We start from the raw sequence: 72,089 nt of genomic DNA, 5'->3' as shown, positions 1-72,089 counted from the left end.
TCTAATACTCTAGATTCTCTATAATTGATTAGATTTTACTTTTTGTATGGAAAATATTAATTTTTGGTAAAATAAATAATTTTTATTTTAAAGTTTTACATGAAAATGTTTAAGATCTTTTGATAATTTTTATATATTTTGATAATTATTTTCTTAGTTGCTAGTTTCTACAAAATTTAGCAGATCTCTTAGATAATATATTCATTTGTAATCTTGAGATTTTATTTCCTAAATGTTAGAAGTTTTTTAATATTTTATTTTTATGTTTTTTCTACTAATTTTATTTTTATGTTTTTTTCAATTAATTTGTTTGGTGTGCTTCGTTAACCTCTTTATTTTTCCATCTATTTTATAAATATTTCTTTCTAAATATATTTTCGATAGAAATAATCATATATCTTATTTTGTCTTATCTCTTATATGAAATAAATAATTTTATAGGTGAATGGGATTAGAGATTTATGAAAATTAATTGTGTAATTTGATCTAATGACCATTGATTTAAACAATTTGTAGACTATCCACTTGTCAGATTTGGTTCACTATAGTCTAATTATTTAGTTTCTATAAAGCTTTTGACTGAAATTAACTAAAATAATTTGTGTCAAAGACATTAAATAATAACTAAAAGTTTAAGTTTTTTAATTAAATAAATTGCTTAAAAATATAGACAGCTCATATATATATATATATACTGTTTTTAACAATTCATGTTTACACAAGTAACTTGTTTTCAACATTTTAAATATTTTTTTGTAAACTTTTTGAAAGCCAAAGAATGAAGTGACACTATAGAAAGAAACAAACTGAAGTAACCAATACTTTAGATCTTTTTTTTTTAACTTCGGTAACCTATTATAGTTTTAGATGATTGTTATAGTCTATACCATTACTTTTGGATAAAAAATCTAGACTAAATTTTATGTTAATTTTCTTTTAACCTTAGCAACATTAATTTTATATTTTATTTGGATATATATGATTTTATATTTTTTGAGATATTTTAGGACATAATTTGTTTTAGGAATTTTTTTGACGTTAATATCTCAAAGAGTTATCGTATGCATCAATTTAATACATTTTTAATGAGCTACGTGATACTAACATTTTATTTTGTAAACCTTATATTTTGATAATATTAAATTATATAAATAATATTATATTAAAATACTATTAAATTATATAAATACTATTAGATCTTATATTTTGGAAACGTTATTTAAAATATAATGTTAAAATATTTGTAAACCTTATCTAAAAAAATACTTTAAATATTAAATATTTAATATATTTAAATATTTGGAAACCTTATTTCATTTTTAATTTAAATATTAAATATTAATATTTACTTTTTATTTTTTAATATTTAAAAATTTAATTTAATATTTAATTTAACTACTATTAGATATTAAATATTAGTATATTTTAATATTATAATAAATTTAATAGTTCAATATTAATACTAATATAGTATAATATTTTATATTTTAGTAATATATATACTAATGTAATATTTTATATTATATATATACTAATATATTTTATGATATTTTAATATATTTTATATATTTTAGTGTAATATATTTTATGATATTTTATTACATAGACTATTATCATAATATATTTTAATATTATCATAATCATATATATAATATTATTAGATATATAGTATTGATGATATTATCATTATATTGTAATATAATGATGTAAAATATTTTTTTTTTCAGTTATTTTTTGTTACTAACTTGTTAGATCCTTTAGTTTGCGATCTTTTTGATTAGGATTTGAATAAAGAAAATTTTACATTAACCACTATTTTACAATTTTTTGGTTTAAGATTTTTTAAAAGGATAATTACTATCAATTTTTTTTTTACAATTATCTTTTCTTTGTGATTTTTGGAAAGAACAATTAGGACTACATAAAGTATTGTACATATGCTTTAGAAAAGAAAATAAATAATTTTACAAATCTCTTTTGGTATAGGATTTTTTAAAACGAAGAATTCTTTAAAATAAAATAAAATTACTCTTACTTTTTTAAAATAGTTTTTATAAACTTATCTTTGTTTTTATTAACTTATATCTTATATATTTGATTATTATGAGATATTTTAACACATGTCACAATTTTAAATATGGTTGATTGTGCTTCAGTGTGTTTGATTTAAAATTTCAACTTTAATCCTATAAAGTTGATCTAGGAATATAATATTTATTGACAAAAAGAAGGAATATCATAATTATCATTGCTTGAATTTTTAACTGACGTTTGTAGACTTTGAGTTTTGACCATACCCTTAGAGAAGCTCCAATGCAAGTTTTATAGACAATATCTAAAACTTGAAAATGATAAAAATAAATGAAAAATAAATTTTTTACATGAAATAGATTAAATCGATCCTCTGCACAACCGCTGCTAGAACCGTATGAGAACGGAGAATCTTTGGAAAATGATACTTGTCTTATTTTAGTTGGCTAAATAAAATAATTCATTAAAAACAATTAAACCCAAGTTTAAAAGTTGAAATAATCATTTATATGTTATTAGTATTACTTTTACTTTTTCTTGTAAATCATAAAATAAAATTACCTATCCAACAAGATCCATTATGTATAGATTAAAATCAATATTAAGATTGCAAATTAATACAATTGAATTAAATTAAGTAACACTAAAAATGAAATACAAGAGATGAGATTGTTAAGGAGTATATCACCATTAGAGTTAGAAAAATCAGATTAGTTTCTTAATGTATTTTCTACTTGAGTCAACACTATTATATTAGTAAGATACTTGGTGAAAATCTCACCATTGAGGCTGCTCTTACCAAAACGGCTAAATGCTCATAAATCGATATATATATAACAACATTTAAACTATAGAATATTATAAGAAATCTAACAAAGAGAAACAAAAGCAAAAATGGATTCTCTAACACAACTCATAGTTATCTTCATGATGACTATGTTCATAAGTGCAACTATATCTCAAGCGACGACCGTGGTGATACATAATAATCTTGAAGGTGGTTTATCGCTAGGATACCATTGTAAATCAGGGGATGATGATCTTGGATACAAGAGTTTGGCACCAGGTGGATCAGGATCCTTTGACTTTAACCCTGATATATTTGGTCGTACGTTATTTTTTTGTAGCTTTAGTTGGAATAATGAGTCGCATTCTTTTGATATCTATAGCCAAAAGAGAGACAGAGAATTTGAAAAGTTTGGATGCACACAATGCGAATGGAGGATAAGCAAAAAGGGACCATGCAAACTTAACAAATACAATAAAATGTTTGATGTTTGTTATCCCTGGGATGCTTAACAAACCCATATAATATCAATATGTATAACTCTTACTATTGAAAACAGAATAATAATAATAATAATAAAATATATCTTTCAACTAATTTAATAAATATTATTTAAGCTAAATAACTGAAAAAAAAAATTGATCTTTGCTGGACATTGTTTGCCGAACTTCATTGTCTTGCATTTTACTTTTTTTTTTATAATCTGGATATCCGGCGAGTCTTCCCAACCGACTAATTTCCTAGGACCTGTCTACTGACACCAAACAGACCCGATCTTGCATTTTTAGTTTGGAGAAAGAGTCACATTATTTTGATAACTACAGAGTTTGGATGCACAAAATGAGAGTGGAGAAATACAGAAAATTGATCTTGCAAGATTTAGCATTTTTATCTTTGCTCTTCATGGAGTTATTGATGTTAGAAACATTTAACTCTATCTCTATCTCTACCTCTATCTCTATCTCTATCTCTATCTCTATCTCTCACTTTTCTTTTCTTTTTCCCTCTAAGATAATAAAATGACTAAACTAAAGTTGAATACATATATACGAAATACAGATGATACAATGCATAGGCCAAGACATCAAAAGCGAAAAAAATAGAGGAGGAAAAATAGTAAAATATCAGTAACGGACTTTTCCTTGTCAAAGAGAGCATAAGTCGGTCCACCATCCACCATCCACCATCCACCATCCACCATCCTTCTGGGAATCTTGTATGCGCCTTTGTTGCATACAAACTACAAAGACAGAAGAAAGGAAAGATGACAAGCGATTGCTAACCACCCCTTTGGCTGATTTTAACCTTTGATGGTGTCTTCCTAAGTCGCGTTTAGATCCTTTTACTTAATAACAAATTAATCAAACAAATGTTTCTACGGAGAAATAACAAAAGACTAAGTTATGATTGCATGGAATAAACATTATGTATACAATTATTTTTATATATGTTATTAATTTTGTGTTTATTTATATATTATGAAATAATAAATATATTCAAATATTCAATAATTGAAAATCGAGTAACTATTTATGTATATAACTAAACTGGAGTAAACACATAAATCAAAATAATCACTTTGTTTATTTCCAAAATTTTTACAGTTCAATAAAAAAATAATCATTTTATTTATTTTATATAGTATATAATTTAATTTAAATGATCTTGACATAGATATATAATATATTTTAATATCTATTTATTAAATATATTATTTTATAACATATTATATTTATAACATTTATATATTTATAATTGTTTTTTATATGTGTAGTAGTTGTTTTATATATTTATGATGATATGTATTGAGATATAAATATAATAATATATATAATGACTCGCATTTTAAAAGCACGGGATTTGTTTATTTTGAAAATTAAATATTTGTTAATTTTAACCTTATGTGTTATTTGATAACTAATTTTTTTTAATAGTGTTGATGTTTTATAGTCATACAAAGTAATTCTGAAGAGTTGTTTTTTAAAAAGAGTTCCTTGTATTAATATTTTTAGTTTATTGTAAAATATTAAATCCCAAATATCTTTTTCGTAGCATATTTTAAAAGGTGATTAAAAGAAATACAAAAAAAAATTGATTCCATTTTTATGTTTTACTGTTTTAAAATGGGTTTTCTAATTTTTTTTGTCGATAAAAATCAAGTATTTAAATGAGTTTCGGTCTATAAATTCGTGAAATCCACCCACAAGTAATCCAAATTCTTCAACGGTCTTACCAAAAAAGAAGAAATGGAAAGTAATAATAAAAAATTATATTCAGATTTTTGGCATGGCTAAAGTGCTAATACAATGTAAATATCATATATGTCATAAATCGATTTTAGTATAGATCTTTGAAGTATACATAAAAATGATTATAATCTGATTGGGTTTCTAATAAAGTCGAAATGAGCTTGAAAATTTTAGCTTTTTTTTTTACTGCCGAAATGAACTTGTAAATTGGGTAATAGCAATTTTCGTAATTAATTGAAAAAATCAGGGGCATAATACTAAAAAGAATTCTGCTTTAATAATATAGATATTTATTAATTGAGGCTTCATACTCATATGATTTTATTAACATTTGTATATTTGATGTAAAAAAATTAAACCATTAATTACATAATTTTCAATGTGAGAGAGTTTGATACTTTTAGTAATGTAAAATCTTTTACAAAAATTTAATGTAAATTTTGAAATTAAAATATTAAGGTCTCATGGTTTTTCAATGTTAATTTTTAAATTAACAAATTTATGTTTTTTATAGGGGAAATGCCAAATATGACCTATAACTTGATTTTAAACACAAAGGTATACCCCAACTTGAATCAAATCCAAAACTAACCCAAAAGGATAGTGAAATTACAAGTAGCCTCTTATGACAAAAAAAAAAACAGAATGTACGAATATAACCCGTGGAATTCTTCTGGAGGGTTTGTAAGTTTTCTCATATTGTAGATCTTAACTATAATTTATAATTTTTTAAAAAATATTTTGATGGGAAAAAATTGAAATCATGTAACTATAAACATTTGTAAATGATATAAATTAAGATATAGTAAAATTGAAAAGTTTTCAACACAGATGAGTGAATGTAGTGAGTCATAGTATTCTTTGGTTTAGGGTTTGGTAACATATGTTGTAGTATTTTTTTTATTTTTAAGGTTACATTTTGGAAGCTTAACATTTTTTTGGAAAATTAAAATTTGACCTACATGTGTTTATTTTCGTGTATATTAAACACTTTCAAAGTTTATTTTAAGTTTAGTGATTTTTTTTCTATTTTGTTAGTTATTTAAGTTTAGGGTATAAATTTAGTGTCCGGAAAGTCTTCTGAGCGAGTAGTATATTCAGAGACAGAAGACTTTCAGAAAGTCTTCTAATAAAAAAACTTCCCTGAAAGTTTTCTAAATCGAAAATATTTAACCTAAAGAAAATATTTTGTCGGCATAGATAAAAAAATGTACACATTCTCTTTCTTCTTCTCAAATGGCTGCAGCAAAAATAACAAAAATGTAATGATTCTCACTAAAACTCTTCAACCTCTCTCTAATCTCTTTGAACTTTAAAACATCAAACTTTATATGAATTATTCTTTTTTTTTTGTCTCATCTCACTAATTTATCATGTTTTTGCAGATTTTTTATCACATGGTTCTCGTCTTCCACTCCTTTAAAGGTGAATCTATAAATTTTGGATATCTATTTTTGTGTTCTATAAAGGTTGATATATCTAATCTTCCACTCATTTTCTATTTTTGAAGTCATTTGAACGTTATTGGATATGCATGTTTTTCAGATCTGGGTCAGACTCTGAAAGACTTCTGAAAAGTCTTAGTCTTCTAAAATATATTGCGCCAGAAGACTTCCTGGAAGTCTTCGACTACATGGAAGACTTCCTGAAAGTTTTCTGACGGAGTCTTCTCTCATGTATCCTCTTTCATAACAGATTTGAGCGTTTTGGTAAGTCTCCATGTCTGATTTTTCTTCGTTAGGTAACCTCTTGTTGCATAAAGCTCTTACCTTTTTCTCAAGCTAAAACTCTCTAACCTCTCTCTAATTTCTTTGCACTTGGAAACACCAAACTTTATATCAATTTTTCATTTTTTTTTGTCTCATGTCTTTCTCATTAATTTATCTTGTTTTTGCAGGTTTTTTATTACATGGTTCTCATCTTCCAGTCCTTTAAATGTAGATCTATAAATGTTGGGTATTTATTTTGTGTGTTCTATAAAGATAGATATATATAACTTTCCACTCATTTTCTCTGTTTTAAAGACATTTGAACGTTTTTGGATATGCAGGTTTTTTCAGATCTGAGTCAGATTTTGAAAGTTTTCTCAGAAGTTTTCTAAAATATAATACCCTAGAAGAATTCTTGGAAGTCTTCTAATAGAGTCTTCTAAAACATAATTCCCTAGAAGACTTTCTGAAAGTCTTCTGACGGAGCCTTCTCCCATGTCAAGTGGAGTCCAAGCTAATCTTTGTGGAGAAATAATCTCTAACTCCATGTGTAATAGTTTTATTTATGGCATGTTTTGTGATTTATGTGTGTATTTTTTTAGTTGTGAATTCTTTTGTAAATTTGAAGAGATATTAATGATTTTTTTAGTAAATATGCTCATGCTTACAATATTATCTTGCGAAAAATACTTGAATTTATTGAATTTATTGATACAACTTCAATAGTAAAACAAAATAACAAAAACATTTAATCAAAATTTACTAAAACTAATGGAGAAGACTTCTAAGAAAACTTAGTCAAATTCACAAAATATCAAACTTTACATAAGTTCAAACATATAGCACTTTCACTAGAAGTCTTTTGGGAAGTCTTCCGGGAAATCTTCAGAAGTCTTCCGGGAAATCTTTCAAAAGTCTTCCGGAAAATCTTTCAGAAGTCTTCCAGGAATTCTTTGGAAGTCTTCGAGGAAGTCTTCGGAAATCTTCGAGGAAGTCTTCAAGGAAGTCTTTTCGGAAGACTTAAATTATAAGCAAGAAAATAAAATATAAGCAGAAAATTTAAGCTGGAAAATTAAATTTTACGCGGGAAACATAAACTTTAGGTGAAAATTGAAATTTTAAATCTCATGAAAACTAAAAAGTATATCTTATGATCTAAGATGACATATTAAACCATATAACTTGATAATCTTGAATTTACATAACACTTTTGAAAGTTAAAAAAAATATTTTAAAGTTACTTAACAAGTTTACAAATACTAACATAGAAGACTTTTGTGGAACTCTTCTCGAATTAGCTATAAACATTAATAAACATTAATGTTGCTAACCTCGTAATTAAAATCAATTAAGCTATGAATTTCATTCACGAGTCCCAATATAGATTAATATACATGAATTAACCGAAAATGTTAAAAAGCCTTTATAATTTTAAAGAAAATGAAGGTTTATTAAACATTGACGTAGAAGACTTCCAGGAAACTTTCATTTAGGTTATTTTTGCAATTGGAAATTTACAAAGGAAAGGAAGACTTCCATAGAAGTCTACTCTACAGCAAACTTCTTTGAAAGTCTTCCTTTGTAAATATCGATTTACTTTTATTTTTGAAAAAATCTCAAAAATACCAGAGAAAACTTACTGGTTTATCCTAGAAGATTTATCGGTAAGTCTAGAAGACTTAAATGAAAGTCTTCCACCGGAAAAATAAAACTTAAATATTACATTTAACTAGACGACTTCCATGTAAGTCGTTTCAGGTTACTTTTGCAATTGAAAAACAAAACTTAAATATGTAATTTTAATCAGACGACTTCCATGTAAGTCTTCTGGCAGAAGACAAACACGGAATTCTTTTGTGATAACCAATGGTTTGACCAGAATCTTGGAATAAAATTTTGGAAGACTTCCATGTAAGTTGTCTTCTGAAAGATTAACGTGGAAGTCGTCTAATTAAAATTAAATATTTAAGTTTTATTTTTCAATTGCAAAAGTAATCCGAGACGACTTTCACCGACAATGAGAATACGTCCACCAAGAGTTCGGAAGACTTACATGGAAATCGTCATCTAGAGAAATTCAAACTTCTGACACAATCCGGTCAAATGCAAAACTAACTTGTTTATCCTAGACGGCTTAGCAGGAAGTCATCTCTGGTATTTTCAAGATTTTTTTTGTTACAAAGAAAAATTGGAAGACTTCCAGAGAGAGTCGTCTCTAAAAACACACATAAAGTCAATTGCACAACTATCATCTGCATTGACCAGAAGACTTACACGGAAGTCTACTGACGAACAGATCTGAAAAAAAAATCAATTTCATATTTTCATCCAGTGAGATAACTTGATTAGCTTCTCCTATACGCAAAACTTCATCACGAAACAGACCCACTTGTTAATGACCAAGAATCATGAGTTTGAACCTTACAAAGTGTAGAATCAAAATCGTGGGGTTTTTTTTTATGAATATAGAGAGAAAGTGAAAGAGATGTAGTTTGTGTGCATAGGTAATGAGATATGAAGAGTAAAAATCAAAACTTTGGTGTATTAAGAGTTTCAAATTGATTGTTCATGGTGGGTTGGTTGTAAGATGAAGATGCGGATGATAAAGTAAAACACTCACTTTTAACGGAAAAAAAAGTAATGGCATTTTCGTAAATAATCGGAACTTCTTGGATGAATAGAGCAAATGAAAGTTCCAAAAAAATCATGGGTTAGTTTTGTGTTTGACTTTTTGTTTTGAGTTATATTTGAAAAAAAAAATTTATATGGTATATAGTTTAATTTAAATGATATAAAATAGATATATATATATATATATATTTAAACTAAAGATCTATTAAATGAGACTTCATATTCACATGATTTTCTGATCATTTGTATCTTGTTATAAAAAAATAAAATTAAACTATTGGTCACAAAATTTTCAATGTGAGATTTTTAATAATTATTGTAATTTATAGTCGTTTAAAAAATTTAAAATATAAGATATAAGAAAATATATAAATTTTTATTATATGGTTAATGTTATTGTTTATTTAATTTTAATAATATTAAAATTAATCAAAAATGATGTAAGATACAAAAATTGTTACCAAATCTTTATTATTTAAAATCATTAATTTCATATATATGTTAATCATATTAGGTAATTATTTAGGTTTTATTTAAGAAAATAATGAAGAATATTTTGTGTACACTACTAATTAATTTGATTGATAGTTGAATAAAAACTATAGCATATCTTTAGATGGACCAACATATTTTTCTGAGAATTCTAAGAATCATCTTCGTGATGACACATATGTCTACTTCAAATGTTGTAATGTTTCTCGATTAATACATAAGGGATTAAATTGTTAAAAACAAAAGATTAAAAAAACAAAAGAATATATAAGTAGCTAACTGTACGTATGTGTGAATTACAATGACTTTTTTTTTATACTATGTTCATTTTTTTCTTACGTAAACCTTACTATGATGGTCTAAAGAAATAAAATAACTGTTGCAAAAAAAATTGTTACATTATAGCTCTGATTGGTAAAAAATGAGCGTAACTGGGTGGAAAGAAAAAGAGAAAGAAATTTTAGTTGGACCCACTATTTTCAGCGCAACGTTTTTCACCTCTTTTAAGTGAAGGTAAGTTTTCAGTTAAGAATAAAAGAAATCATTTGATTAAAAAAAAAATTTACTCGAGTTTACTCTATTTGTTTTACTCCCAGTTATTCTACTTTGTTTACTGATCACACTCTATAAGTGAGAAAGTGTAGATCGAAAGAATCACCTACACGCTTATTTTTTGTGACCATCTAATCACTAATTACTATTCCAACAGAGAAAGATGTAAAAAAAATTCAACAGATATCTGCATTGTACTATATATAATTTTTTTTTCATTGACATGGATTGTGCTATATGCATTTAGATGAGTTTCTAATACAGTAGATACACTTAAATCTTTTTACAAGGATAGTGCGCAACCATCTCATTCACAGTCTAGTAGTAGACTTGGACATAGCCCAACATCTTGAGTTAACACACACCGAGGGTTGGGGAAAGCTAGGCCCTGCGTGGGAAAGCACTTATCCAGTAATGGAAGTGAAAGATCTCGGAATGTATGGATGTAACATATTTATGGAGAAGAAGTATAGAACATACAAAAAAAAACCTCTCTCTACCTTATCGCTCCAACCTCTCTCTAAAAGAAAGGTTTCCTCCGTCGTCTCTCTCTTCCGCCCCTCCGGTTCTCGGTTCGCCGGAGCCGTGAGGGGTCGACTAGTTTAGTCTCTTTTTCTATTTGTTCTTCATCTGCGGTCTTTGGATCTCGCCGGACCTGTAGATGTGGCGGATCTCGGGCTCCTTTGTCGTCTCTGCAGTGTCCAGGCGGTGGTGGTGGTTACGCGCTCGTGGATGTCCGGTTCCATTGAGGACAGGCCCCGGTGTGCTTCCTCAAGGGTCGTGGGTTGCCTCTTTCCGTTTGTGAACGCCGGTGATGGTTAGATCGGTGGCTTCTTGGTGAAGGGGGGAGGCAATGATCTGGTTGGTGGTGTGGCAGCGAGGGGAGGCGGAAGAGCTTGAACTGCTTGAATTCATGAGTAAGATCGCCACTTGAGGACTACGGCTAGTGCATGAAAGGGATTCCGGCAGCAGCTGATTACGGTGGCTGATTACGGCATCGGTTTTACACCGGCTCGGCTCCAACGTCTTTCTCTCTTTCCACGAAGCCCCTCCCGGAGAGGCTCCTCATCATGGTCCTTTCCTGGTTTTGCTTGTCTAAACCTACCGGTGGTGGTTGCGTTTGTGGGCTCGGTGTCTTGCTCAGTCGATTCCTTGTTTCCTCAACCGGCTGCGGTGGCTCGGTGTTGACGTTTGCTTCGGTTCGTGTGTTCGGCGGCGGCGTTTTCTCTCGAGCAGTCGGCTAGGGTTTCTAAGGCTCTTCGGGGGCTTTCCTTGGCCGAGCCCATTATGGGTTGGTATTGGGCCAATTTTTTTTGTTTAGTTAAGCACTTGATGTTTTTAATTTTTGCTTTCTGCTACTAGTGTTCTGTGTAATATTTGTCAAAAACCCCAAAATTGGTATAATAATTTAACATGTTTACCAAAAAAAAAAAAATAGTTATGGAGAAAAGACTAATCTTATAGCTAGCTACTAAAACACATTGCATATCGATTTTTTTGCCAACTATTTCAACTATTATGGTAAAGATTAGTAGCAATAAGCAAGGAGCTGCATAAATTTTTTTGTTTAAAATTTATTGTTTAAAATTAGATGAAATTTTGAATTATTGATGCAAAATTTATTAATTTTTTATATTATATGATCGTTTATATTACGCAATGTATTTTATTACTGGTCGAATTATATTTACATGAAAAATTAATGATGTTTTGTTTAGTAAACGTAAAAAAATTAGAAAATGTAAAAAAAGAAAATTTAATCTATGTTTACAATCCAAAATATATATTTTTCCTCGACAAATCAAGAAAGCTGACTCAATAGACAGAAGAAGACCCCTACAACTGTTAAGTCTTTAACGTTGTTAATTGTAAAAAAGTGTTGTTAATAGTAAAAAATTACTACTCGTTACGAACCATACCGTGGATGGCTCATAACCAAGATTATGATTTGTAATCTTTCCATTTATCTATGACGGTGTAATCTCCTATATAAGGAACCTCTATGTTATAAATAAAGATAGACTTTTCCATTACTTTTATAACACGTTATCAGCACGAAACTATAAATTCCTAAGCTAATACCCAAATCGAAAAACCCTAAAACCCTAACCCTAGCCGGCGATCCGACAAACCCTAAACCCCGATCGCGTCTCTTGTTCCCGCATATGTTCCAGCTCGCGTCCCCGCATATGTTCCAGCTCGCGTCCCCAATCAGCTTCAGCCCAAGGCGTTCCTGATCCTAACTCAGACGTTTGCGACCCGAGAGCAGCTCCAGCACGCGACCTCTTCCTCGTTCGCGACAGCATCAGATAGCTCGCGTCTGACGATCAAGGCGTTCCCGATCAAGCAACAAAGGACGTCCGCGACCCGATAGAAGCGACTCGATCCATTCCAGCTCGCGTCCCGTTCGTGTCCAGCTCGTGGGTCAACTCCTTTGGTGGTTCGATTCAACAATCATCTAAGGTTAAAAGGTAATTCAAAACCTAAGAACCCATAATCGAACATGGATTGATTGATAAAGAATGAAACCCTAAAACCCTAATTTTTATGAATCAAAACCATAGGGTAATATATCAAAAATCATAATTGAGTAAATCGAAGCTCTAAAAGTTCGATACCCCAAACCTTAAATCATGTTCCTACATGATTAAAACCCCAAATCGGTTTTTACAAGTTAAAATCCGATAAACCCTAACCCTATATCTATAAACCCTAAATAATATAAGTATCAGAATTAATTATACTATAATTATCAAATCACATATTAAAACCCTAATCGAATATTTTGAAATCAAAATTGTTTTCGGTTTTGATCATTGAGGTTTTAAATCTGATTGAATCTGATGCTATGTTGCTAGAATTGTTTGACCGTTAAATTGATAGATTTATTTTCTCATCCTGCTTGGTTAATTGTTCATTTGATTTAAAATTGTTTAAACCGACCAGCCTGTTAAAACATTGATTGAATCTGATAGGTTGCTAGCTTGCTTTGCTTATATAATCTGATAGGTTGATAGATTGAATGAGGTTTACTTGTTTAAAATCCGAATGATCTGATTGCATGATTCTTGAGGTTTAATATCATCTGCTAGGATTGATAGTTTTGTAATCTGATCTGTTTTAAATAGAAATCCTAAATAATCCGTATGATAGGTTATATTGATCTGATTTGGATGTCTTTGAGAATTGAGAATCTGTATGCTAGGTTGATAGATTCATGATAAAATCTAATGTCTTGAGGTTTAAGATTGTATGCTAAGTTCGATTAAATTGATTGATCTGATTATATGTTTTTGAGGTTTGATAAATTCGGATACTAGATAAATTATTTACACATGGTTTATGCTAAATACCAATCAGCCTTGAAACTGATTCATCGAAATTCATGTTTGAAATCTATATTTTAGTATTGCTAAAATCAGCCTTGAAACTGATTCATTGAAATTCATGCTTGAAATCTATATTCTAGTATTGTTAAAATCAGCCTTGAAACTGATTGAGTGATTAATAAATCTTTTTACTAGTCTTGCTAAAATCTATTGATTGTTAAACCCTAATTGCACGATTAATTGAATCCGTTTTTGCTAGTCTTGATAAACCATAATATTATGAGCACATAGAAATAGTATTGCTGAGACTTGCTAGAAATTGACTGATTGATTAAATGCCTTTAAGATTTATAGTCTCATTGTCCTCACAAGATTGAAATTCGAATTGATTGTTTTTAAGAGTAAGGCCGCATGAAAATTATACCTAAACATTGAGTGATATATGATTTGAGATGTCGAAAATCAATCTGGATTTTGCTGCCCTAAATCTCTCTGGAGATAATTATTTACGGTGGGCATTGGATACAAAGATTATCCTAAAGTCAAAAGACTTGGTGAATGTATCATAAAAGGCAATAATGCCAATGAGAAAGATTGATACATGGCAATATTAATTCTTAGCCATTATCTTATTAAGAGTCTCAAAGATCAGTATCTGACTATAGAGAATCCTCTAGACCTTTGGACAGAGTTAAAAATCGAGATATGATCACCAAAGAAAGGTGTTATTACCAAATGCCATATTTGATTGGAGGAATCTCAGAATCCAGGACTATAAGTCTGTGGATGAGTTTATTGCTAGCTAGGCAAAATAATGGATTACTGATGAGAAACAGTGAATTGAGACCTCATGGATTAACCCCATTACCTGATACCAATAAGGACGCAGAAGCAAAAAAAAAGGTAACTACGTCCAGAATGATAGACCACACGGCCATGGCCGTGGAGGGTGGAAAGGACGTGGCCATGGCTACTATAACACATTTGGCCGTGGGAATCACTATGGCAGAGGCCATTGGTATCAACCCAATTTGAGCCATGGTCAAGGCAGTGGCCGTGGTATATCCTTTAAACCACAAAGCTCGACCAAATCAGTGTGCCATAGATGTGGAATAGGGAACCATTGGGCTAAGATATGAAGGACTCCCAAAAAGAGTCTGAAAGGAAAGAATCCTGAAACCCACTTGGTCTATAAAGATGGTGAAAATAATTTCGAACATGATCAAGATGATCTTATGGAATATGAGACTTATGATTGCCTAAAAGAATCAAGTTGATAATCTGATTTTGACATCAAACTTGTGTGATTGCTTTGCTTATATGCTTTTTCTGATTTTTATCTCATTGAATTTAGTTCTATTACATTTTCTGCTTAGATTAAATGAATGAATGATTTTTCTATATGAGTACACTGAAAAACGCCAATATAAGTACTAAAGCAGGTATCGCCAGTCTGAAAGAAGACTATGGCTAGGCTAATATATTATTGCCTAAGGGTATGCCTAAGGGTATGCATCTAGATATCAGTGATGCCTTATATTCACCCAGCTCTAAGAGCAAGAGCAACCTATTGAGTTTTAAAGATATAAGAATGAATGGTTTCCATATTGAAACAATGGGCGAAGGAAACAAAGAGTTCCTTCAGATATATGTATAAAATCGCCCAAAGCCATAATAAGTCCTAAAGACTATACATGCATTCTCTACTGGCCTAGACTATGCATAGATCAGTGTGACAGAGGCTAAAAGCCTGCAAAAATATACACTTTATGGCGCGACCGGATTGGCCATCCTGGTCCAAACATGATGCGAAAATTGATAATCAAAAGACACACATTAAAAGATAAGAAGAGTTATCCCAAAGAATCTCACGTGTGTAGCAACAAGGGAAACTCATTAGGCCATCACCAGTAAAACGGCTACGAGCCCTTTTTTCATAAATAAAGACTATATGTCTAGATAATACTGGTGAATACATGTCTTAAGCGTTTAAATGATTATAGTATGTCCATGGGGGTAAGTGTGGACAATTCTGTGATACATGTCCATACCAAGAACGGCTTGGCCGAAATCTTTTAAAACGCAAATAGCTGATTGATATACCATAACTTATGAGGTCAAAACTTCCATTCACAGCTTGGGCCACACGAAATTTACATGCACCTAAGTTAATACGCATCAGGCCATTTAGTGAGCATAGATATCCCCTATCACAATTATTAACGGGTCAAGAGCCAGACATACCCCATCATAAGACATTTGGATGTGTTGTCTATGTACTAATTGCTCCACCACAGAGAACTAAGATGGGACCTCAAAAGGAGGATGGGGATATATGTTGGATATGATTCTCCCACAATAATAAAGTACTTTGAGCCAACTATGGGTGATTATAATTGAGGCCAGGTACACAGATTATTTTAAGACCAGGAGGAGAAAAAAATAATAAAGCTGGTAAAAGAATGGTAAAAGAAATAGAATGGAATCAACCATCAATGTCTTGGCAAGATCCTCAGACTAAAGAATGTGAAATAGACGTCCAAAGATTATACATTTACAAAGCTAGCTAATCAAATGCCAGACACATTTGCTGACCCGAAAAAGAATGACTAAGTCATATATAAACCAGCTTGTAAAGCACCAACGAATTTGATGTCCGAGAAGAGACACAGTCAAGTTGTTACAAAGTCTAGACAACGTATGAAACGTGCTAGACCAAATAAGTTCCAAAAGATAAGAATCCTCGGAAACAAAAGAAAGGTGCAGAAAATGATAATCAAAATCCAAATCCGAGGTTACTAAGGAAACCATCCCAGATATGGAGATAAGGCCGGCCGGCTCTAAGGTACAAGTACCAAACAATGTAGCTTGGGACGCCAAGCTGCAAAGTATTAAAAATCCTGATAATAATGAATCTCAATCGATTATATCATGTCTGGAACATAATGGAACCAATAAGGAATGTCGACATAAGATGATTTATTTGCATACAACTATACAAGGTAGCACTTGAATTTATGAATATAAGCGAGGATCATGAACCCACGTCAATATAAGGGTGCACACTCGTAAAACAGATTTGATTGAATGGAAACGTGAGGTTAAATAGTTTAAGGAATAAAAGCGTATTTGACCATATGATTAAGACGCCATATGATGTTAAAACCAGTGGATATAAATGGGTCTTGTGAGGAATAGAAATCGTGAGATATAAAGATGATGTTGCACAAGGATTCTCACAAAGACCAGTAATAGATTATGTACTCCCATGTGGTGGATGCAACTACTTTTAGATTTCTCATAAGTTTGGTTATATAAGAGAGAAAATTAGACTTGCGGCAAATTGATGTAGTGACTGCATATTTATATGGTCCACTGGATAATGAAAGTACTAGAGGGTATTGAGCTGAAGGAATAGCAAGTTCTCGAGAACAATATTGATAATCATCAAAGTATATGATTTGAATATCGTAGGAATCTATGGATACAATTTCTCAAACAGTTGAATATCTCAAGAAAGAGTTCGAGATGAAAGATCTTGGAAAACAAAGTTTTGTTTGGGATTACAGCTTGAGTACATTAACAATGAAATCCTTGTGCATCAAATAGTATATACAGAAAAAGGTACTCAAGAGATTTAATATGGACCAGTCTCACCCATTATCTAGTACATGGGCATGAGATCACTTGTTTTGGACACTGATCCATTCAGTCCAAAGGTGGACGATAAAGAAGTCCATTTAGTCCTGAGATGGACAATGCAGAAGTCTTGTTTTAGACACTGATCTGATTGGTCCATAAGAAAGACGATGAAGAAGCCTTTGATTTTGGTTTATTTTATACTAACCAGGCCAAAGAGGGGTTATTTGGTTTTGTTGATTTGTTTTCAGACAGGTTATGTTTATACATGGTGGTACACACATATCACAGCAACATCATCCAAGATTTCGTGTGTGTGTATTTGAGGTCGATGACTCAATATGTTCGATCAGATTGTGGCATGGCCGATGGTAAAGAAGAACCAACTATCATGTTCGAGGACGAAGCATATTCTGCCCAAGATCTTCATCACCCACGGATTGCAGAAAATTGGAGAGGTCCAAGGGACCTTCAGTAATGTCCAAATCAGGGGGAGTAGTGTGTGTTATACTCTTTTTCCTTCACCATGGTTTTGTCCCAATTGGGTTTTTTCTGGTAAGATTTTAATGATGCAACATTAAAGCACATTACAAGCTCTAAATGGTTATGGCATCCAAGGAGGAGTGTTATGAACCAGATTGTGGATGGCTCATAACCAAGAGATTATGATTTGTAATATTTCCATTTATCTATGACGGTGTAATCTCCTATATAAAAAAATCTCTATGTTATGAATAAAGATAGACTTTTCCATTACTTTTATAACACTACTATATATATTTAGTTGACAATAAATTAGATCTCAAGTTATTTCCTGTTGATGGTTAAGCCATATTTGTAGTTCATCTTCGATACCATATACCATTTACTCTACGCGTGTTTGAATAAGTTCAGAACTTCAACATACATCAATTGTACAGACTTCTAACTAGAAAACCGGTTAATCATATCATTTTGATTCTTCTTAGGAGAATCAGAATTTGTAGATTACTTTTTTTTTTAAATCTCTTATTGTCTTTCTTTAGTAATGTTCAAGAGAGAAAAACTTGAAACAACATACCTCGTGTTTAAATTTCACTGGTGAAGCAAAATTTGAAAATTGAAGAATTCTTATATATATTAAGTGCAATTTCTATTTCTTGCTTCTTAAGGTTTTACGATGTCTTGTTACATTTTTATATATATTAAGTGCTAAGATCCTAGCTACACTTCCATATGTCGTCAACCTTTTTCTTCTAATGATCCAAGGGTTTCGTACTTGAAGTCGTTATTTGCTTTCCTCTTCTTTTCTCTTTCTTTCTCTGTTTTTGTCGTTGAGTATTGTATCCGTTGGAAAGGATTTCTGATTTGTCTTAGACTGAACGAGAGTGAGCTTGAATTGACTTGGGCTGAGTCACTTTCCTTTCTGAAACTGAGTCGTTTTGAGTCTTTGTCTGAACCGTGTTGCTTGAGTTAATACTCCTCTCAAACTATGTGTAGGAGGAATGTCCACGACTAGTTTGAAACGAAGATTTCAGAAGAGAGCCGTGGTGAGTGATTTTGTAAAAATATCAGCTAACTGAATCTGAGACGAAATGTGTTTCACCACCAATGAACTTAAGGCCACTCTTTCACGGACATAGTGATAATCCATTTCAAAGTGTTTGATTCTTTTATGGAATTCATGGTTTGCCGTCAAGTATATAGAAGAGAGATTGTCTCCAAAGAGCTCGGGTGTAACATGAAGAGAGATTCCAAGATTTCTTGAGAAGCAAACTTATCCAAGCCAATTCTAATGCTGTTTCAGACAATGGCATATACTCTGCCTCGGAGGAATTTTTTGATACAGTTGGTTTCTTTTTCGACAACCACGAGATCAGGTTTTGGCAAGGAATGTGTAAAACCCTAATGTATAATGTCTTGTAGTTGTACATACTGTCCATTTGCTGTCACTGTAGGCTCGAATAGTACAGCCTGTATCATCAAGAGTTGAAATCCCCATTGACACAATACCTTTTACGTATCAAAGTATTCGTTTGAGGCTGGTGAGATCAGAAATTGATGGAGAGTGCATTTTTTTGGCACATGTAGTTGTTGGAACTCGGTTTTTGACGAAATGGTTTTAGACCATTTTCGGTAAGATTTCGGACGAAGACGTTCGTCGGAATAACTGTGGACACTATAAAGTAGTTTAACTACTTGTCAAAATCAGAGTTGTTGTGAATGAGAAATGGAGATCCAATGCGAGTGTTTTATAATTTATAAAACTTTAGATTTGGCTAAGTATAAAACTTAGCAAATGTCTCACAATGAATATTTGGGTTTGAATGTGGATTTATACTTAAATCTTATTCATGAAAATTTTATATGTTTGTTTTTGTATAAAATATAACCCATTAAAAAAATGTTATTGGTGTTTGATTTAGTCAAATTTACAATATCTTTTCTTGACTGTTAACGTTATGAAAATGGTCCAAAGGAATCAATATTCTTTATGACATTTGACGTGATTCAATGCTCCACTTATGACTTAGTGTTGGACCCTTTTTGTTGATTATAAAAGGGAAGCAACTCATATTCTCTAGAACACACATTCATACAATCAAGAAACAATTCTCCCACTCAGAATAGTTATGCTAGTATTTTTATTTTGAGTCTGAGAGTACAAAACAAAATTAGGTTCGATAGATTCTGTTTTTCAATGATGGTAAATAGATTCAATGCTGCAGTTGTATCTTTGGAATCTGAGCGCTATGAAACCGTCACACTACGGAGCGTTTAAAGATTTAAGGAAAGAGATTAACCATCGCGACTCTTCAATTCTTCTTTATTCGTTTGTTTCGGTATTGTAATTTTAATTTTTGTTCTTATTATATTTTACAAACATCAGTTATCCTATGGTAGTAAAATAAGGTTCCTACAGTAGTTCACCGCGAACTGAATGTCTGTTACTTAATGTGAGGTATTGTAACTTTCTAGCCAAAATTCTGAAGTAATGAGGATTCGAGAAAGAGATATTTTGATCCGGAACATTGTTCAGTTGCAGTGGTAGAGGAATTGAGACCGGTGAACAATTTTCCATGCATGCAACTGTGAGAAGATCAACAGAATATTGCTCTTCAGAGAGAAACATACCGTGATCATAAAAATGTTTGCTTGAATCCCGACAAAATAATACAGTTTCCCAAAGTCTTTTATTCTTAATTTGAAGTTCAGCTCTTTGAGAGGCTTGATAAGAGTAACGGAGCTGTTTCCAGTGATGGCTATATCGTCTACATATAGACGAATTATGATGATGTTATCATCATGCAAATAAATGAATATAAAGGAGTCCTTAACACTGCTAACAAACCCAAACTCCATGAAGAAGTTATTTAATTTATTGATTCAGGCTCGAGGGGACTGTTTAGTCTTATCTACAAAACCAGCTGGTTTTTCATTATGATAAAAATTACTCTAGTTTGTTCTACCAAATCAAACCTCTTGAATAAACTTTAAATATGGTTGACCGTGCTAGTCAACTCAGAGTGTTTGATTTAATCCCATAAAGTTGCTCTAGGAATAGAATAGTTATTGACAAAAAAGGAATATCATAATTTCTCATTGCTTGAATTTTTAACTGACCTTTTTAGGCATTTTGACTTTTGACCATACCCTTATCAAAATGGCTAAATGCTCATAAATCGATATATAAGAACATATAAACTGTAGAAATATTATAAAAAATCAAACAAAGAGAAACAAAAGAAAAAATGGATTCTCTAATACAACTCATAGTTATCTTCATGGTGACTATGTTCATAAGTGCATCTATATCTCAAGCCCAGAGAACGACGACCGTGGTGATACATAATGATCTTGAAGGTGGTTTATCTCTAGGATACCATTGTAAATCGGGGGATGATGATCTTGGATACAAGAGTTTGGCACCAGGTGGATCAGGATCCTTTAGCTTTAAACCTGATATATTTGGTCGTACGTTATTTTTGTGTAGCTTTAGTTGGAATTATGAGTTGCATTTTTTTGATATCTACAACCAAAAGAGAGACAGAGAATTTGAAAAGTTTGGATGCACACAATGCGAATGGAGGATAAGCAAAAAGGGACCATGCAAACTTAACAAATACAATAAAATGTTTGATATTTGTTATCCCTGGAATTTTTAACAAACCCATGTAATATCACTATGTATAACTCTTACTATCGAAAACAGAATAATAATAATAATAAAATATATCTTTCAACTAATTTAATAAATATCATTTAAGCTAAATAACAGAAGAAAAATTGATCTTTTTGCTAGACACTGTTTGACGAACATCATTGTCTTGCATTTTAGTTTTTTATAACCCGGGATATCCGACGAGCCGATGTCCAATCGGCTAGTCTCTTGTGGGCCTGTCCACTGGCTCTAGATAGACCCGATCTTGCACTTTAGTTGTGAGAAAGAGTTGCATTATTTTGATGACTACAGAGTTTGGATGCACAAAATGAGAGTGGAGAAATACAAAAAAAAATGGAACTTGCAAGATTAAGCATGTTTTATCTTTGCTCTTCCTGGAGTTCTTGATGTTAGAACTTAGAAACGTTTAAATTCTATTATTATTTTTTTGAAACACAACTTATATTAATGCAAAGGAAAGAGTTAGGTGATAGTCATAAAGACTTCACCATCTACAAGACCCTGTTTTGCCAAAAGATCAGCAGCAAAGTTCTTATCTCTAGGAATCCAATTAAAGGAAATAAACTCAAAGTGAAATGAGAGATCAACAATGCCGAAAATGATTCCATATAATTCCAGTGGGACTTCAACTCCTTTAAGGGCTCTAATAAGCTGGGAAGAGTCTGATTCACACACCATTTTCTTCAGTCCCAATGTCTTGCTTTCTGAGATTGCTTTACGCATCGCCATTCCTTTAGCTATAAGGGCCGATCCAACAGCATCCGCTGCAGAGGATCCTGAGATAACTTTCGATCCCAGCTTGATGCTCCATCCTAATCCTGCCATTTGACTAGGTGCTCTCCAAGTCGCGTCCGTTCGCAATAGGGCACACCCTGTCGGAGCTTTTGTGCGGGTTGGAGTCCTTTGCTGCGGTTTAGCTTTCTTCTCTTGACATCCACTCCATTCCCTAGCCATTCTCAGAGCTTTGGTAATCACTTCCTCCTCAGTTATAATCTTGTTGTTAAAACAGAGAGTGTTCCTTGATAGCCAGAGTTGCCATAAGATCCATGGAGCTAGCTGTCCCTCTGCTAATCCCGTAGGAGGGAAACACATTCAGTTTTGTTAAATAGACTTAGCCATACATCTCTCAAATCTATAGACTCAGCCATACATCTCTCAAATCTATAGACTCAGTCATACATCTCTCAAATCACCGGGGTCGCTTTCCATACGTTACGAGCGTAGGGACAGTGAAGGAAAAGATGATCTATAGATTCTAATGTACCACATCGTTTGCATCGAATATTGATGTTGATGTTTCTGATAGCAAGCAATTCCCCAACCGGGAGAGTATTTTGAAAAGTTTTCCATAGGAACAATTTGATTTTAGGTGATGTATGCAACTTCCAAACGCTTTTGAACCAATCTAGCTGTTGGGTATCTTCTTGGACTATAACATCCGCTGCTTTAATCTTCATTGTGGTTCTGTTTCCAGACTTAGCTGAGTATTCCCCAGTTGTTGTTCCTAACCACACTCTCTTATCAGGGCCCCCCGATAAGCTTGGTTTCAGCGCTTTGATTTTTGCTTCCAGTTGCGGGAATAAGGCTCAGATCTTCTCTTCATCCCATTCGTTCGAGTCATGTTGGAATATATCAGATACTGTTAGATGCAATGCTGCTTCCGGGGCCGGATCCATCGGGCCTTCTTGCTGAGAAAGACTCAGCCATGGGTTGTACCATACTTTGATTGAACTGCCATTACCCACTACCCAGCCTAAGCAGGGCCGGGTTAGATACGGGGGCGAGCGGTGCGACCGCCTCGGGCCTAATCTGTTGTCCCCCTATTTCTTAATAGATAAGGACCCGATTTTTAAAAAAATACATGTATTTTATATTAAAAATAAGAAAAGGGGCCCAAATTTTTTTATATGAAAGTATTTTTTTATTTCCATAGATTTATTTTTTAAAATACTTATGGTTGAAAAAAACATATATTTATCAGATTTTTTAAAGAAAAATAATAGTTTAGAAATTAAAATTTTTTTTTTGCCCCATGGCCCTGGACACCGTTGAGCCGGCCCTGAGCCTAAGTTCTCAGCGAATAAACCTCTTCCAATCAGTACCCCTTCCAGCCATGAGATGATGTTTAAATTCTATTTCCATCTCTCACTTTTCTTTTCTTTTTCCCTCTAGGATAATAGAATGACTAAACCAAAGTTCAATACAAATACATCCGATACAATGCATAGAACAAAACAGATCATAGGCCAAGACGTCAAAAGGAAAAAATAGAGGAGAGAAAATAGTAAAATATCGGTAACGGACTTTTTCTTGTCAAAGAGATCAGAAGTCGGTCCACCATTCACAATCCTTCTCGGAATCTTGTATGCGCCTTTGTTGCATTCAAAGACAGAAGAAAGGAAAGATGACATGCGATTGCTAACCACCCCTTTGGCTGATTTTAGGCTTTGATGGTGTCTTCTTCCTAAGTCGCGCATAACTCTTTTTACTTAATAACAAAACAATTAAACAAATGTTTCTACAAAGAAATAACAAAAGATTACGTTTAAGAAAAAAGATTATATAGGTGGCTAACTGTACGTATGTGTCAATTACAGTGAGTTTTTATACTACGTTCATTTTTTTTTCTTACATAAACCTTACTATAATGGTCTAAAGAAATAAATCAGCTGTTACAAAAAAAAGAATTGTTCATTATAAGTGGAGAATAAGTATAGATCGTAAGAGCATGTTTATTGGAGGGTTTGATATTTAAGTTCTTAAATTTTTTAGTTAAAAGTTAAGAGACGATTTTTTATATTCCGCTAAAAACTCCAACCTAAGAACCTCCAATAAACATGCTCTAAGAATCACCTGCACATTTTAATAGATATCTGCTTTGTACTATATATAATTTTTTTTCATTGACATGGATTGTGCTATATGCATTGAGATGAGTTTGCAATACAGTATATACGCTAAAAGAAATTTACAAGGATAGTGCACAACCATCTCATTCACAGTCTAGTAGTAGACTTGGACATAGCCCAACATCTTGAGTTAACACACACCGATGGTTGGGGAAAGCTAGGCCCCGCGTGGGAAAGCACTTATCCAGTAGTGGAAGTGAAAGATCTCGGAATGTATGGATGTATCGTTTGAAGGATCATATTTATGGACAAAAGACTAATCTTATAGCTAGCTACTATAACACATTGCATATAATTTTTTTCCAACTATTTCAACTATTAAGGTTTTAGCAGTAATAAGCAAAGCAGCTGCATAATAACCTGAAATGAAGATAATGCTAAAAAAATATCAAAAACACAAGTAACTGATATTTTTTTATAAAAAATAGTGTTACTAGTAATAAAATTGGTATGACAATAACATATTTGCCAATTTTATAATAAAAAATATTTAAATGAAAACATGATACCGAACTTATTCAAATTCACTATTCAAACTTTATGATATTGATTTGGCTAACAGTGATTTCTTTTTTGAGCCAACAATTGTAATAGTGTAAGATTAAATAAAATGTCGAGACAGCTAAGGAAGATCGCTCTCTTCATCAGACAAAAAATTACAAGGGAGAATTTCTATGTTCCTCTGCAACCGGACAAGACACGTCCGTCCACTACTAACCTACGCCTTTTAAAGTCCTTATCCTACGCCAAACATATTATCCTACGCATCTTCCCTTCCATTAAGAGACCTAGGGTTCTCTCTCTCTCTCCTCTCTCCTCTCCCCCGATCTATACCCGTTTTCGTCGTCGTTCATCCCCAAAGCCCGCTCCTTACCCTAAAGGATCAGTGACCGAGAGAGAGAGAGAGAGAGAGAGAGAGATTCGCGCGTGGGGGGGTGTGTTTCCGAGAGATGTTGAATGTCAGGTTCATTGATGAATCTGTTGTCTCTCTGTTTCAAGCCGTTCGGGCAAACCTTCGATAGCTCAGAGTCCGGATCGGGCGGTGGCGGCGGCGGCGAAGGGAAAGACGGGCTGCTCTGGTTCCGCGATCTCGGCAAGTACCGCGGCGGAGAATTCTCCATGGCCGTGATTCAGGCGAATCAGGTCCTCGAGGATCAGAGCCAGATCGAGTCTGGTAACTTCGGGACTTTCGTCGGTGTCTACGACGGTCACGGCGGCCCCGAAGCTGCTCGCTACGTCTGTGACAATCTCTTCAACCGTTTTCGAGGTTCGTAGGTCAACAAAGTTAGGTTCTTTGAACTTTTTACTCTGTTTTAGGGTTTGAGCAAAGTTAGGTTCTTTGACTTTGAATCTAGGCAAAGTTAGGTTTCTTTCACTTTTGAATCTCTCTTATGTTTGAATTGCTTAGGCTTTATGGTTATGCAGAGATATCAGCGGAGACGCAAGGGGTTGTTACGAGGGAGACTATTGAGAGAGCCTTTCACGCGACAGAAGAGGGTTTTGCTTCTATTGTCTCTGAGCTCTGGAGTACGATGCCTAATTTGGCTACCGTTGGGACTTGTTGTTTGGTTGGAGTGATTTATCAGAGTACTCTCTTCGTGGCGAGTCTCGGAGATTCACGCGTTGTTCTCGGGAAGAAAAGTAACTGTGGTGGGCTCTCTGCGATCCAGCTGTCGAGTGAGCACAATGCTAACAATGAGGATATCCGTTGGGAGCTCAAGGACTTGCATCCTGATGATCCGCAGATCGTTGTGTTTCGGCATGGTGTTTGGAGAGTTAAGGGCATCATCCAGGTCAGTACTTGAGCTTTCCATCTAATTCCTGGGCGGTGAATTTATATTTGCTAGTGGTTCATTGTTAGGTTTCGAGATCTATAGGAGATATGTACATGAAACGGCCGGAGTTTAACAGGGAACCGATCGCTCAGAAGTTCAGGATTGCAGAGCCAATGAAGAGACCTTTGATGTCTGCAACCCCCACCATACTCTCTCATCCTCTGCACCCTAACGACTCGTTCCTCATCTTTGCGTCTGATGGTCTTTGGGAGCATTTGAGTAATGAAAAAGCAGTTGAGATTGTTCATAGCCACCCTCGCGCTGTAAGTTTCTATTGTAACTTCTCTCTCTCAAACAAAATGTAGTTTGCTCTTAGAGTTATATTGTTGAGGAGCCGAACTTTAATGTTTCTTGATTGCATCTGGTTTGAGGTTCTGGGCTGGATAGGTTTCAGATAGGAGCTGAGTCATTAGTCTCCCAATAATTACAAGTCTCTGGATATAGAGTTGATTTGTTGGACTGTGTCTCTTTGTGTTCTGGATATTAAAATTAATTTGTTAGACTGTGTCTCCTTGTGTTCTGGATATACAATTTATTTCTTAGACTGTGTCTACTTGTGTTCTGGATATAATATGATTTGTTGGACTGTGACTCCTTGTGTTCAGGATATAAGTTGATTTGTTGGACTGTGTCTTGTTGTGTTGTCTCTCTTTGTCTTCAGGGAAGCGCTAAGAGACTGATAAAAGCGGCTCTTCAAGAGGCAGCGAGGAAAAGAGAGATGAGATATTCAGATCTAAGGAAGATTGACAAGAAAGTGAGACGCCATTTTCATGATGACATCACGGTTATAGTAGTGTTCTTGAACCATGACCTCATCGCGAGAGGGCACATGAACACGACTCAAGACTCGGCACTCTCGGTCCGGAGTGCTCTTGAACACTGAAAAACATAATTTACGAAAAACATTTTACAAATGTTTTATTTTCATCTTCTTACTTGGTTATATGATCACTTCTGCCTAGAAGGTAATAAAAAACACTGGGCAACAATCAAAATATGGAAACGGCAGGGTACGTAATGAGTTGTGTTGTATTAAGCGGTTATGTTTGACTCTGGTTTACTTTCAAGTCTGCATAGTTCTCTTCTGATGTCTACTAGACTACTACTTTTCTTGTTTTCAGTTCATTCCGTCTTGCTGTTCCTCAAAAACTGCGTGTCGTTTTTCTTATATGTTTGTTTATCTCACCTGACGAGCATGAGGCAGTAAGTCTGTAAAATTGATATATTATTTTTTCACCAGATGTAACTTCGTGTAGCAGGACGGTGAATGTAAATTACAATGGAGCTGTACAATTTACTAATATAGCAGGCCTCTTTATATGTGGCATGGGCATATCTGCTTATCGTTCTTAATGGAGCTGTATAATTTATTAATGAAAACTGCGAGGGATGTAAAATGCTATTAACGCAAGCATACTCATTAATATAACCTTTTAAAATGTCTTGCAAAAGAATTATTCATGAAATGGTTTGTTTGATTAATGTGCAAGTTTATTGGGCTATACATTGAATACGTCTACAAAATAGAAATATTTAAGACATAGCCACAAACATTTTTCTCAAAAATGGCGGGAAATTTATTGTTCTTGTTCAATAATATGCACCTTCATAACAATTTAAGAAATTAATATTTAAGGAAAAATTTCCCAGCTGCAAAATAGACATAATTTTGAATAAGGAAATAACTAAAACTTTTTCCTTTAGAATAATTTGTTTCTTCGCATTTCATACAAGGACTCATTATGGCAATGGTCAACAAAGCAAGTCGCTTCTGAAGTCAGAACTGAAGTTTACGCATACGGCTTGAAAGGTTCGGCTGATAAGTATCTACAACCACACAGATAAAGATTTCAGACAAGATGCAACAACTGAATATAGATTTTAAGAGAACTATGAAAACAAAGATAGAAGAATCAGATTAAGCTTTCTAGGCTGCATTATCCATCAAAAAGAAGTTGACTGTCAAATCAACAACTCAGAGCCCAGTGCATATTCATCATCTTTTTCTATCTTTAGATTCAAATCGCCAATTTAATTCAAAAACCACAATACCAATACAAAAATAAAGTAGGATCCTCAGAGTATAAATGCTTATAGCTTTTCATCAATATAAATCAGGTCTCAAAGATTTCATGCCATCATAGGATCCTCAAAGAAACACGAAAAAAAAACACAATTAGATATAGCACGAGCTTATTCGCTATGCCTGTTTTTTACATAGGCGAAGCGACTCAACGCCCCTGCTTAAATTTATCGCCTCTCGATTCATCCGATAGATATTTAAAATTCTACAGGAAAATCAAGTAGAGAGGCGAATCTAAGCACGTAACCAAAACATTTTTTAAGATGAAATTAACAGCAAACATACACAAGCGATCGATCAAGAGGAGAACGAATGAATGATTACATCTCTCGCCGGCAGTGTTTAGTATATATACATGGTGATGTTAGGAGTTAGGGTTTTCTAGGGCGTAAACTTCAGATAAAATGGGTCAGATTAATGGGCCTTTTAATTCATTACAGGCCTGACTTGAAGAAAGCCCATTCGTTTTCATTTCGGGGAGGTCTTATTTCACAGTGGACGTGCTTACTCCAAACCGGATTCTTAAGTACCACAAACAATCTAATGCTACCCGACTTGATTCAATTTATTCCACCGCTTCAAACACTTCTTTTACGAATAACGTATTCAACCGAGAGATTTTAGGTGATTTATATTAAAACGATAAATCCATTAGTATTCAAACATGAATTTTAAAAATTCATTTAAATTTCATTCTTATTGAGCTTAACATTTCGTAGAGTACTCTAAAATCCACTGTTATTGAAAATATTTTAAGTTTGGAGTTTTAAAGTTTTCAGGTGATTTTATGGTGTTTTGGTGGAGTTTCTTAGTTAAAAAAATTAAAACCCAAATTTCATGTTTTAAGGTATATTCTAGAGTGGTTTAACAAAAATCACCTAAATCTCTATAACTTATTGAAATCATCTAAATTTTCATTAAAAGTCAAATCACCTCAAATGTTATATTGAATACATAACTCCTTGAGTATGTTAAATAGTTGTTTCAACATCTACCATATTGAATCAAGAGAAGAAAAAATAATGCAAAGAGTTAAAACAAAAACTCCAAAAGCATGAAAATTAAACAAACAGAACACACAAAAGAGGAAACTGTGTGGTAACCAAACCTCGAGATGCCTAAAACTAAAAAGGGAAAATTGTTTTTTTAGAGCAAAAAAATGGTAACTATGTATTTTTAGACTAATATCTATTACTTTATGTCTTATTAGACTATTTTTTTTCAAAATAGCAGTAATGCCCTTAAAATTGTAATTTTTTTAATAAAATATATAATGAGTTCGATCATGAGGGATCGATCGATCCGAATTTACAAGGTCCAACGGATCGATCGATCCCGATCATTATGCAGAACAAAAAAATGCGGAGTATATACTGATCGACCTGGTCCATTTCACTCGATCGGCGAAGGTCGATTTATACAGATCGACCGATCTGTATATATGGATCGATCGATCCCGTCCCCAGGAAAGTATCCCAAATCGATTTTTTGGTTTTCTTCGATTATATCCGGATTGATTCTCACTTGATTTGAACCGACCAAGCATGATTTCAACTCTTTAAACTCGATTTCTTTGGGATGAAACCCATAATTTCCCATTCACGAACAAAGGGGGAGAAAATCAAAGTCTCACCCAAGTTCATAAACCCTAACTCACTCAATTTCACTATGATTTGGACGATTATTCGGCCTAACACATACGATTTCGTGAACTTTTTACGAATCTATCACTCTTTAGTTCGTTCTGCAAAGGTATGAAACTCTATCTCCACTTCTTTCTAGAGTTTGGAAATAAAAAGGTAAAAGGTAAATTTTTTTGAGTTTGTTAGGATGTTTAGGCTTCAATCATGTGTTAAGATGATGATTAGAGACGATTTTGTACACAACCCATGGCTTAAATCATATTTTTTGGATATATTTAGGAATTTTAGGTTTTGTTCTTAAAAAAAAAATCAAAACACCCGAAAATTGGAATTGATACAGTGAGAATGCTAATTCTTTTAGATTTTGTTGACATTGTTTATTGATAGAGTATTAAGAGACATTATTTAATTGAGCTGTGATATTTGTTATTAATAGCTATGTGTTGTATTGTATTCAATTTTCAGGTATGGAGTTGGAGTTGCCTAGTCGTTTATACGGTGAGGGGTTGGAACCTCAGGTTAAGAAGATTAATAACAGCTGCCGACTAAAACTTCTCGAGTTTCTGAAGGAAAAAATGGAGCCAGAATTCGATGAAGTTATGAAAGATCCTATTTTTTCGCATATTATGGTTATCCAGAAGAATGATCTGAAGTTTTCGGCGAGGTTGGTACACTCTTTCTTGTGTAAGGAGTTGATGACAAGCAAGAGACATGAGAAGTGGTTCACTTTCGCTAGGAGGCCTCTGCGTTTTGGATTGCAAGAGTATCATGTTGTCACTGGTCTGAAAGTGAAGCGAGAGAAGAACAGTGGGTTAGTGACATGGAAAGATGATGATGGTTTTTGGAGCAAGCAGATAAAGACAAATGGAAAAATAAACTTGCAGATCATAAAAAAGAAGCATTTGGAAGAAAGCAATACCTAGACTTGGGTTAATAGGGTGAGACTGATATATCTTTGCGTTATTATGGGTGTGGTGATGGGGAAGGATGAGAAGGTGAATATCCCGCATCTGTACATGAAGTTGGCGATGATATTTGGAGAAGCTTCGGAATTACCCATGGGGTCTGTACTCGTTTGATTTCCTTCTGAAGCAAATTGATAAAACAAGACATAAATTGGAGCAGAAGGACGGGTATCTGATGGAAGGATTCTTGTTTGGTTTCCAGATTTTGATAATGGAAGATGTTCCTGCTTTAGGAGAGATTTGTGGCACAAAAGTCAGCAAAAATTTTACAGGTCCACTGTGTGGTAATTGGAGAGGATGTGCAAAATGTTCTAATGAAGATATCATTGGCGTTGAGAACTTATTCCCAGAAAAGGTATGCATATATTTTTCTAATAAAAATGTTTATTGTCTTGTTCACTTTACTAATGATTTGATTTTTTTTTAGGAGATTTTGCATTCATTCATGGAATCCCACATAGATGGAGTGGTCCTTTTGGCAACTGATTTTGTACAGAAGGATGAGAAGAAAGATGAAAAGTGGATCGCATTTTGGATATGATCAATAGAAAACATGATTGGAACAATTGGGGAGTAAAAGAAGCTACGAGCTCCGAATTTGAGGAAGCTGGCGAAGAGAAATGAGAGGATCAAGCAGCTGATACTGAGAGGGGTGAGAATAGTCATGTTGCAAAGAATGTTGATGGCACAGCTGATGTTTCGGGAAGAAACAAGAGAAAGAATGCGGACCGAGGAGCAGAGTCAAGGAAAAAGAATGTCTTGTGCCAGCTAGCTGCTTCATCAAAAGGTAATATTGACACATATATGAAAAACTTCTTGGAGGGTCTGGTACAAGCTTCTTTTACTATTTTTGGGGAGAAATTCTGTCAGCAGTTCTCGGACAGGTTGGGGAAGATTGAGACTGAGGTTACACAACTCAGGACAGATTCGGAGAGAATTGAGCAGTTTGGGACAGTTGTAACCGACAGGTTGGGGAAAATTGAGGCTGAGATTACACAGCTCAGGACAACTTTAGTGGTGACTGAATTGGTGGGAAAGAGTGATCAAGCAAGCGGTCCTAGCATGACCAAAATCAACACTGGTCCTAGCACCAACAAAAAAGGCACAGCTCCATCAAAGAAAAAGGTAACTACTAAGAGAAAGCGTTAAAAGTTATTGAAAGTTTGAAACTAGGCGATGGAATGTAGGTCTTTGAAGCTAGGTTGTTGGAACTTGGAACTTGGAACTAGGCGGTAATATGTATTTGAAACTTGACGTTTATGTAATGCCTCTATTTAATGTAATATGTATTTGGAAGTTTGTATGTTTATTATGGATTTGGAACTTGACGTTTATGTAATGGCTCTATTTTTAACTTGAAATTTGTATGTGTAAATTTTATTTGTAAGTGTTTGTCGAGAGGCTGTAAAAAAACAAGAGTTAAAGATTGCTGATTCGTGTGTCAATTTACCTCGTGCAAACGTTACTCAATCATCAGCTAGTGATCTTCGTATGGGTACACAAGAGTTTTTGGAAAGTTGCATGAAGAACCTTCCACTAGACACATTTTTTAAAGGTTTGAATCATTCTCAAGCTAAAGTCGAAGACTTATTGGATTGGTTGGAACTTCCAAAATCATTAAAGAAGCCAGCAGATTCTTTGGATTGGTTGGAACTTCCAAAATCATTGAAGAAGCCAGCAGATTCATTGGAACTTCCAAAATCATTGAAGAAGCCAGCCGTCCGATTAGATGACCGAGATATGAAGCTAGACGGCGAAGATTTCCCTGATCGCTGCTTGGTGTTTGTTCATCCTGCAGATTTTAAGAAGATGCAGGACTGGCAAAATACACGAACGTATGTTATTCCTTTGTATATATCATTCCGTTGATGTTCTTAGTAATTGACATCTCTACCATTGTATTTTGTTTACAGAGCTATACAAATTGGTCCTTCTATGTTAGACGATGATCTAGCCGGACGAATTATGTCTGCAAGCAGTTGGCCTAAAAACTATGTAAGCATTCAACCGCTCATTTCTATAAATGTTTACATTACAGATTTGTCTTTGTTTTGTAGGAAATTGATGCTGTAATGTATGTTTTCTGGGAAAGAACAACATTGAAACGATGGAACGTAGACTGTGTTGCTTTCATGACATGCGTCTTCAGCGACCTCATCGCTAAGGATTACCAGAATTTCAGTAAGGGTATTAAGAATTACACTATGGATCCGTTATTACTGGAATACAGTAAAGGTGAACTGCCTTCTCATGGAAGAACACGGATGTTGTGGAATGTCGATGTGGATCGGATGTATGTTCCTGTCTGGGTTAATTGCAACCATTGGATTGCTTTATGCATCAGTTTTGAGACTAGGAATATCCAGGTGTTTGATTGCGGGGGTAGAAAAAAATCAAGGAAGTGGAAGCTTTCGCGCAGCGTATTCCTCGGATTGTCAAAGCCGTTCAGTCATTGACAGTACAGAAGCATCTCACCATCACTCCGTACAATGTTTCCTATGTACCTATGAGTGGTCTTAAACGACTTAACTGTCATTGTGGTGTGTACACTATAAAACACATCGAATGCCATGTGCTTGGGTTGGACATATCTTTGGTGAGTGATGATAACATCTGGGGAGCTCGGATAAAGATTGTGTGGGATCTATGGGAAGCACCTAATGATCCAGAATTGATTGAGAAAATGTCAAAGTATGAGCCTATTAAGTATAGTAAGCCTGCCGAGTATGTTGAGATTGATGATTTATGATTTATGATTTATTGTTGGTTATGCTTTTTTAGACTTATTTTGTAATGATTTTAGGAGTTTATGTCATAACATAAAAAGTTTATGTTATAATAGTATTTTTGCTATATACAGTACTTGAGTTTACAAAATGAAAGACAACATTATCAATTGAGAAACCATAAAGTTCCCTAAACTCAAAAAAACAATTGCAAAACCGGTCTGCCTAAATTGATCGATCGATCGAAACTAACTGGTCGATCCGGAAAAGCTCGATCTAGACAGATCGATCGTTCTGAAAGTACCCGGTCGATCTAGTCGGCCGATCCTGATCATTATGCAGAACAAACAAAAAACGTGCAGTATATTTTGATCGACCTGTTCTAGTACGCTCGTTCGTCAAAGCTCATTCACGTGTAAATCGATCGATCTGTCTTTGAGATCGATCGATCCCGCATCCAGATAAGTCTCTCAAATCGATTTCATGGTTTCCGTCGGTTAAATCCGGTTTGATACCCACTTAATTTGAACCGGACTTACACGATTTTATGAATAAAATCGTGAGAGACTTAGATCAAACCCTCACTTTTATCTCCTTCCCCAATTGTTCTTGAGAGAATGAGATCAAACCGAAGATCATAAACCCTTTCTCTCTCGATTTAACTCCGATTTGGACGATTCTTGAGCCTAACCCACACGATTTCGTGAGCTATTTCCGAATCTACCACTCTTTCGGTCGATCTGCCAAGGTATAAAACTCTATCTCCACTTCTATAGTTCGAAATTCAAATAGCAAAAAGTGAAATTTTTGTGTTTTTTAAGTTGTTTTGGCTTAAACCGTGTGTTGTTAGGGTGATGATTAGGGACGATTTTCCATATAGCCCATGCCTTAATTCGTAGTTTTAAGTTTGATTTAAGAAATTAGGGTTACTTCTTAAATTTTTTTTTCGAAATTTGGAATTATTAGAGTGAGATTGTTGATGTTGTAATGTTAGTTGTTGAGTTGCATTGGTGTTGAATCATTGTCCATGCCAATTTACTCAGTTTTACCTTTGAGAACTCATTTGTTAAGGGTTGTGTGCAGAAAATGGTGAAAAAAGGAGCACCGAAAAAGACCAAGGAAGCAGCACCAGCGGCAACACAGACACGAAAAAAACCAAGGAAGCAGCACCAGCGGCAACACATACACGTGACACAACAGCTGCTTCGACCTCAGCTCAGCCCGAAAGTGATGAGCCTCGCGAAGCAGCCCCTTGGCCTCGTGAACCATTGACTCAATTCTCTAAACTCCCTACAATTCATAACCGACATATCTCAAGTAAGAAGATGCTGAAAGAACTTGCATCCTACGCAAACCGCGATTACTATGCTGGTTGGAGTGATTACCACTGCATTTTCTACAATGGTTTGCAGCGGATGAGATTGAAACCAACAAAGTTCATCTGTGATTACATTACAAAGGAGTTGGGAATTCTGCGTGATGTCAAAAAGATGTGGGAAAACATGGGACTTGGGACTCTTGGCTACGATCCTCAACCCTTATATCCAGACTTGGTTATACAGTTCCTCTCTTCAGTTGAGTTGCACTACAAGTCCGAGGTAAACAAAGTTGCTAGCGAAGGTAAACTTACATTCCTATGCAGAGGAATGCTTTATGAGATGTCTATACACGAGTTGTGTACACTATTCGGATTTGAGACCCGACATGAAGCATGCTCTTTGCCCAAGTTCCCTTGTATTTACCTGTTGTGGGGCAAGATTGCAGACAGTTCTTATGTATCTCGGGAAGCTAAACTTGCAATGCTCATAAACCCGGTCTTGTAAGTGGTAGCAAAATATTTGGGTCATCTTCTACGAGGAAAGTCAGAAGCATGATCACTTACTGAGGATGAAGCGCAGCTTATTCACTACGGGCTGCAATTAGCTCTCAGGCCGACGTATGACGTTACAGATGAACCTCCAGCAGAGCTTTCGGTAAACATGGGAGCTTTGTTTGCTCAGATGTTGTTTGAAAGGAAGTTTAGGGGTCTTCGTCCTCTTGACAAGAAGCCTTTGGATGAGTCTATTGGCAGTCTACTTACTCGGATCTTCAAGCACCATGATATAGATCTTTCGGATACTCCTTGTGTGGATACGATTGACAGATTTGATTCCCAGTTCTTCCTAAACACCAAGATCCTCCACTCTGGTAAAATTTACCGTTTTACCATGCCTGATGGGACAATCCTACATTACAAGCTTCCACAGCCCGCTATTACATCTCTGGCGTCTGTGGAGAACATGGAGTTCATGCCTCCTGCTGAAGTTCTTTACACGCCTCCTCCACCAGCTTCAAAACGTCGTCGTGGTTCCTCTTCTTCGGGTCCTGCGCAGACACAATGTGAGGATGACACCATTCCGGATATCTCAGTCGATCATACTCCAAACCCTTTCATGGAGTATTTGTTACCACCATATACTGGTCAGTTTGATTTTGGAGCACCACCATTAGATGGTACGCAGCAGCAGCAGTTCGCCTGGACTGCGGATACACTGGTCAAGCTCTCGACGATGATGCAGACTGTGTGGGGTGCACTTGCAAAGATTAGATGTCCACCTACTCCTTCTTGCTGCCGCGCTCCACAGATTTCAGAGGCTGCTGGTATGACTGGAGACGACGCATGAGATGAACCATCTGATGAAGCAGCCGATGCAGAGCGAGATTCACGCCTCCATAGGAGCAGACGAGCACCAGGACAGAGTAGGAGCTGCAGTCCTGACGACCACCAATGATCAGTATCAGTTATATCTTTCCATTGTATTCCACCGTTTTTTTAAATTTTCTGCGCATTTCGAATTCGGATCTGGGTTGTTTTCATGTTTTATATACCCAGTTTGGATTGTAACTTTTATTAATTATATAACCTATAGTGATTTACCATTCTATTAAGTATAGTCATGAAGGAGAAGATAAATGCAGGTTTTTATCCTATTCTCTCTATTTTGATGAGTTAAATTCGGTTCAAATCAAGTGGGGAAATCTGTCATAGAGATTTATCAGAGTCTGGGATCGATCGATCCAAATAGTCGATCGATCGATCGGTACGAGATCGGTACGAGATCGAGCTTTGCCGATCGAGATAACTGTACCAGGTTGATCAAAAGATAGTCTGTGTTTTTTGTTTGTTCTGCGTATTGATCAGGATCGACCGGCTGGATCGACCGGTTAGTCTACAGATCGATCGATCCCGACGGATCGGACATCACAGTTTGTTAAAGGGATCAATTGACTCAGATCTTCTAACCAAGTTAATACATCATGAAAATTAAACAAAGTTCTCCCAAACTGAAACAAAGTTACTAAAATTCAAGCAAATATATTATGAAAGACTGAAACAAAGTTGTCACAAACTGAAACAAAGTTACTAGAAATCAAGCAAATGAAGTCTGAAAAACTTTCACTAAATTGTGAAGAACACAGCAAACAAATCGACTATATTGGCATCTTGCAAGTTGCTCTATTATGACCACCAAGACCACATCTACTGCACTTGCGAAGCTGACCCTCCTGTGATCCTTGTGATGATCGGATTTTGTCTTCAACAGTTTCATATCTGCGTTTTCTATTTCTTCCAAGAGATTTTCTTGTCTCAGGCGGTAGCATTACAAAATTTTCCACAACTTGTGGGACGGACCAACCATCTTAAGGAACTGAAATGGGATTTATGCTTTCTTGATAAGCTTCTCTCCAAGCTCCTGTGGTATACAAAAAATCTGTCAATGTATATGGTTCTCTACCAACAAAGAAACCGGCTTTTATTGCATGTCTACAAGGGATCTTCAAGAGGTCGTACTTCCCACAAGAACAAGTCAATTTGTCCAAATCAACAAAGCAGTCAATTGTATCGCCTTTAACAAGCAGCTGGCTATCGGTTACAGGGTAAACTCCGAAAGTTTTCCCATTTTCGATTCTCCTATCGATCTTTTCCTCCACATCTATGGTCAAACGATGGGTGTGCTTTGAAATCAACTTCTTACGCTTAAAAAACCAGTGTGTCAGCATTTCTCTAATACTGTCCAACAAAGGAATTACGGGAAACTCTCTCGGCGAACGCAATGCAGAATTTATCGACTCTGCAGGATTGTTTGTCCTAATGTCATACATGTATCCATGAAATTGACATCTAGCCCACTTTTTGACATCTGCTTCCATAAGATAATTTCCAATTGCTGGACTGATATTGCAAACATGAGCAAACATCTTCTTGAAACCAACCACTCTATAAGCCTTCGAAGCCTTAAAAATCAACCCAGCTAATCCCTTCCCCTTGAAATATGATATCACATTATTCAACAAATGATGAATACAAATACCATGTCTCGCTAGCGGATACACTTTCTCCAGTGCCTTCGCTATTGACACTTGTCTATCCGAAATAAAAGCCAAACCATTATCATCAGCAACAACAACTTTTAACTGTCTCATAAACCATTCCCAATAATGTTCATTCTCAGAGTCTACTATCCCAAATGCAATAGGATATAAATTTGAATTTTCATCTATAGCAGTTGCAATCAGTAGCACCCCTTTGAATTTACTTTTCAAGAATGTTTCATCGACAACAATGAAACGCCTCACGACTTTGCTAAAGCCTCTGATCGATTGACCAAACGCTATAAACAGATATCAAAATCTACCATTGACGCCAGTCTCATAAGAGGAATGTGTACCCGGATTGGCCTCTCGCAGCATGTGCAAGTATTTTGGTATTTTCCTATAACTTTCCTCTGGAACACCTCTAACAGCGTTAACTGCATATTCACGGGAATCCCATGCTAAAGAATCAGAGATCTCACATCCATAATCATTACGCATAATCTGAACAATATCTTTTACTTTAGGCCCTTCCTTGATACCTTCATATTTATGCATGATCAGACCGCCTATCGTTTTCGCTGAAGCTGTCTTTCCGGCACTGGTTTTGCTTGAAGGTGCGCAAGAATGTACACCGACATACTTCTTAATAATAAAATATGTGGATCCCTTCAAACACTCGGCTCGAGCACCCCAAAAGCACACCTTATCAGCGCATCTAATACACCAAACTGATTTATTGGAGTTGGTAACTGTGTAGTGAAAGTTATGCTTCATTGCACATAACTCAAACCTCGCTTTCAAAACTGTTTTGTTGAGGAAAAAATCTCCCATCTTAACCAATTCGACCACCGGACTCTTTGCCAATTTTTCTCTGTTTTATTTTTCGGAGTTGATGTTGTCAGCATCATAATCATCTACATCAACCTCGTCTTGCTTCATCTTTCCTTTCTTCTTCTCGTTATGCTTGTCAGCATCATAATCATCTCCATCAACTTCACTTTGCTTCATCTTCCCTTTCCTCTTCTCGTTATGCTCAGCCCCCTTAACAATACTTGAAGCGGCCCCAATGTCACAAGGATTTCGCTCGATCTCTTCACTAGTACTTGCATCAGTTGGCATCTTATTAAGATCAATGTCGACCTTATTTGGATTTCCTTGCTTTGCTTTATAGCTGACACACAATTGAGTTGACTGATGCTTCTTACAAAACCCTAGAAAATTTTGAACTTGCCTTGAGTTTCCAATGATCACCGGTGGACATTCTGATGAATTGATCAACCCAATAGGAAGGTAACTCAACTCCAAATCGGCATCTGTTTCTTCAAAACCAAAATCCTCTATAACGTTTTTCTGTAACTGTTCCAGAGAGGACTTCAATTCCAAAGCAAGTAACCTTCCCCCTTTCTTTTTATTAACATTAAAACTCCTCCAACCTGAAGATACAACCAATTCCCAAACACCACATGAAGCATAGACATGAATCATGGTAGAAATAATGTGAAATTTTTGTGAAATTTTTGTGAACAATCAATGGAATATAGAAGACGGCGAAGAAGGTTGCCAAGGTTTTTTTTTGTTTTTTTAGTTCCTTTTTCGTTTTTTTGTCAAAAAAAATCGATTTTTTGTTTCAAAATATAAAATTGAATATTTCCAAATATTTTGTTTCCATATTTTTAGGAACTGATTTCTTATCCGTAGAATACAACTAATCTGTAGAAATCGGTTTCTACAGTTTTTTAGAATTATAGTAATGTGTAGATTTTGATTTCTACATGTTTTAGATTTATAGTAACTCTGTAGAAGTCGGTTTCTACGTGTTTTAGATTTATATTAATGTGTAGATTTTGATTTCTAAAGATTTTAGAACGGTAGGTTAAGCGCGAAATGTGTATTCTAAATATTTTTAGAATACTTCTATTTACGTAGATCACGTATTCTAAACATTGTAGATTCAATGAAAAAAATGGATTTCGTTTTCTACTTCGTAGAATGTCATTTCTACTTTATTTAGAACATAATCTTAAATTTATAATTTTAACTTTTTTATAACTGGAAAAAATACCACTAAGTTCATTTAGGTATTTTATCAAAAGTTACTATTTTCTAATTTTGTTTTTGTTTGTAAAACTATTTATTAAATTTATTTTCAAAAATATTAAAAGGTGTTATAGGAAAAAATGACACAAAATATAAATTAGTCTAAACAGACATATTTACCATTTTTTGCTGTAAAAACACAATTTTCCCAACTAAAAAACACTTTTTAAATATGGTTTAGGTTTGAGAGGCTCACGTTCAACCATAGTCTAGGTTTTGAGATATAATGAGTTGATTAGGAATCAATAATTTTGAAACACTTTTATAAATCTCCATTGGTTAAAAGGAATGTACTAATTGAGATACGAGGAGATAATTGTAAATAAGAAAAGAGTTTGTTTGCGCAAAAAAAAAATAGCTAGAATAACAATAATTTATGAGAAAAAGACAAAAATAGCAATAAATCAAGTTTTTATTTCCAAACTAGCACTTAAGATCAAAAGTCACAAAAATAACACTTAATGTTTTATCAAAAGTCACAAATTTAGGGTTTAAAGTTAAAGGGTGGAGTTTAAAATTTAGGGTTTAGGGTTTAGAGTTTAGGGTTTAGGGTTTAGGGTTTAGGGTTTAGAATTTAGGGTTTAGGGTTTAGAGTTTAGGGTTTAGGGATTAGGGTTTAGGGTTTAGAATTTAGGATTTAGGGTTTAGAGTTTAGGGTTAGGGTTTAGGGTTTAGGGTTTAGGGTTTAGAGTTGAGAAATGAGGTTTTGGGGATAAGATTTCAAATTTTGAAAAATAAAAAAATTAAAATTTTCAAAAGATATAATGCAATTTTAATCATTTTTGTTTTTGAGTGCTATTTTTGTGATATAAACTTAGAAAAGTGTTATTTTGGAGATTTGACCATAATTTATTTAACAAGATAATTTAATATCATGTATAAAAATGCGATTCATTGATTCGTGTTCCTCTCTCCACACCATTTCTGACACGGTGACACCTCATCTCTCCCACCTCCTTCTCCGTTCCGTTCCGTTCCGTTCAACAGTCTCCCCCGTTAAAGGTAAAATTAAACAATAACCACCACTCGGTTATCGTCTTTCCGGTTTACTCATCGCCTGATTTACGATTCGTGTATTTGATCCGATCGGTCGAAGATTAGATCAAACCGAACCAATAGTCGCTGAGATTTGACCGGTGATTAATGAACTCCACCTCGAATCAGTTACTTCAGCCGATGACGAGCTCTATCTCCGACCTCTCTCGCCGGAAACGGAAGACAAAATCGCCGCCGTTGGTACCTCCCTCTCCATCGACGAAATGGAGATCGGAGAAGCAGCAACAGATCTACACCACGAAGCTTGCACGTGCCCTAACAAAGCTTCGAATCGCTCAATCATCCTCCTCACACTCTTCGCCTCCTCACACCGGTAGAGCCGTGCGCGAAGTCGCTGATAGCGCCTTGGCGGTTACGGCAAGAGGCAAAACACGGTGGAGCCGAGCGATACTATCCAAAGCCGTTAATCTCAAACTCAGGAAACACAAACGGCCGAGAATCTCTAATTCGGTTACGTCTCCGGCAATCACCACCGGGAGTCTCCGGTCAAAGACACAGACAGCGAAGGTTACGAGGGTTAAAGCTAAAGGTATGCCATCTGTACAGAGAAAGGTGAAAGCGCTGAGCCGGTTAGTTCCGGGTTGCCGTAAACAGACGTTACCCGTGGTTTTGGAAGAAACGACGGATTATATAGCTGCCATGGAGATGCAGATTCGCGCCATGACTGCTATTCTCTCCGCCGTCAGCTCTCCGACAGGTCATGAAGGGGGACAAACACATGTGCTTGGTTAGTTGGGCCAAACTGTGTTTCTTTTTTCTTATATAATTTTTAAAAAAAAAAAAAAAAACTGTTTCTCGTTATTCTTCACTGTATTGCTTTCTGTTTGAATATTTTACAAATCTATGTCGTCATGTATATCCTTTTTCTTGGCTTCTATTGCAAAGACTAGTGCCACACGAAAGGAGGAAAGTGATTGAGCTCTGTAATAAATTTCAGTTTCTTGATAATCGTGTGGTATTTCTTAATCAAGATTGCTTCACATGATTGACAAAATAGAGTTGATGTTTAAGTATTTGGTGAGTTAATGATATGATGATGAATGAAGGCAAAATGCAACAATGGAAGATATAATTAAGCTTTTTTTTTGGTTTTGTTAAGTTTGAAGTTAGAGGTTGATATGATTGGAATTGAAATAAGTCAATAACTTTGTTTTGATCTGTTATGACACTCGTATGATTGTTTCTTCTTTTGTAAATGTTATGTGATTTCGGAGATTCAATAAATTAAAAAGGAAAAAAAATCTATAGAAGTTAACACAATCTACCGATCACATGGTTGAGAAAGACATAAGTCATAAAGACATGAACATGATGACGAGTCACATGCTCCCTTCTGAAAAGAGAAGTATACTATCGACCACTGTATATATATTCTGGCAAACTTAATCTTCTTCTTTGTTTCTGGTCGGCCAAAAGGCACTGGATTTGGTGAAACTGTTAATATTTTGGATGAATAGCGATAGCAAAAGAAATGAAAAAAAAAAGCAAATTAAATGAAACATAATTTTGGATGAATAGCGATATCAAATTTCAATTCTGACACATGTCATGTGATTTTTCATTATCTCCAACTTTCAATACTTGTATACAAAACCCCTAAACCCCACCAACATATATTTTTGTTGCACATGTGACGCTTTAAATTGGGTAGACAATGAAAATCTTTGAATAGATTTACTCCAGAAGAGAGGTAGCAGAAATATCATTTTTATTACTAAGCAATAAAGTCTGACTACAGAACAAATCATTGAAGAATTTAGTAAGACACTAAAACATTTACATTTTATTTAAACAGAAATAAAGAGTAATAATCATACAGATTTATTTACAAATATTCAACTAAGTTGAATATATAGCATTATTTTAAGGAATATTTGGAATGTTTGTGTATTAGCCTTAACTATTGCGTAGCTCGAGATACTCGTGCAAATAGTAACTATGTTTGGGTTGAACCCTTTAGATTGATGGTTTTTTTTTTTGAACTACTAGATTGATGGTTATCTTCTCTATTGATGATCGTAATTTTTTTTTTTTAAATAGCATTTATTCCCTTTTGTTCTTCCTCCTGTTGTAATGATGTCATGTTAAAGGAGGATGATCGTAAAATTAGTGGTAATACGAGGGTGTGGATGGCCATATGTTTGTCGAAATATTTGATGTCCACCAAAAATAATTAAAAATAGTAAGAAAGAGGATCGGAGGGCACACCAAGGCCCTTCTTGGTTAATCTTATGTTGCACACCAAGGCCCTTCTTGGTTACAAGATCGGAATCATCTTGAAGCCTCCACATCTACTTAAGAAGCTTGTGTTCCTTGAGGTTTGTAGCACCCGGTTGTGGTGTTCCCAGTATTGGCGTCCTCGGCAAGTAACAAGTTATGTTCATTTTACTAGCTTTTGGAGCTCTGTTCTCCCTCGCACCTATTGGTTGCACTTTGTCGTTTTTCTGGTTTGGTTTTACTTTCCAACGCAAACAATGATTTATTACATTAATGATAAAAAAAAAAAAAAGAGAGGATCGGAGGGCACATGGATTAAACCATCGTAGACTCTTCTTACCTTTAAGCTGCTTTTGGTTAGCCTCTTTACTTTGATTGTCAATAAATACTATTTAGTGGTCTTATTCCAATCACCTTTATTTGTCAACTATTCCAATCACTTAATTTGTCGGTTTAGATACACTCTATATACTTTAATGATGGTAGACTAAATTGAGACATACTAAAACTACGAAAGAGCGAAGAAACAAAATTAAGAAGTAAATGTTGATTTTGAAAGATACATTTTAAAAAGTACAGTACTAGATTAAGATCCGAGCATTTAATATACATAATTTTATGTATTTTATTTATTTACAAATTTATATATTATAAAAATAAAAATAAAAATAAAAATATATATTGAGTAATTAAAAATCCAATAACTATTACGTATATATTTAAATTGTTATGAACATATAAAAATAATTAATGTTATTTATTTATAATTATTTTAAGGTAAATAAATCCAAATATTTACTTTTATCTATTTTACATAATTTATAACTAAAAGTAATTGACATGATATAAATTAAATGAGGTTTTCTACTCATATTTTTTTATGATCATTTGTATCTTTTTATAACAAAAGTTTTTAAACATTGGTAACAAAATTTTCAGTATGGAACTTTTAATAGTGTAGTAATTTATAATTATTTAAAAACAATCAATATAAATTTTGAAATTAAAATTAAATTCTCAATACTTGTTCAATGCAAATTTTGAAATTTAAATATTTATGTATTTTTATATAATATATAGTTTAATTTAAATAATATTAAAATTCATATATATTTTAATCTGAATATCTATTAAATGAGACATTCTACTCTTATTGTCTTATAATCATTTGTATTTTGTTATTAAATTTGAAATCTTTGATCACAAATTTTCAGTGTGGGATTTTTAACAGATTTATCAATTTATAAAATTTAAAATTTAAAATATAACATATGTGAATTTTTTTTATTATTATATGGTTAATGTGATTGTTTGATTTATTTTAATAATATAAAATAAACTAAAATGATAGATGATACACAAATTGTTACCAAATTTTCATGATTCAAAATCATTAATTTTCATATATTTTAATCATATTAGGTAATTCTATAGCTTTTATTTAACAAAAGAAGTAATTCTTATACATTAATAATTAACTCTATGATTAGTTTAATGAAAAATATATTATGTGTTTAGATGGATCAACCTATTTTTTTAAAGATTTTAAAAGTCATTATACTGATGACATGTGACATCATTCAAATGTTATAATGTTTCTATTTTAATATATACGGGACTACGGTTCTTTTTACTTATATGTGGGTGTATATTATCACAAATTTGTTTTCTATGAAGAGTTATTAGTTTAGAAATTATTTAAAATTTTTTATAAATAAGTTGTGATACTTTATTAAACTCTCCACACAGTTTAGTAACATAAATAAGGTTAAATTCTAGTAATTAAAAGATATATGTAGTATAATTTTTATATTATAAACAAAAATAAGTATTGTGTATGAGATATAACAGAGCACCATCGGTTAAATGTATTATTTTGGTTTATTTTAGCGAAATGGAAAAGTGTGTAAAAATCAAGGGTTCTATATGTACCCACATGGTAGAGAAGAAATCTACGAAAGTGAGAGAGGACAAAAAAACATCAATTAAGTTAGATACGTGGAATGTGTTTCAAAAAAAAAAGAAGTTAGATAAGTGGATTTCAATAAGAGTGATGGACAAATCTGTCAACAAAGTTCAGTCCATCCAACTTAATTATATCCAAAATATCAGATTTGTATGCATACAAATCATACAAAATTCGTAAATGTGTAAATCAAATGCAATTTTTTGGTATTCTCCATTATATGTTATACGAAGACAACTAATTATGAGATAACTAAACTATAATATGTAGAAGTCGGATAACTAGACTGAGATAAACGATATAACAAAATAACATGTTAAGGAAATTGACGATTTGTAAAGCGAATACAAGAACGATAAGAAATTGTATTCGCAAATATACATGGAGTCGAGATATAATCTCTTTCCTTAACTCTAAATATTCGCTCCGTTAGTGAGACGGTACTGTACGAATATCGAGTCCCAGGATACAACCATGGCAGACGATCACGCTTCACTCATGAATCGCCCTATCGAACTATAAACTCTACGAAACACTCTCGTATTCACGACTTACGGTAAGGGATTTTTGCTGTTGGTTTCGATGCGAAAAAAGTTAAGAAATGAAGAGAGAAGAGAGTCGATATATAAAGAAGAGATGAGGAGCGGTTTTTTGAAACTGTTGCCAACGTTTTCCGAAAATCTCTCAAAGATCTCGTAGTGGAACGTTGAGCAACTTTCTCCGCAAGTTTCTCTCTTGTTGACTCGGTTCTGATCCATTTCGAACAGATAAACTTCGTGTCGTTTTTAGACAAACTACATGTCGTTTATACACAAATGTCATGCTGTTTTTTAGAAATGAAATGGCAAAAAACGTTGAGCTTAACTTGGTCCAAAAAGAATCTTATTGGGCCGGAGGCCCTCCACCAAGACCCAAGCCCAAGCCCACGCCCACACCCACGCCCACGCCCACGCCCACGCCCACGCCGAGCCGAGCCGGACGGCGGCGGCGGCGCGCGCGTGGGGAGCTCTATCTTCCTCTGAGCTGTTTAACCTCTCATGTCATGAAGACATATATATACTCCTCAAAACCAACTCTCCCAACCAATGTGGGATGTTGTTAACTTCATTTCATTAAAGCCAACAAGACTTTTTATAAGAACCCATAGGCCCATTTCGTTTTCACATTTGCCATATATTATTTGAGCCATTAGGCTTAATAATTAGACCCAACAATCCTCCACATGAATAGAAATGACTCTTCTAAAACATATGCAGACTAAATGCAGACTCGATAGACTCTAAATACTATACTTATTCTAATCTTTACTAGACTAGACAAACTTATCGAGAGTGTTTGCGAAAAATTCACTGTGTTTGAGTTGGTGGCATTTTTAAGCCTTGAACCACTCATAGTTAATATCTATCGGGTTTACTTTACCAGAAGGTGAACATGATGTCTTGAACCAACCGGTGTTTTATGTAGACCGAGACAACAGGCATAACGCAGCTTCATTTTCTCGTAGAACTTAGTTCTCTATTGTGTTCATTGTGGCCCTGAACTATTCCTGGTTTTCATGAGTGAACTTAGAGAATATAACATTGCATTCATTCTCCTAGAAACGGCCCCATTTCACACTCATTAGGTGATCGACCATGAAAAGTATTGAGTAATACTCCGCTTAGAAGCTATGGAATCATTAAAAGCTTATGCTTATCCTTTACACATTTGTTAGCACTTTTCTCATCTTAGGAGCTGGGAAGAGACTACTTTGTCTCAAGTGCTTTGGTTAGATTCTGCTTGATTTTGTTTTCCCTTTGAACCTACGTCTTGGGATCTCCAGTCATGATAGGTAGGGTTGCAATCACGCATCCTCATTCGTTATAGGCTTTAAACCCATTCCTTTTGATGATTTAGCAACAACATCTCGTGGCAAACCTTTAGTAAATGGATCCCTAGGTTGTCAGCCGATTTGATGTAGTCTATTGTGATTACACCAGTTGAGATAAGTTGTCTAATGGTTTTATGTCGTCTTCTGATGTGACGAGATTTACCATTGTAGAGATTATTCTGAGCCCGAGCTATTGCTGATTGACTATCACAATGTATGCGTATGGCTGGCACAGGTTTCTCCCACATAGGAATATCTTCCAAAAAATTTCTAAGCCATTCAACTTCTTCTGCTGCTTTGTCTAAGGCTATGAACTCAGATTCCATGGTAGATCTGGCTAACACTGTTTGTTTGGTAGATTTCCATGATATTGCTGCTCCTCCTAGTGTAAAGACATATCCGCTCGTGGATTTTGAATTTTTGGAATCTGATATCCAGTTAGCATCACTGTATCCTTCTAAAACTGCTGGTTCTTTACCATAGTGAAGCCCAAAATCTTTGGTGTAGCGCAAGTAATTGAGTACCCTCGTTATAGCTTTCCAGTGTGTATGACCTGGATTACTTGTATATCGACTAAGTACGTTTATTGCATGCGCTAGATCTGGTCTAGTACAATTTGTCATGTACATGAGACTTCCAATCACAAGTGCATACTCATTTTGTGAAACCGCTTCACCTGAATTCTTTGTCAAGTGCATTTGGGGATCTAACGGAGTTTTTGCCGTACTCTTAGAGTAATTTTTAAATCTCTCTAATATTGTTTCAGCATAATGAGATTGGGTTAAGATAACTCCGTTTGAATTTCTTGTGACTTTAACCCCGAGAATTACATCTACTAATCCCAAGTCTTTCATCTCAAATGTCCCTTTGAGCATGTTCTTTGTTTGATTGATAATGTCTTTATTGCTTCCAATAATGAGCATATCATCTACATATAGACATAGCAAAACATACGCATTTTTGGTAGTTTTGTAGTATATGCATTTGTCACATTCATTTATTTTGAAACCATTTGACATCATTGTATTGTCAAATTTTTCGTGCCATTGTTTAGGAGCTTGTTTAAGCCCATAAAGTGACTTTACAAGTCGACATACTTTGTCTTCTTGTCCGGGAATGACAAAACCTTCAGGTTGTTTCATGTAAATTTCCTCTTCTAAATCACCATTTAGAAAAGTAGTTTTTACATCCATTTGATGGATTTCTAGGTCTCTTAAGGCTGCGATTGCTATCATCAGTCTTATTGATGTTATTCTCGTCACTGGAGAATATGTATCAAAATAGTCAAGGCCTTCCTTTTGTCGGAATCCTTGAACTACAAGCCTAGACTTGTATTTTCCACCAGGTTTTCGTGTCATTATCCATTTATTCCCTAATACTTTGCAGCCAGGTGGTAAATCCGTTATGTAATAAGTATAATTTTGCATGATCGAATCAAATTCACTCCTGACCGCTTCGTTCCAGAATGGAGCTTCTGGTGAAGCCATGGCTTCTGCCAAAGTTTTTGGAACATTTTCTACTAAAAATGCCATTAGGAAATCTTCTCCAAAAGATTTTTCTTTTCGAGCTCTTTTGCTCCTTCGAGGTTCATCTTTTTCTTCATTTTCTGAAATATCATTTATAGAAATCTCGACGTTTGTCTCAGTTTCTGAGTTTTTGTCATTGTCTCTTTCTTCTCGAGTTCGTTTTGAACCTTGTTTTTCCTTATATGGAAAAAAATTTTCGAAGAAAGATGCATTTCTTGATTCCATGACTGTATTTTTATGAATGTCTGATATTTCAAATTTATGTACCAGAAATTGATAAGCATTACTGTTATGTGCATATCCGATGAAGATGCAATCCACTGTTTTAGGTCCAATAGTGACCTTCTTTGGTGGCGGTACTGCAACTTTTGCTAGGCATCCCCACACTTTGAGGTATTTATACGAAGGCAAATTACCTTTCCATAATTCATATGGAGTTTTGCCAGTTACTTTGTGTGGAATTTTGTTGAGGATATAATTAGTGGTAAGCAATGCTTCCCCCCACATGTTCTGGGGTAACCCAGATTCCTGCAACATTGCATTCATCATCTCTTTTAGAGTTCGATTTTTGCGTTCAGCAACTCCATTAGATTCTGGTGAGTAAGGAGCTGTAGTTTGATGGATTATTCCATGTTCTTTACAGAATGCATTGAATGGACCATCATACTCGCCTCCTCTGTCGCTTCTAACTACTTTAATAGTTGTTTTAAGCTGATTTTCGACCTCGAGTTTAAATTCTTTAAATTTTTCTAAGGTTTCGTCTTTGCTATGTAATAAATATACATAACAATATTTTGTGCAGTCATCTATGAAGGTCACAAAGTACTTTTTACCACCTCTAGTTTGTAAGTATTTTAAATCACATAAATCGGTGTGAATTAAATCTAGAGGTTTATTAGTTCTTTCAACACGAGGTGATGGCGTTTTCGTGAGCTTAGCCTGGACGCATACTTCACATTTTTGTTTATTTGTTTTGCATTTAGGAATTAGATTTAAATTCATTAATCTTTGTATAGATTTGTAGTTTACATGGCCTAATCTTTCATGCCATATATTAAAAGACTCAACCAAATAAGCAACTGGCTCTTTCTTATTCATTGAAACTTTTGAAACTACAACTTTCGGAGGGACTGTCATTACATTCAACTTGACAAGTCTACCCTTAACATACCCTCTTCCCAAATACATCCCATTTTTCCTAATCACAAGCTTGTCCGCCTCAAAATTTGTGGCGAATCCATTCTTGCTGAGCAAGGTTCCCGAGACCAGGTTCTTCCTCATGTCAGGCACATGCTTCACATTCGTCAGAGTGACCTCATGTCCAGATGTCATCTTCAAAATCACATTGCCGCGTCCTTCAATCTTGGAGACTGCAGTGTTTCCCATCTTGAGCTTCTCCTCAGTCATGCTTTTCTGATAGGTGCTGAACATCGCCCTATCGGTGCAAATGTGGGTGGTTGCACCAGTGTCATACCACCATTCTTTGGGGTTGTTGCTTTCAACCATGTTGGCTTCAGTCACCACAGCAACGAGATCCTCCTCAGTGAGATTTGCCTGAGCCTTCTCATCCTTGATCTTTTTGCGACACTCAACAGTCTTGTGCCCCACTTTGTGGCAGTAGTGACATTTCCCCCTGAACTTCTCCACATTCGCATTCGCATTGATTTCTGATATCTTGCATATTTCTATTGTTTTATTCATTCATCCATGTGCATTTTGATCATATAGATTAGGATTTAGCCATGTTTAGGTTGCATTTTGCATACATGAGTCCTTATCAGGTATTGGAGTACCACATGGAGTTCTTGGAGACACTTGGAGGCATTTGGAGCTCAAAAATGAGTGTTTAGAGTGGTCATTGGGCGAGCAAGGCATGGGAGCGACCAGTCTGGAGCGACACCACCAAGTCGCTCTGATCACCCTACTGGAGCGACCTAACCAGAGCGACAGGGAGAAGTCGCTCGCGGTTTCATCACTCGGAGACGCGAGAACGAGCCCGGAGCGACCTCTCGGAGCGACACAGCGAGGTCGCTCCAGCTGGGAGCGACGTTATGGGAGCGACAGGGAGAAGTCGCTCGCGGTTTCATCACCCGGAGACGCGAGAACGAACCCGGAGCGACCTCTCGCAGCGACACAGCGAGGTCGCTCCCGAAGCCTAGAGCGACTTGTCGGAGCGACGGGCTGAGGTCGCTGCGCGTTTTATTTCTACTCGAACTTGTGATTTCTCAAGGGCCTTTTGGTCATTTCATTATGCACGTTTTTATTTTCTAAACCTATGTTTTAATACTCTAGGAGCCACCAAGAGGGGGATCATCTTTGTTCTTAGAAAAACCACCAAAAACCTTTGGAAAGTCATCTCTTTGAATCAATTGATCAGTTTATTATTGAGAATTCTGTGTTCTTATCTATTTCCTGTGTTTCTCTACATGATTAATCTGAAATCCAACATGGGTTTAAGAGGAATCATGGAGATTAGTGAGTAATCACCTTTTGAATTCATGGGTTAGGGAGATTAAGGGTGATTAGGTTAGTTCTAGGATGTTTTAGTGTAGATCATTCTTGTTCCTTGCTAGTAGAGTATTCCTAATGCATCTTCTGAGTTGGCCACTCAAAAGTTGATCAATAGGCATTTCCCACCCGAAAGGTGTTTGATGAAATGCCTGAGACAACTCTCCTAGGCTTTTAGTATACTTTGCCAAAGACATTTGTTGTTAAAGGTGCTAAGATAGCTAATAGACTTGTTAGTAATGATTGCTTTCATATTATTCAACCAAAGACATTTGATGTTTGAGATATGTTAGCAAATGAGCATTTATCTAGACATAGAGCTTGCTTAGAATTGTGTCTAGGCTTAAGGTTGATAGTTTGATTGATCATTTGCCATCCTTAGTTCGATACTTGATCACCCAAGGTCTAATCCCTATGCCCATGAGTTCTCTTTTCCCTTAGTCAAGAAGTATCATTCTGTTATTGCTTTCTAGTTTTAGTCATAGCTTAAAACCCATCTAAATCATTGGTTGCACTTAGATTAAGTGAGTACTTGCATTCTCAGTGCTTTGATATCCCTCAGAACTGGTTCGACAATCACTATACTACAACATTTGTCTTAGGAGCCTTGAAAACTCCTAATATCAAATTGGTGCCGTTGCCAAATTCTGAGTAGATTTAAACATTGAGATTTAGTCACTTGCTTGAGACTAAGTCATTTTAATTTTGTTTTGTTACTGATTCTTCTTCTTCACCTACCTTTCACTTTCAGGTGTATGAACTTGAGGAGCAGGGGTCCATCAAACCTAGTTCCAATAGTAGCAGACATCAGAGCTTTTGAGAGGGAGTGTGCTAGAGCTAGAAGAGAAGAAGAACACCAGGCCCACTTGGATATTGATATGGCAGATCCACCGCAAGGGGCAGAACACCAACCGCGAGCAGCTCGACCCATTGGTACTTATGACCGGCCCAACATTCTTGGTCATAGACTAGGAATCCGAGCACCAGCTGTGGCAGCCAACAACTTTGAGGTCAAGTCAGGACTCCTCAACGTGATCGAGAACAACAAGTATCATGGCTTGGCTCTGGAGGACCCATTTGATCACTTGGATAGGTTCGACAGCTACTGTGGGTTGTCAAAAACCAATGGTGTGTCAGAGGATGCCTTAAAGCTGAAGTTATTCCCTTTCTCTTTGGGGGATAAGGCACGTCAGTGGGAGAAGTCTCTACCCAGCGACTCTATCACTACTTGGGATGAGTGCAAAAGAGCATTCTTGGAGAAATTCTTCTCATCCTCAAGAACTGCTAAGCTGAGAAATGAGATCTCCAGTTTCCAACAGAAGAACTTGGAAGGCTTCAGTGAAGCCTGGGAGAGATTCAAGGGCTACCAAGCTCAATGCCCACACCATGGTTTCTCTAAGGAGAGCTTACTGAGCACATTCTACCGTGGTGCTCTTCCTAAGTACAGGGCCAGACTGGATACAGCTAGCAATGGGTTCTTCTTGGGGAGAACTGAGGAAGATGCAGAGGAGCTGGTTGACAACATGGTAAAGAGTGATGCAGTTTACAGTGGAGACCACGACAGAAACAGCCGAACAGATGATAAGCAGACGAGGAAGGAGTTGAAAGCTCTACAGGATAAGATAGACATCCTCCTTGCTGATAAAGCCACACAAGAGCAGCTGCACTTTGTTGGTAACCCAAGCCAAGATACACCACCTGTTGTCCATGAGGTTGAGGGTTTGGAAGGTCAGGAAGAGCTGTGTTTCATCAACAACAATGGTAGCTGGTACAAAAAAGAGCCCAACTTTCAGTACAACAACTACCAACAGAAATCCTATTCCAACAACCAACAGAGTGGTTATCCGCCTAGAAACAACCAGCAAGGCAGCTATCAACCTCAGCAAAACCCCTCATCTGGCTCCTCTGCTCCTCAAGAGAGCAGCACTGACACCCTGCTGAAACAAATCTTGGAGTCTCAGACTAGAAGTGAGAAGCATGTTGGTTATGAGTTGAAGAACCTTCATTCCAAGATTGATGGGAGCTACAATGAGCTCAACAACAAGTTCTCACATCTTGCTTCTACAGTCAAGAATTTAGAGAATCAGTTTGCTTCCATGAACACTCACCAGACTAGCCAGCAAGGATCTCTACCTGGAAAATCTGACCAAAACCCCAAGGAGGCCAAAGCTATCACCCTTAGGAGTGGTAAGCAGTTACCTCCTACAACCCTCACCAGGGATGCTGAGAAACTAGGTGAGGAGGTGGCCATCAACTTAGATGATGAAGTGGTGATTGTTGATGAGAAAATCAATGATGAAATCTTGGAGAAGATTGTGGAAGCCAAGGGTAAAGGAAAGGTTGGGGAAGCGATGAAAACAGTGAAAGATGGTGAAGTTCTTGCTCCAGCAAGTGAGAATTCTTTTGTTCCTCCTCCCTATGAACCCAAACTACCATTCCCTGGTAGATTCAAGAGGCAGCTGCTAGAGAAGTACAAGGCTTTGTTTGACAAGCAAATGACTGAAGCTCAGGTTGCAATGCCTATCATCGATGCTTTCATGTTGATTCCTCAATACAACAAGTTCCTGAAAGATGTTGTAGCTGAAAAGAAAAAGGAAATGGAAAGCATGATGATTCTTACCCATGAGTGCAGTGCCATCATCCAAAGGCTTGATGTTCCAGAGAAGTTAGAGGATCCAGGATGCTTTACACTAACTTGTGCTCTTGGACCTATGGTATTTGAGAAATGTCTCTGCGATTTGGGAGCTAGTGTCAGTGTGATGCCTTTGTCTGTTGAAAAGAAGCTTGGATTCACTCAGTACAAGAAGTGTAAACTCTCTCTGGTGTTAGCTGATCGTTCAGTGAAGTACCCTGTGGGCATCTTAGAGGACCTACCTGTGAAGATTGGAAGGTATGAGATACCTACAGATTTTGTGGTGCTTGAGATGGGTGAGGAGGCTCAGGACCCATTGATTCTTGGAAGGCCATTCTTAGCTACAGCAGGAGCAATTGTTAAGGTGAAAGAGGGCACGATTGATCTCCATTTGGGTAAAGGGCATGTTCTCCACTTTGACATCAAGGAGAAAATGAAGAAACCAACTGTGTTCGGGCAAGTCTTCTACATTGAAGAGATGGGCACTCTTACTGATGAGCACCTTGAAGAGTTACCACCTGACGACGACGAGGAGGGAGCATCTCCCTCTACTCATTCTCCATAGAAGGTAACCCACTACTTTCCCTTGTATATACCATTTCGTTTTTGCATATTAGTTTTCTCTTTTTGGGTATCTCTCTCTCCTTGACAACACAGAGACTGTGTTATTTAAGTTTGGGGGAGGTACCAAGTATTTGATCACGTTTGCTTTGATGATTTTGAGTCTCATGCATTGCATTGTACATATATATTTGCATAAAAAAAAAATTCATTTAGTTTGCATCATTGGCACTTCTAGGAGAGTCTAGAGCATATAGGTTGCATTTACTTGCATTGGGAGCAATGAGTTTAAATGCCTTGTAAAGAACACTACGTTGCACCTGAGTAGCCATGCACCTCTCGAAAAGACTTGTATGTTTCGAGCCTTGAAAACTCTTCTTGAAACTTGTTGATTGTAGAAACTCAGTCTTTGAAGCCAGCTACAACCTTATTTGAACTGAATGAACTTAATGCTTCTTGCTTAGGGTCTCTTGTGTACTGAGTCATGGCTATACACACTTGAGTTGTCACATCTTTTATGCCATTCTTTTTGACAAACTCTAGTGGTAGACCACTCCCAAAACCTTTCCTTCCTTTTAAGCTTTCATTGTTTGATGAGTGAGGCCTTCTTCGGAAAGTTTTACATGTGCATAATGTTGAGAGTATCGGGAACGACAATGCTTGATCTTCATTTTTGCTGGATTGGAAACTCTATTGTCTAGCTATAGGTGGGAGGGTGAGCGTTGTAATCATGATTTGGGAGAAATAAAAAGGATAGATTCTTGTGCTCAAGTGAATTGTCTTACTGGGATAAGTAAAAAAAAAAAAAAAAAACCTCTAGCTCAAGTTATGAAAAGTCTTGGCCCTCATTTTAAATAAAAAAAAAAAAAAAAAAAAGGGGGTTAGCAAAGTTGTTAGGAGCTGAGAGACATTTTGAGGTTGTGAAAAATCCCTTATAGATTTCAAGGAAAAAGAGCTGATGTTTTTAGAATCTTTTGGTGAGAGGTGTGAGTTGGGTTTGACAATTGAGAGTGAATGTGTAACTTATATGTTTGGGAAAAGGGTAGAACAATGGAGATTGAGCATTGTATGCATGAGTTGGTCCCTTTCTTAGATATATTATGTGCAATGTCAAGGCTACTTGTTTTGAGAGTAAACCACCTTAAAGATCATATGTTTTGAACCTCTTGAATCACTTGAATAAAAGCCTTCCCTTACCCAACCAAATGACTTGGACCAACTGACCATTTGCAAGAATTCACTTGATATCTTATGCTTAATGAATGTGAGAGTTGGCAGATTTGAATGTGTGGATGCTTGATGATGAGTGTAGGGACAAAAGGAGTTGAGATAGGCCTAGAGAAGCTAGAGTGTAATAAGAGAGTGGGCTAATTGTGTTTGCTAGTGGTGTTTCTTTCGGCTATGAGCTCCCACCTTCAACCTCTCTCCCTATGAGTTCTAGAAAGTTCACTTGTGGACAAGTAAAGAACAAGTTTGGGGGAGTTGATATCTTGCATATTTCTATTGTTTTATTCATTCATCCATGTGCATTTTGATCATATAGATTAGGATTTAGCCATGTTTAGGTTGCATTTTGCATACATGAGTCCTTATCAGGTATTGGAGTACCACATGGAGTTCTTGGAGACACTTGGAGGCATTTGGAGCTCAAAAATGAGTGTTTAGAGTGGTCATTGGGCGAGCAAGGCATGGGAGCGACCAGTCTGGAGCGACACCACCAAGTCGCTCTGATCACCCTACTGGAGCGACCTAACCAGAGCGACAGGGAGAAGTCGCTCGCGGTTTCATCACTCGGAGACGCGAGAACGAGTCCGGAGCGACCTCTCGGAGCGACACAGCGAGGTCGCTCCAGCTGGGAGCGACGTTATGGGAGCGACAGGGAGAAGTCGCTCGCGGTTTCATCACCCGGAGACGCGAGAACGAACCCGGAGCGACCTCTCGCAGCGACACAGCGAGGTCGCTCCCGAAGCCTAGAGCGACTTGTCGGAGCGACGGGCTGAGGTCGCTGCGCGTTTTATTTCTACTCGAACTTGTGATTTCTCAAGGGCCTTTTGGTCATTTCATTATGCACGTTTTTATTTTCTAAACCTATGTTTTAATACTCTAGGAGCCACCAAGAGGGGGATCATCTTTGTTCTTAGAAAAACCACCAAAAACCTTTGGAAAGTCATCTCTTTGAATCAATTGATCAGTTTATTATTGAGAATTCTGTGTTCTTATCTATTTCCTGTGTTTCTCCACATGATTAATCTGAAATCCAACATGGGTTTAAGAGGAATCATGGAGATTAGTGAGTAATCACCTTTTGAATTCATGGGTTAGGGAGATTAAGGGTGATTAGGTTAGTTCTAGGATGTTTTAGTGTAGATCATTCTTGTTCCTTGCTAGTAGAGTATTCCTAATGCATCTTCTGAGTTGGCCACTCAAAAGTTGATCAATAGGCATTTCCCACCCGAAAGGTGTTTGATAAAATGCCTGAGACAACTCTCCTAGGCTTTTAGTATACTTTGCCAAAGACATTTGTTGTTAAAGGTGCTAAGATAGCTAATAGACTTGTTAGTAATGATTGCTTTCATATTATTCAACCAAAGACATTTGATGTTTGAGATATGTTAGCAAATGAGCATTTATCTAGACATAGAGCTTGCTTAGAATTGTGTCTAGGCTTAAGGTTGATAGTTTGATTGATCATTTGCCATCCTTAGTTCGATACTTGATCACCCAAGGTCTAATCCCTATGCCCATGAGTTCTCTTTTCCCTTAGTCAAGAAGTATCATTCTGTTATTGCTTTCTAGTTTTAGTCATAGCTTAAAACCCATCTAAATCATTGGTTGCACTTAGATTAAGTGAGTACTTGCATTCTCAGTGCTTTGATATCCCTCAGAACTGGTTCGACAATCACTATACTACAACATTTGTCTTAGGAGCCTTGAAAACTCCTAATATCAATTTCAATGTCTTTGTTCTTGAAGTTTTTTCCAGAAGCCTTCAGGGCTGCAACAGTTTTGGAAGGCTTGGCAGGAGAATGGGCGTGTGCCTTTCCTTTGCCTTTGTGCTCAGCCATGTTGACACTGTGCTCCTTAGCAGTGACCTTGTCAGCAATTCGGTTTCTGGATTCCATTTGAAGCCTCATGATGAGCTCCTCGAGCCCCATCTTCTTCTTCTTGTGCTTCAAGTAGTTCTTGAAATTCACATAGCTTGGAGGAAGCTTTTCAATGAAGCTGGGAGTTGTGAATGTCTCGCAGATGGACATTCCTTCAGCAGCGATTTCATGGCAAATGAGCTGAAGCGCTTCCACCAGATCCATGATGGGTTTTGAATCCACCATTTTGAAGTCGTGGAACTTTGAGACCACATACTTCTGGCAGCCAGCGTCCTCACCTCTGTACTTCTTGTCCAGTGATCTCCATAGCTCTTTCGCCGTGGGGATCTCACAGTAGACACGGTACAATGGGTCAATGAGACGACCCAAAATGTAACCTTTGCAGATAAAGTCGGAATGCACCCATATGTCAACAGTTGCAAGACTGTGGACATCATCAATCCCGTACGGAATCAGGGGCTTGTCCTCCTGGATGAACTTGTCCAGTTTCGTCGTTGTCAGGAAGAACATCATCTTCTTCTGCCACGTTTTCAAGCCTTTGCCATCAAACTTGTCTGGCATCAGTCCTTGAGTGAACAAGCTAGGTACAGCCGGATGAGTTTGAACTGCCACCGGACCACTTGCAGTTGCTGATACTGAACCCGTCTGATAAAGACCAGCACCGAATAGGCTACGGCGTGTGGTTTCATCAGCAACATTTCCCACAGGGAGGATAGTGCTCGTTGTTGCTGCAGCGGTTGTCACGCCAGTTGCATCAGTTGCTGCAGCGTTGAGTGGAGTCTGAATGACATCCGTGGTGTCAATGGGGGTGTTGTTATCGTTTGTCATTTTTGGTAAGGGAAAACATGAAGACGGATTAGTACTCCAATCAACAAATAACATATTATTTTTAAGCAAAAAATAATAGTCTAAAATCGATTTTCATTTTTGGTGTTTGAACCAAATCATATCGATATAAGTCTTGAGAAAAAACGTTTTGCAGACTCGCTTAAAAGCGCTCGCAGAAATCGTTTTGTATAGACTTAGAATGTTTCACTAACTCGCTTAAGAAAGCGGTTATTGAAACGATTCATGTAAATAACATTTTGATAATGTATCAAAAACGTTTCGCGATAATGCTAGAAAGCAATCCGCAAAGCGTTATGAAACAAAATAAGAAACGTTTCGCGGAAGGGCTATAAAGCAAATCGTAAACTCGTTTTCAAAAAGAACATAGAAACGTTTCGCGGATAAGCATATAGAAAATCGCAAACATCGTTTATGAAATAAGTAAGAAACGTTTTGCGGAAATGGTATAGAGCAAATCGCGAACAGCGTTCTAAAAACTGTTAACAAATCTTTGTTGAACCGTTTTTCAATCCGATTAAACGCTTTAAATAGAAAGCGAAATTAGAGTTAAGATTGTAGAAGTCGGATAACTAGACTGAGATAAACGATATAACAAAATAACATGTTAAGGAAATTGACGATTTGTAAAGCGAATACAAGAACAATAAGAAATTGTATTCGCAAATATACATGGAGTCGAGATATAATCTCTTTCCTTAACTCTAAATATTCGCTCCGTTAGTGAGACGGTACCGTACGAATATCGAGTCCCAGGATACAACCATGGCAGACGATCACGCTTCACTCATGAATCGCTCTATCGAACTATAAACTCTACGAAACACTCTCGTATTCACGACTTACGGAAAGGGATTTTTGCTGTTGGTTTCGATGCGAAAAAAGCTAAGAAATGAAGAGAGAAGAGAGTCGATATATAAAGAAGAGACGAGGAGCGGTTTTTCGAAACTGTTGCCAACGTTTTCCGAAAATCTCTCAAAGATCTCGTAGTGGAACGTTGAGCAACTTTCTCCGCAAGTTTCTCTCTTGTTGACTCGGTTCTGATCCATTTCGAACAGATAAACTTCGTGTCGTTTTTAGACAAACTTCGTGTTGTTTAAACACAAATGTCATGCTGTTTTTTAGAAATGAAATGGCAAAAAACGTTGAGCTTAACTTGGTCCAAAAAGAATCTTATTGGGCCTGAGGCCCTACACCAAGACCCAAGACCCAAGACCCAAGACCCAAGCCCATGCCGAGCCGAGCCGGCTGGCGGCGGCGGCGCGCGCGTGGGTGCTCTCTCTTCCTCTGAGCTGTTTAACCTCTCATGTCATGAAGACATATATATACTCCTCAAAACCAACTCTCTCAACCAATGTGAGATGTTGTTAACTTCATTTCATTAAAGCCAACAAGGCTTTTTATAAGAACCCATAGACCCATAGACCCATTTCGTTTTCATATTTGCCATATAATATTTGAGCCATTAGGCTTAATAATTAGGCCCAACATAATAAAGATGGCATATGTTTCAAATATGTAGGGTCTACGCGATATATACCGCAATTCCATCATATACCTATCATCAGTTAACACTGATGGTCTCAACAACCGATCAAATCTCAAGTCACGTAAAAGCAGTATTATGATGTTAAGCTTTATAACGACATTATATATAATACGCGCTTGTCGGATCTCCGATATATATTGGATATATAAGAAACACTATTAGTGTACGTGCATACATTAATATGAGGTTTGGTATTGAAGCATGCATTTCATTTAAATATGTTAACGTATTATATAATAGAATGTAAAGTGTGTAACCGTGGATTGGACTTTAGCATCAGTGGATGTACGAATCCATCCGACGATCATGAAGTTCGCAGCAAGCCAACGAGACAAGTCGGGATCTGCATCTGGTTTTGGAATTTTTCCATCGACGAATCTAGTTTTTTGTTTGGCTTGAAGCAAGTTTCGGAGTTCTGAAGACCACTTTAAATAGTTGTGGGTTGTAAGAAAAACATATGTAATAAGAGCTCTGGGATTTTTATATGGATAGAGGTACGTAGTATGGTTGTGTGTCTGTTGAGACAGCTTGGGCTCTTGTTGTAGACGTGATGTAGATGTTGAAGTAGTATGACCGTCAGCCATCGTGGTTGATGATGATTGTCGAAGTAGAGGTTAAAGATTAGAGAAGTATTGATCAGTATTACAGAAATATTTAGGTGTAGATCTTTTAGCTCTGATACCATATAATAGAATATAAATTATGTGTTTATTGATCAACCAATGTAGAGTACTTATACAAGGTAAATCACATACGCCACATACGATTCATACGAATAGGAATCTATTGGATTAGTCTAAATCCCTAAGATATAGGATTCTATCCATATCGCATTATATTAATATAAACATGTCCTTTCTCTATACATACACGAAAATACACAGCCCTGTCGTGTGCCGCTGTTTATCAAGACATCCGCTCTGCAATGACGGGCAGCCAGTCGTGTGCCACTGTCCGAACCATACACTAGTCACTGACCACTCTTATCCGCACATGGGGCACATCACCTGTTGGGATCACACGTGTCTCAGATTATCTACTTCTTAATATATCCATCATTGGGAAATAAAGTACGTCCATTTTTTTTTGCACTAGCTTCCATATATAAATGGAAGAGAAAGAAGAAAATTACAAGCAAAGAGGCCTTAGTGTCTTAAGATACAGCTAAACCAAGTAAATACAGTCCGAATCAAAGATCATAACATAACCGGAAACGAAACCTAGGGTGAGGAATTAAGCCCAACTGTGAAGCCCATATAATGAAGGTGAAGAGGCAACAAAGAGTTTGGTCAGGAACCCTAGACGATGAAGCCGAAGAAGCTTGAGACGAAATTGAGGGTGGAGAAGTTTATGCTAGCCACTGCTGCATCATTCAAGAGGATATAACTAGGTTCATTTCCTTAAAGCTATGGGAGAATGTCATCACACAACTTCAATCTCTCCAATTGCGGTATCACGAAGATAACTGATGCCACGAGGATCAAGAGTAGGGGCTTTGAAAAAAAAAAACAGATCGGTTACGATCTCTGAGGAAGAGTTACAGAGCAAGCAAGAAGGGTTCGTTTTTATCTGCCAGCTTAAAAGTTTGTCCTTCGTAGGACACCGAATAAGGACGAAGAGACATGAGAGGAAAATATGCTTTGTTATGCCACCAATGATCCAAACAATTTGTTCACAAGGTACCCCAACTCCTTGTCCACAAAGTCCAGTTGAATAATTTTTTTTTACGTCCAACTGATTCTATTTAATGCAATGTTTTTGTACTATAGAATTAATTAGGCCTGAGACTTTGAGACTTTTATCCGAGATCCGGATTCGATCCGAGATTCGATCCGGATCCGATCCGAAAATCCGGATATCCGAAGGGGCCGAATCCGGATCCGGATAGTAAAATGTTGGATCCGTCAAAGCCGGATCCGGATCCGGATACCTTAATTTTTTTAGTCCGGATATCCGGATCTGTAGGTTTTATTAATAACTATTTCAAAAATAGTAATATCTATATATAAAAATTAATTAATTTAATATATTTTTATTTTTATAATAGTATATATAAATTTTATGTAAATTTTGTAACATTATACATAGAAATAATTAAAATCATTATATATTTTTTTATTTTTAAATTATTTTTAATATTTTTTATATATTAATATTAATTTTTATTTATTGTAAGGATCCAAATCCGGATCCGGATATCCGCCGGATATTACAATTTTTAGAACGATATCCGACAACCGGATATCCGAGAACCCCGGATCCGGATAAGGATAGTAAAATTAAGGATCCGGATCCGGATCCGGATACCTTAAAATTGTCCGGATATCCGATCCGTCTCAGGCCTAGAATTAATGCAGTCTTTGATGCTATGTTTTTTTTTTCATTTCAACACATGGTCAGTACTTGTGCAACCACTGGGGATGATATATTTATTTAGAAATTATTGTTATATTCAGAATAAATAAGTTTCAAGATATATATATATATGTGTGTATATAATATATACATCAATTGGAGCCCTTTTGGTTGTATTCATGATTACCTAGATGCCTCTTCCTCTCGTCTAGGTATCCCAGCGTATGCAATATTTGTGGCTTCCTTGTTTCGCAATGGCTTTTGACGACTTCCTCCAGCACGGTCTGACCATCAGTTACAGCTCCTACAATTCCTAACAACTGTCAATCTCAACTTGAGCATGGACCCCTTCGACTGGAAAATCAATGGAAAAACTTCAACCAAGTTTTAAACATGGGTGACTTCAAAGGGAGTTCTGCGGCATAGCTTCCACTCATGGCTCGTAGTTCTAGACAGGATTCTAATCCGAGATAGGCAATTCCGTTGGGGAAGCAATCTATGTTTGCTATGTAACAATGAAAAAAATCGAGAAACCATCTCTATATGGACTGTCCTTTTAGCTTTGATCTTTAGAAACTAGTAACAGACAGATGCCGCCTACCCCATCTTCGTATTTGGTACGAAATTGTGGAACATTATGATATCCTTGCCTCCACCAAATTCATCAAATCTCCTTACCATTCTCGCTTGGCAATCTAAACAATATTGAATCTGGAATAAGAGACATACAAGACTGCATGAAAACAAGTACCGGTCACCAGATGCAATCTTCCGTACCATTGATCATCAACTTCGTAACAAGATTCAGAGTTTCAGGGATGTAGATCCTATCCTCACCTCAAAGATGATGCAGACCTTTGAGAATAGTAAGGGATCACCGCTTCATCTCCCTTCTCGCTCTCGTCTTAACCAACTTCTTTACCGATAATCCCTTTTTCGACATTGCTAAAGCACAAACTAGGCTTCAGGTTGGGCTTCCTTGTTTACTATTATTTGGGTATCTGAATTCTAAAAGGTTCTTATTCTCATGATTTTCTGTAATAGAACAATTGTCCCCTAACCATCGCCAAAAGGATTGTAACAATTTTTTTTACAATTTCAATATGAAAGCCAACTGTTCAAAAAATATATATGTGGTTTTTACAAGCCTAACGTATACGACAAGAACAATACGTTAAATTCACAACAAGAACAACAACAAAACACAAATATATATTTAAACAGAATGTAGATAGAAATTATGGTACGTTACGTCCGCTTGGTTGCTGTATTGAAAACAAGAGATGGGCGTTTCTCTGCTGTCTCATCTTCAATCCGCGACAAAGTTTGTTGGGTTGGCAAGAAATATACCTTTCGTCATTACTCAATTTCTTGTTATTATTACCCTCTTTTTTTTTTGCTGAAACAGTTATATTTATATTTTGTTTGTCAGCAGTTATTTCAAGATTTAATTTAATAAAATTCAATCAAGTTAGTCTCTCGTTGTGATTATTTAAAAAAAAAATACTTGGGTAGTGTTAAACATGCAGTCTAATATATGTTGATAGTACTTCTGTAGTAAATAATATAAAAGGGAAGTTACTTTATTTCGTATCATTTCATTGCATTTTGTTACACGATGATTAATCTCAGTCTCTTAAATAAGGTTCTTAGCTTCGGCTAAAAGACGGTTTTTAGTTTTTCTTAGATTTTAACTAAGAAAAGATAAGAACTGTCTCTTAAATAAAAGATATAAAAGCTGTCTCTTAGCTAGAAAAATGTAAAAAAAAAAAAAATCGAAAAAATGTAAAAAAAAAAAAAAAATTTTGTCAGTTAAGACCAGAATTAATCATGCTCTTACAGCATTATACATGCATATTAAGACCTTAGATAAAAAAAGAAGTTACAACAACAATACTTTGAAGATAAACACATACGCCTTATTATGTAGACCTTATTGTTCTGTTTGCTTTGTAATTCTGAGACTGAAAACTTGTTCTATTCAATGAAAAGAATACAAGTTATAAAGACCTAAACAACTTGAAACAAACGTGAAACCACAAGACTCGGAAAACAGACTCCAACTAACCCCACTAGACGAGGACGTGACTAACAAGTGACTTAATTCAAACAAATACTTAATAAACCAAACTGCTCCTTCATTCCCGGACCAAACTTGCTCTAACAAACCCTCCTTAAGCTAAACTTCATGTAATGAACTTAGCTTACTTCCTGCAGAGCAAACTCCAAGTCTGTTCCTCATGTTTTCAAACGCTTCTCGCTTCAACGGCTTCGAAAGGATGTCTGCTGCTTGTTCCTGAGTTCCACAGTGCTTTAGCTCAATGACTCCATTGTTGACCAACTCCCTTAAGAAATGAAAGCGCACATCAATGTGTTTACACTTGCCATGAAACACATGATTCCTCGAAAGCTTTATTGCAGATGTGTTATCACACAGGATTGTTGTACTTGCTTCCACTTCATAACCCATCTCCTTAAGAATGCGCCTGAACCAAACATCTTGACAGGCACAAGCAGAAGCTGCTACATACTCCGCCTCAGTGGTTGAAAGCGTCACAATTGGTTGCTTCTTAGACGACCATGCTACTGCTCCTCCATCCAACAAGAAAGCATACCCAGAGGTACTCTTTCGACCATCAACGTCTCCAGCGAAATCACTATCAGTGTAGACCAAGACTTCTCCAGGACCTCCTCGCTTGTACCATATCCCAAAATCCATTGTCCCTTTCAGATATCTTAACACCCTCTTAGCAGCTTGGAGATGCAGCTCTGTCGGTTTTGCCATGAATCTACTCATCAAGCTAACAACAAACTGCAGATCAGGCCTTGTTGTGGTTATATACATGAGACTCCCAATGACTTGTTTATAGAGAGTCTCATCTATACGTTCTCCTCCTTCATCCAGATCCAGCTTGTTTCCAGGAACAATAGGGTTGCAGACAGCGTTGCAGTCTTCCATCTCGAAACGCCTTAGTATCTCCAGAGCATACTTGGACTGAGAGACGTGTATACCGTCTGATAACTGCATGACCTCTATCCCCAAGAAGAACCTCATCTTGCCTAAGTCAGTCATGTCGAACTCATTCTGCATTGACTTCTTGAACTCCTCCATCATTGAGTAGTCACTTCCTGTATAGATTAAATCATCAACATAGACGCTTACGATCAGAATGTTACCTTCCTTGTTCTTCTTTAGGAACAGAGTTTCTTCATTCTGAGATTTCTCAAAACCAGCCTTCATAAAGTACTCTTCTAACCTACTGAACCAAGCTCTTGGAGCTTGTTTCAGTCCATACAACGCCTTATGCAGCTTGTACACCATCTCCTCTTTTCCCTTTACTTCATACCCCTTTGGTTGTTCGATGTACACATCCTCTAACAACACTCCATGTAGAAAAGCTGACTTTACATCCAGCTGGTAGATGACCCAATCCTTTTGTGCAGCAGTGGCTATTATGGTCCTGATTGTATCCATCCGAGATACTGGTGCATATACCTCAGTGTAATCGATCCCTTGCTTCTGAGAATAGCCCTTTGCCACCAGACGTGCCTTGTGTTTGTCTATCTCACCACTCTCGTTCAGCTTAGTCTTGTAAATCCACTTGACTCCAATGCACTTCCCTTCTGCAGGTAATTGAGTGAGCGTCCATGTTTGGTTCTTCTTGATAGAACATATCTCTTGATCCATCGCTTTTCTCCATTTCTGACTCATCTCTGCTTCCTCATAACTTGTAGGATCATGAGAATGGTTTATTTCAACCATATTGACCTCTGTCTCACAGTAGAGCTTATAATCTCTCAGGTAACCTGGCCTTCTTCTTATGCGTCCCTCTCTGATCTCATCCCCGTGCTCTGGTTGATCATCTTGAGGTTGATTTGCTTGAACTTGTTCCTGCTGAACCTGACCCTCCTGAGCTTCATCAGTGTTGTCCTCATCTTCTTCTTCCTCATCATCATTTCTTTCTGCTTCTGCTTCATCGTTCCAACTCAAAACCACACTCATATGCTCACTGTGGTTTTCTTCCCAGTTCCACCCCTTTCCTTCTTCGAATACTACATCCTTGCTGGTTACCATCTTCTTGGTTTTAGGATTGTAGAGTCGGTATCCTTTTGACTCTTCTGAAAAACCAAACATCACACAAGTAGTGCTCTTGTCATCGAGTTTACTTCGGTGTGCGTCAGGAATGTGCACATGAGCTATGCTTCCCCACACTCTGAAGTGTTCCACTGTTGGTTTTATCCCACTCCAAGCCTCCTGTGGTGTAGCATCTTTTACAGCAACTGTAGGACATCGATTCAGAATGTAAAACGTCCAGTTCACAGCCTCTGCCCAGAAGATTCTTGGTACCTTCATAGCTGAAAGCATTGATCTCACCATGTTCATCACTGTCCTGTTCTTTCTCTCAGCGATCCCATTCTGCTGTGGGGTGTATGCAGTTGTGAGTTGCCTTCTTATCCCATGTTCCTTGCAGTAATCTTCAAATTCATGAGACGTGTATTCACCTCCTCTGTCTGTTCTAAGGCATTTCAGCTTCCTTCCTGTCTCTGTCTCGGCTCTCTCTTTGAAGCATTTGAAAGAGTAGAACGCTTCAGACTTCTCCTTCAAGAAGTACACCCATGCTTTCCTACTGTAATCATCGATCAGACTCATGATGTATCTCTTCCCACTGCTTGAGATAGGACTGATCGGCCCACAGATGTCTGAGTGAACAAGCTCTAGTACCTCTTTAGCCCTCCATGTACTCTTCTTTGGGATCGCATTCCTTGATTGTTTGCCAACCATACAGTCAGTGCACGTGAGGTTTTGCACATCGAATGTAGGTAGACCTCGCACCATACTCTTGTTCATCAGTGTCTTCAAACCTCGGTGACTGAGATGACCATATCTCTCATGCCAGAGCCTCGAAACATCCTCACTTGACATCTGGAAACATTGTTGTTGTCTTGCTGCGCCACTCGTCTGATCAAACAAGGCAAACATTCGGTTCAGACTCATCTTACTCTCTGCAACGAGCCCTTTGTCATCATGATAAATCTTGCAGCTTCCTTCTCTTATGATGATGACAAGCTTTTTCTCTTGGACTTGGCCAAGACTTAGTAGGTTGTTTCTCAGCTCCGGAACGTAATACACATCACTGATGGTGTATGATGTGTCATTCAACTTCAGTTTTACGTTCCCCTTCCCAGTCACCTCCATTCTTTTGTTGTTTCCTAGCTTGACAGAATGCTTGAACTTAAGATCAAATGAAGTGAACACTGTCTTGTCTCCTGTCATGTGGTTTGAGCAGCCTGAGTCCAGGAACCATGTTTTCTTCCGCAACTCTTCTTTGCTCTCAGTGTTGGTCATCAGCACCATTTCTCTGTTTTCCTCCACGATGGCTTCAAGTTCTTCTTCACGCTCATCCTCTTCAATAACTGCCATCAAGAGCATATCTTCTTGTTCATCAAGTGTTGCGTAATTTGCCTCTCCATCCCACTTTGGACATTCATTCTGGAAATGACCCAAACGATGACACTTGTAGCACTCCACATTTCTTTTGTCAAAGGTACTTCTCCCACGACTTCTTCCTCTTCCTCTCCAAGCTGGTCGCCTTCCTCTGGCTCCTGTATCTTCTCCATGAGTCACCTTCAGTACATGTTCTTCACCCTTCTCCACTTTCTTAAACTTCTGCTCATGAACTGCTAGTGTGCTTTGCAGTTCATCAATGGAGATTGTTTCCACATCCTTTGACTCCTCGATCGAAACCACCACGTACATGAACCTCTCAGTAAGTGTTCTGAGAATCTTCTCCACTACCTTGGTGTCGCTCATTACCTCTCCATTGCTTCTCATCTGGTTTGAGATGGACATGACCCGAGCAAAATACTCATCAATGCTCTCAGATTCCTTCATTTCAAGCACCTCAAACTCCCTTCTCAGTTTCTGTAAGAGAGACTTCTTCACCCTTGCATTACCTCCAAACTTCATCTTCATGGAGTCCCAAATGACTTTGGAGTTCTTCCTATCCAGGATCTGCTCAAATGTTGTCCTGTCGATGGCTTGGTAGAGGTAGTGCTTGACTTTGTGATCGTTGGTTCTGGCGTTGTCAAGCTGTCTCCTCTGCTCCTCAGTCAGCACCGTGGTGATTGATGAATCTTCATATCCGTTCTCAATCATGCTCCAAAGCCCCTTTTCTCTGAAGAAATTCTCCATGACTTCACTCCAATGATCCCAGTGACCGTCGAAATGAGGTAACTTCATCTTCTCGTCTTCCATTCTTTCTCTCTCGTGTGAAGCTGCGGCTTCTTGTTCTCAGTTTCAGAGGATAAGCTCTGATACCAATTTGTTCTGCTTGCTTTGTAATTCTGAGACTGAAAACTTGTTCTATTCAATGAAAAGAATACAAGTTATAAAGACCTAAACAACTTGAAACAAACGTGAAACCACAAGACTCGGAAAACAGACTCCAACTAACCCCACTAGACTAGGACGTGACTAACAAGTGACTTAATTCAAACAAATACTTAATAAACCAAACTGCTCCTTCATTCTCGGACCAAACTTGCTCTAACACTTATTCATGCATACGCAAGCAAACGTTATTGGTCATGACACAAAACATAAAACAAACAGAAATTGGGAAACACGCCGTGATCAAACATAAAGCATACTCGGTTGATTGGAATCAGTTAACCGACGAGGCCAAAGACACTTGGGACGAGGCTGAAGATGTTAAGGCCGTCGCCGGCAGCGATTCCGACTAGAGATAAAGGTGCCATGAGGAGTCCGGCCGCAGGGAGGCTGACGTTACAGGCGGTGAGAGGGGTCGTGACGACGAGCCTACAACCGGAGGAGAGGAGTGTTGAAGGCGAAAAGGGAAGTCCAATAGTAGGAATCGAGAATACTCCATAAGCGTTCGTAGTCGTACTTGAAACATTTTGCCCAGCATTATATTATTAGCAAATGTGTAGAACAAAATTTACATTTAAATATTATCTCATGTACATGTATCCTTGCCGTACACCCGTACATATAGGTTAATTTATGTTTTTGAATCTATACTATACATTTGAGTGTACAAAGATGTTGCATGGAAGATATGTAAATACTAAATAGTTACTAGAGTCAATAGAATTCTACGTAGACTCCTAACATTCCTTCACAATTTATTGATGGTTTTACATAGGTCTAGTTTTACAAACATGTTATACCACATTTTCTAATATATGTTTAAATGATGGTAACTTATACGTGATTATTTAACACCTGATCACTTATGAATAAATGAAAAAAAGTTCGAGGGTGTGTGTGATATATATATCATTCTAACTATTACATAGTTTACAACAAATCTGTTGTTTTTATTTTGGCATAGTTGATCGAAAGAGAGAGTGTGAGAATAGAAAATTTACTAGGGAAAGGAGGAACGGCAGTCGTGTTATTGGTAGAGACGGTGCCAGTGACAGAGCACATGAGAAGGCCTTGGATATTAAAGATACTAGTAAGCCCGCCAAGAAGCCCACCTAGACCACCAAGCCCACCACCTAGACCACCAAGCTGAGCATTAGCAATTGGAGACGCCACAATGAGACACATCAAGACCAATGAGAAGGTTATGTTTTTGTTCCTGAGCATTGCCATGTTTTTAGGGTTACAAAAGAAAAATGTATATGGAACTATAGAGCAGAGATCAGTAAACGTTTTCTCTGTGTTGTAATTGGTTTTGGATGTGATGAAATGTCTTTCCCTTGCAGCTCTATTTATAGATCAAGTTTCATAGATCTCGCCCTTCCTACTTACTTTGCTTTCATGTATTTAAAGTTGAATAAAGGTTTCATTGTGAACCGAATCCCAATGTGTATTTCAACGGTGTCGTAGGACAATATATATTTTTTTATCATTTTTCTAGTTACAATTTATCCAAGAAGATCTATATGTAAATTTCTTTTTGAAAGAATATCCGGCTTTCCCTTTTTGAACAGCGAAGGAGTATTATAAAATTACTCGGGGTATTGTAAAAAAAAGATTAGTCGGGGTATAACGAGGTTTCGAAGCCATGCATATGCATGATAATGTGACTTGGAGAACTCTACACGTATATTTACAAATCACGATGCATGTAGTGTAATCACCCAAGGTAACGGGGTGTACGTAATAAATAATATAAATTACGTAGATCCCTTCTTTATTGATTAGGCATATATAAAAAATTCATATTGATTTTCCTCCCGCATTTGATAATGTAGCCTTGCAGTCGCAGGCTCTCCACGTACGTGCAATATATGAATGGAACAGTGCTTCTCCTTTTCTTTTCTTTTTTTGTGCACGAAACAGTGCTTCTCTAATTAAAGTTTTCCCAATAGTACTGACACCCCTTAAATATCATAAATTTCATTTGTAGGCTAAAAGTGCACAGCAACAGCAGCTAAATTGGTTAAAATTCCAACCGAGTGAAAGTCACACCACTACAAGAAAACAGCGATATTCTGACGGACATTCCGACGGAAAATGAAATCCTCGGAATATATCGAGGAATTTCCTCGGAATATACCGACGGGATTCCGAGGAAACTACAGTCCGTCGGAATATTCCGAGGAAATTCCGAGGAAAACTCTGTTCCTCGGAAAAAACCGATGAATTCCGAGGAAATATTATAGCCGTTGGAGAGCCGTTGGGGGATTTTACAAAATTCCGAGGAAATTCCGACGAACTAGTTTTGTCCGTCGGAATTCCGTCGGAATTTCCTCGGTATGTCGGCAGGATTTAAACTATAAATACAAGCACTCCTCTTCCTCTTCATTCACTTCATATCTTCATCCTCCCTCTTACTCTATTTACACACGAATTTGATTCATAAAAAATATGTCTTCTTCAAATTATTTTCGTTCTTGGATCGATCGACCTCATTTGGATCCGAACACGAGATTGCTTACGGAAGAATACCAACGAGGTATAACTGAATTCATGGGGTTAGTTCACCGACAACCGGAAGCAAAAACAGGTATGTTAAGATGTCCTTGCTCTAATTGTAAAAATAGAAAGGTTATTAAAGAGTGGGATGTTTGGACTCATCTATATTTGAGTGGGTTTACACGAAGTTACAAAATTTGGTATCATCATGGGGAAACTGATTATGAACATGGTAGTACTAGTGAACCTCAGCCAGCGGTTAGATTAGAAGAACCAATTAGAACGGATGTAGATTATGGTGTAGGTACTGAGCAGATGGTAAATGATCATTTTAGAGGGGAAGATTTACCCAATGCAGAAGCTAGGAGATTTTATGATATGTTGGATGCTGGAAAGCAACCATTGTACGAAGGTTGCAGAGATGGTCATTCAGCTTTATCATCTGCTACAAGATTGATGGGCATTAAAACAGATTATAATTTGGCTGAAGACTGTGTGGATGCGATTGCTGATTTTGTAAAAGGTATTCTACCCGAGGATAATGTAGCTCCTGGTTCATACTACGAGGTTCAGAAACTCGTAGCTGGTCTTGGTTTATCGTATCAGGTAATAGATGTATGCAGCGACAACTGCATGATTTATTGGAGGGTGGATGAACAGCGGGTTACATGCAAATTTTGTGGAAAGCCTCGTTATAAAGATACAATTGGAAGAGTTCCAGTGCCATATAAAAGGATGTGGTATTTACCTTTGACGGAAAGGTTGCAGAGGTTGTATCTGTCTGAACGCACAGCGCAACCAATGAGATGGCATG

General features: G+C 36.3%; 4 protein-coding genes, 2 long non-coding RNA genes and 3 other non-coding genes across 10 annotated transcripts; 3 read left to right on the top strand and 6 right to left on the bottom strand.

Annotated features, from left to right (window-relative positions):
• The first annotated feature begins 2,960 nt into the window (after positions 1-2,960).
• On the top strand, positions 2,961-3,412 carry LOC125580895. Its single transcript, XR_007318611.1, has 2 exons — positions 2,961-3,097; positions 3,201-3,412. It is a non-coding gene; the product is annotated as an uncharacterized LOC125580895 (long non-coding RNA).
• Positions 3,413-25,255: 21,843 nt separating this feature from the next.
• On the top strand, positions 25,256-27,564 carry LOC125580451 (probable protein phosphatase 2C 42). Its single transcript, XM_048744901.1, has 4 exons — positions 25,256-25,757; positions 25,916-26,283; positions 26,352-26,588; positions 26,987-27,564. The coding sequence occupies exons 1-4, from the start codon at positions 25,448-25,450 to the stop codon at positions 27,206-27,208; spliced, it is 1,137 nt and encodes a 378-aa protein (XP_048600858.1). The 5' UTR covers positions 25,256-25,447; the 3' UTR covers positions 27,209-27,564.
• A 218-nt stretch (positions 27,565-27,782) lies between these two features.
• On the bottom strand, positions 27,783-29,635 carry LOC111204566. The gene is made up of 2 exons (XR_002657052.2): positions 28,694-29,635; positions 27,783-28,152 (listed from the first exon to the last, which is right to left on the bottom strand). It is a non-coding gene; the product is annotated as an uncharacterized LOC111204566 (long non-coding RNA).
• Positions 28,236-28,329, bottom strand: LOC125581203. Its single transcript, XR_007318910.1, has one exon. It is a non-coding gene; the product is annotated as a small nucleolar RNA snoR118 (small nucleolar RNA).
• On the bottom strand, positions 28,398-28,471 carry LOC125581165. Its single transcript, XR_007318875.1, has one exon. It is a non-coding gene; the product is annotated as a small nucleolar RNA R66 (small nucleolar RNA).
• Positions 29,636-37,423: 7,788 nt separating the features above from the next.
• Positions 37,424-38,929, bottom strand: LOC111203700. The gene is made up of 2 exons (XM_048743998.1): positions 38,452-38,929; positions 37,424-38,394 (listed from the first exon to the last, which is right to left on the bottom strand). Exons 1-2 carry the CDS (start codon positions 38,927-38,929, stop codon positions 37,424-37,426), a joined length of 1,449 nt encoding a protein of 482 aa, XP_048599955.1.
• Positions 38,930-41,004: 2,075 nt separating this feature from the next.
• Positions 41,005-42,119, top strand: LOC106386675 (transcription factor bHLH147-like). Of its 2 annotated transcripts, none has more exons than XM_013826490.3 (2): positions 41,005-41,197; positions 41,297-42,119. In XM_013826490.3, the coding sequence occupies exon 2, from the start codon at positions 41,339-41,341 to the stop codon at positions 41,981-41,983; it is 645 nt and encodes a 214-aa protein (XP_013681944.1). In that variant the 5' UTR covers positions 41,005-41,197; positions 41,297-41,338; the 3' UTR covers positions 41,984-42,119. The 2 variants fall into 2 exon arrangements, with proteins under 2 accessions (XP_013681944.1, XP_048602074.1); XM_048746117.1 differs by having other exon boundaries at positions 41,292-42,119.
• Positions 42,120-52,624: 10,505 nt separating this feature from the next.
• Positions 52,625-52,731, bottom strand: LOC125581006. The gene has a single exon (XR_007318717.1). It is a non-coding gene; the product is annotated as a small nucleolar RNA R71 (small nucleolar RNA).
• A 16,103-nt stretch (positions 52,732-68,834) lies between these two features.
• On the bottom strand, positions 68,835-70,208 carry LOC106398072 (phylloplanin-like). The gene is made up of 2 exons (XM_048743996.1): positions 69,711-70,208; positions 68,835-69,316 (listed from the first exon to the last, which is right to left on the bottom strand). Exons 1-2 carry the CDS (start codon positions 70,004-70,006, stop codon positions 69,055-69,057), a joined length of 558 nt encoding a protein of 185 aa, XP_048599953.1. The 5' UTR covers positions 70,007-70,208; the 3' UTR covers positions 68,835-69,054.
• Positions 70,209-72,089: the final 1,881 nt, after the last annotated feature.

This window comes from Brassica napus, chromosome C1 (assembly GCF_020379485.1).
Source record: "Brassica napus cultivar Da-Ae chromosome C1, Da-Ae, whole genome shotgun sequence".
NCBI classification, from domain to species: domain Eukaryota; kingdom Viridiplantae; phylum Streptophyta; class Magnoliopsida; order Brassicales; family Brassicaceae; genus Brassica; species Brassica napus.
The sequence above is the reverse complement of the archived record's forward strand: the minus strand, read 5'-3'. Positions and strand labels throughout refer to the sequence as shown.

What these genes read in the sequence shown, in the direction of transcription:
- LOC125580451 (XM_048744901.1), top strand. Translation starts at nt 25,448, where the DNA reads ATGTCAGGTTCATTGATGAATCTGTTGTCTCTCTGTTTCAAGCCGTTC. An exon ending in TCTCTTCAACCGTTTTCGAG is followed by an intron (nt 25,758 to 25,915) that starts GTTCGTAGGTCA and finishes ATGGTTATGCAG; the next exon opens with AGATATCAGCGGAGACGCAA. An exon ending in TTCATAGCCACCCTCGCGCT is followed by an intron (nt 26,589 to 26,986) that starts GTAAGTTTCTAT and finishes CTTTGTCTTCAG; the next exon opens with GGAAGCGCTAAGAGACTGAT.
- LOC111203700 (XM_048743998.1), bottom strand. Translation starts at nt 38,929, where the DNA reads ATGGGAGATTTTTTCCTCAACAAAACAGTTTTGAAAGCGAGGTTTGAG. An exon ending in GCTGCGAGAGGCCAATCCGG is followed by an intron (nt 38,395 to 38,451) that starts GTACACATTCCT and finishes ATCTGTTTATAG; the next exon opens with CGTTTGGTCAATCGATCAGA.
- LOC106386675 (XM_013826490.3), top strand. Translation starts at nt 41,339, where the DNA reads ATGAACTCCACCTCGAATCAGTTACTTCAGCCGATGACGAGCTCTATC.
- LOC106398072 (XM_048743996.1), bottom strand. Translation starts at nt 70,006, where the DNA reads ATGGCAATGCTCAGGAACAAAAACATAACCTTCTCATTGGTCTTGATG. An exon ending in ATAAAAACAACAGATTTGTT is followed by an intron (nt 69,317 to 69,710) that starts GTAAACTATGTA and finishes TTGCTAATAATA; the next exon opens with TAATGCTGGGCAAAATGTTT.